Source organism: Salvelinus namaycush, chromosome 23 (genome assembly GCF_016432855.1).
Source record: "Salvelinus namaycush isolate Seneca chromosome 23, SaNama_1.0, whole genome shotgun sequence".
NCBI classification, from domain to species: domain Eukaryota; kingdom Metazoa; phylum Chordata; class Actinopteri; order Salmoniformes; family Salmonidae; genus Salvelinus; species Salvelinus namaycush.
In genome coordinates, this window is record NC_052329.1 from 42,385,017 (window position 1) to 42,457,105 (window position 72,089).

A 72,089-nucleotide genomic window follows, 5' to 3' on the forward strand; every position below is an offset into this window, starting at 1 on the left:
CGTTGCTGTGACATCAAAAGCTAGCTAGCGTCACTCGACTGGCTAGCTCCACGTTTTGTTTGTGTCTTTCTACAGCGGAAAAAACTTACGAATTTAACTCAACTTTCTGTCGAAGATAATGAGCATAAACGTGAGAACGTTTCTTCCTCGTCGCCAGTTTTGTTGTATAGCACACTGTGTTACTTATACAACTAATATAAGGACAGGACATGAGGACATGTTTTAATGCGTTTCACAGGAAGAACATTCCAAGCCTTTCAACATAGGTAAGGGGGGGGTTACAGGTGCCCTAAAAGGACAAAACTAGAATATCAATACACAACAGCACTGTTAAGCAAAGTGTAGCTACAACTGTGTAAACCTCCAATTGTCCTAATATTCCACCCACTAAAACCTCCCCCCATATCTAGGAGGTCTGTTGTCACTAAGACCATCTCCCTGACTAATGACGCACCTGTGCATCCTAACATGCTGACCAGACCGCACGTACGTGTGTGTCTGTGTGCGCCATCGCGCGCACGTTAATTTGTTCACCCACACCAGAAGCGATCAGGACACGCAGGTTGAAATGTCAAAACAAACTCTGAACCAATTACATTCATTTGGGGACAGGTCAAAAAGCATTAAACATTTTTGGCAATTTAGCTAGCTAGCTTGCTGTTGCTAGCTAATTTGTCTTGGTATATAATTTATTTTTTATTTAATTAACCTTTATTGAACTAGACAAGTCAGTTAAGAACAAATTCTTATTTACAATGACGGCCAACCAAAAGGCAAAAGGCCTCCTGCGGGGACGGGGGCTGGGATAAAAAATGACAAATAAATAAAATATAAATATTGGACAAAACACACATCACGACAAGAGAGACAACACAACACTACATAAAGAGAGACCTAAGACAACAACATAGCAAGGCAGCAACATGTGACAACACAGCATGGTAGCAACACAACATGGTAGCAGCTCAAAGCATGGGCACAGACAACAGCACAAAGGGCAAGAAGGTAGAGACAATAATACATCACACAAAGCAGCCACAACTGTCAGTAAGAGTGTCCATGATTGAGTCTTTGAATTAAGAGATTGAGATAAAACTGTCCAGTTTGACATTTGATTGTTATTTTACTTGAAATGCACTAGGGCCTCTACTCTGACAATTAATCCACAGATAAAACGGTAAACCGAATTTGTTTCTCATCATCTCTCCTCCTTCCTTCAGTCTTCTTGTTCTTATTTGGACTTCATATGGCGGTTGGCAATAAACTTTACAGCATTACTACAACCAACCTGAGTGTGGACCTAAGTTCATCTTTCAATCACCCACGTGCGTATATGCTCCTAAAAACCAATGAGGAGAGGCCGGACTTGCAGCGTGTTGAGTGTCACAAATAGAACCAATTTCTATTTTAGCGCCTGGCTACGCAGACGCGCGCGAGCAGTGTGGGTGCAATGTTTGAATAACATGTATGTGTACATTTATTTTGCAACGCGAGCGGTGTGGTCAGCATGTAAGGCAAACCCTTGGCCGCCAATTGGCATAGGCCAGAGGGAAATATGGGAAGTCCCATGAAAAAATAATTAAATGCTGCCACCCTTCACTCACACATTCAAAGCCCCATGGGTCTATTGCATATCTATGAGAGTGCTTTTAAGAGAACTAACTAAATAACATGGAAAACAGTCAGAAAAAAATTAATAATAATAATATTAGAAATAATAACAGCACAATATTATAGATTCACACTCACATTAAGAAAGCAAAGGCTATAAGCATTTCAGCCCAGCCTGCTCAGTTCATTGGATCCAATTGTTCGAAAAATGTGTCTTCCGCATTTAACCCAACCCCTCTGAATCAGAGAGGTGCGGGTGGCTGATTTAATCGACATCCGCGTCATCGGCGTACAGAGGGCAGTGGGTAAACTGTCTTGGGTAGAACCACTGATTTTTACCTTGTCAGCTCGGGGATTCAATCCAGCAACCTTTCGGTTACTAGCCCAATACTCCTAACCGCCAGGCTACCTGCCGCCATCAAATAAGACATTCAGTGCTGACAATGTAGAGCGAATAAACCAGTAAAACCAACCCTCTCTCCACCAACACACATTTTGTTTTTATTCCAGTGTCATTACCTCGGCGGTTTTTACACAGGCCTATATCATTAGAATCACAAATACAAGGGTAGCGTATGTAGCTCATGTAAAAAATATAATATACTTCTCGCTAAGGGAAGTGCTTCCATAGGCCAGTTATTGTTTTGGCTCTGCTATTAATTTTAATCAGTTTATCCCAGTGTTAACCATCCATCCACACACTACTGGAGACAACAACCCTGTTGACAATACCTAATCCATTTGCCGGTGTGTACCGGAACAATAGTATGTCCTTTACATTTTTAATATTCATATTAAATTCATTTTTTAATGTATAACAATAATGACACCAATTATTGTAGGATCGCATAGGCCTAGAGAACCTGGACAGGTTTTTAATTATGTAATCCTTTTTCCTAACCCTACATTAGATCTAGTCATATTTAATTTGTTTTATTTTAAAAATCTGTTTGTTCGGATTCACATCCGCCAAAAGGTATAAAAAGGTATAAAAGGCACTATATAACAGCTTTTAGGTTGTGTTATAAACTGGGTGGTTCGAGCCCTGAATGCTGATTGGCTGACAGTTGTGGTATATCAGACCATATACCATGGATATGACAAAACGTGTTTTTACTGCTCTAATTATACTGAACAAAAATATAAAGGCTACATGCAACAATTTCAAAGGTTTTACTGAGTCACAGTTCATATAAGGAAATCAGACAATTGAAATAAATAAATTTGGCCCTAATCTATGGATTTCCCATGACTGGGTAGGGGTGCATCCATAGTTGGGCCTGGGAGGGCATATGCCCACCCATTTGGCAGCCAGGCCCACCAACTGGGGAGCCAGGCCAAGCAAATCAGAATTTGTTTTTCCCCACAAAAGGGATTTATTACAGACAGAAATACTCCTCAGCACCAACCCCCCTCAGTCGATCCCACAGGTGAAGAAGCCGGATGTGGAGGTCCTGAGCTGACGTGGTTACACGTGGTTTGCGGTTGTGAAGTACTCTAAAACGACGTTGGAGGCAGCTTACGGTAGAGAAATTAACATTTGTATTGTCCCCAGCACAAGGTGCACCTGTGTAATGGGCATGCTATTTAATCAGCTTCTTGACATGCCACACCTGCAGGTGGATGGTTTATCTTGGCAAAGGAGGGATATATAACAGGGATATAAACACATTTGTGCACACAATTTGAGAGAAAAAAGGTTTTTGTGCTGGGACCAATTTCTGCGACCAACACTTTACATGTAGCGTTTATATTTTTGTTCAGTATTTGCAGGCCTATCCTCAAATGTTTTAGTGGATCAACATTTCAATTAATAGACCTCCATCAGGGTTGTTTCCACAGGACCACCATGTGAGGGCAGCATGTCAACACAATACTACAGAGCATTTGGGGTGGCAGGTAGCCTAGTGGTTAGAGTGTTGGGCCAGTAACTGAAAGATTGCTAGATCAAATCCCCGAGCTGACAAGGTAAAAATCTGACATTTTGCCCCTGAACAAGGCAATTAACCCACTGTTCCAAGGCCGTCATTGTAAATAAGAATTTGTTCTTAACTGACTTGCCTAGTTGAATAAATTGAACTCCACATTCAAATCCTGGGCTTGGATTTAAAGTTGCATTGTTGACAAGAGCTGACGTCTGCAGCGTTTACCGTGTGTGATCTCTGTGGATGTCAGGGAAATTGCCATTAAAAGTCGCACTGTGTGCAGTGCACTTCTCCTTTAATCGAATAAAATAAAATCAAATGTTATTTGTCACATGTGCCAAATACAACAGGTGTAGACCTACAGTGAAATGCACACTTACAAGCACTGCAGTTAAGAAAAGTATGTGTTCAGAAAGTATTTACTAAAATAAACTGAAGTTAAAAAAAGAAGAAGAAAAATAACAAATAATTAAGGAGCAACAATAAAATAACAATAGTGAGGCTATATACAGGGGTTCCGGTACAGAGTCAATGTGTGGGGGCACTGGTTAGTCGAGGTAATTGAGGTAATATGTACATGTAGGTAGAGGTAAAGTGACTATGCATGGATAATAAACAGAGAGCAGCAGCAGCGTAAAAATGGGGGGGGGGGGGGGGGTCAGGAGTCTTATGGCTTGGGGGTAAGAAGCCGTTACAAAGTCGTTTGGACCTATACTTGGCGCTCCGGTACCGTTTGCCGTGCGGTAGCAGAGAGAACAGTCTATGACTAGGGTGGATGGAGTCTTTGGCAATTTTTAGGGCCTTCCTCTGACACCGCCTGGTATAGAGGTCCTGGATGGCTGGAAGCTTGGCCCCAGTGATGTATTGTGCCATACACACTACCCTCTGTAGTGCCAGTTGGAGCAGTTGCCATAGCGGTGGTGATGCAACCAGTCAGGATGCTCTCGATGGTGTAGCTGTAGAACTTTTTGAGGATCTGAGGACCCATGCCAAATATTTTCAGTCTCCTGAGGGGGAAAAGGTGTTGTCATTCCCTATTTACAACTGTCTCGGTGTGTTTGGAGCATGATAGTGTGTTGGTGATGTGGACACCAAGGAACTTGAAGCTCTCAACCTGCTCCACTACAGCCCCGTCGATGAGAATGGGGGTGAACTCGGTCCTCCTTTTCCTGTAGTCCACAATCTTCTCCTTTGTCTTGATCACATTGAGGGAGAGGTTGTTACCCTGGCACCACAATGCCAGGTCTCTGACCTCCTCCCTATAGGCTGTCTCGTCGTTGTCGGTGATCAGGCCTACCACTTTTGTGCCGTCAGCAAACTCAATGATGGTGTTGGAGTCGTGCTTGGCCATGCAGTCATGAGTGAAAAGGGAGTACAGGAGGGGTCTGATCACGTAACCCTGAGGGGCCCCCGTGTTGAGGATCAGCTTGGCAGATGTGTTGTTACCTACCCTTACCACCTGGGAGCGGTCCATCAGGAAGTCCAGGATCCAGTTGCAGAGGGAGGTGTTTAGTCCCAGGGTCCTTAGCTTTGTGATGAGCTTTGAGGGCACTATGGTGTTGAACGCTGAGCTGTAGTTAATGAACAGCATTCTCACATACAATGACAAGAAAAAGTATGTGAACCCTTTGGATTTACCTGGATTTCTGCATAAATTAGTCATCAAATTTGATCTGATCTACATGCAAGTCACAACAATAGAGAAAAAGTGTGTTTAAACTAATAACACACACATTGTATTTTTCTTGTCTATATTGAATACATAATTTAAACATTCAGTGTAGGTTGGAAAAAGTATGTGAACCCCTAGGCTAATGACTTCTCCAAAAGCTAATTGGAGTCAGGAGTTAGCTAACCTGGAGTCCAATCAATGAGACGAGATTGGAGATGCTGGTTAAACCTGCCTTGCTCTATAAAAAACATTCACAAAATTTGAGTTTGCTATTCACAAGAAGCATTGTCTGATGTGAACCATGCCTCGAACAAAAGAGATCTCAGAATACCTAAGATTAAGAATAGTTGACTTGCATAAAGCTGGAAATGGTTACAAAAGTATCTCTAAAAGCCTTGATAATCATAAATCCACGGTAAGGCAAATTGTCTATAAATGGAGAAAGTTCAGCACTGTTGCTACTCTCCCTAGCAGTGGCCGTCCTGCAAAGATGACTGCAAGACCACAGCGCAGAATGCTCAATGAAGTTATGAAGAATCCTAGAATGTCAGCTAAAGACTTGCAGAAATCTCTGGAACATGCTAACATCTCTGTTGACGAGTCTACGATACGTAAAACACTAAACAAGAATGGTGTTCATGGGAGGACACCATGGAAGAAGCCACTGCTGTCCAAAAAAAACATTGCTGCACATCTGACGTTTGCAAAAGTGCACCTGGATATTCGACAGCGCTACTGGCAAAATATTCTGTGGTCAGATAAAACTACAGTTGAGTTGTTTGGAAGCCACCACTATGTGTGGAGAAAAAAAGGCACCTCCCAACATCAAAACCGCAGCCCCATGGTTTGGGGGGCTTGGACAGCTTGCTATTATCAACGGAAAAATGAATTCCCAAGTTTATCAAGACATTTTGCAGGAGAATGTTAGGCTATCTGTCCGCCAACAGAAGTTGGGTGATGCAACAGGACAACGACCCAAAACAAATAAGTAAATCAACAACAGAATGAAAATATGCCTTCTGGATAGGCACAGTCAGTCCTGACCTCAACCTTCTGGAGTGGCCCAGTCAGTCCTGACCTCAACCTTCTGGAGTGGCCCAGTCAGTCCTGACCTCAACCTTCTGGAGTGGCCCAGTCAGTCCTGACCTCAACCCAATTGAGATGCTGGGGCATGACCTCAAGAGAGCAGTTCACACCAGACATCCCAAGAATATTGCTGAACTGAAACAGTTTTGTAAGAGGAATGGTCCAAAATTCCTCCTGACCTTTTGCAGGTCTGATCCGCAACTACAGAAAACGTTTGGTTGAGGTTTTTGCTGCCAAAGTTGGGTCAACCAGTTATTAAATCCAAGGGTTCACGTACTTTTACCACCCCGCACTGTGAATGTTTACACGGTGTTCAATAAAGACATGAAAACGTGTAGTTGTTTGTGTGTTATTAGTTTGTCTAATTGTGTATTATTATGTTTGTCTACTGTTGTGACCTAGATGAAGATCAGATCACATTTTATGACCAATTTATGCAGATATCCAGGTATTTCCAAAGGGTTCACATACCTTTTCTTGCCACTGTAGGTGTTCCTTTTGTCCAAGTGGGAAAGCGCAGTGTGGAGTATAATAGCAATTGCATCATCTGTGGATCTGTTGGGGCGGTATGCAAATTGGAGTGGGTCTAGGGTTTCTGGGATAATGGTGTTGATGTGAGCCATGACCAGCCTTTCAAAGTTCTTCATGGCTACAGACGTGAGTGCTACGGGTCGGTAGTCATTTAGGCAGGTTTCCTTGGTGTTCTTAGGCACAGCCATGGCACTAAAAGTAAATAGACACAAATTGAGAGTTTTTTTAAAATCATCTTTATTTCAAATTTGTTCTCATACAGACCTTAAGGCATCTGTACAAAGCACAGTTCCCATAGGTGTGTAAAAACCTCTTCCCTTAGATGTCAGACAGGTAGGTTGAATTATAAGCAGATATATTTTTGTGCATTTTTTCATCCTTAAACGTATTCTCTTATACAATAATCTTAAATTACAGCTATTCGTTATTTCTTAGTTTGATTTCTTACAGCGTTCAGACACAGTGAGCTAAAGACAGAAACAGTGTTTATAGCCATCAAGTATGTACATACAGAAACAACACGTCACACACAGCAGACTGCACAGCACTACGGGACACCACATCAAATCAATGCTCCAAATACAGCTATATACAGGTCCATACTATGGCACGATGTCGCTACATCACCACTGACTATAATGGAGGTGAGAGGTGTGTGTGTGTTTGTGTGTGTGTGTTTGAGGGGGGGATTCAAATGGTTCGTTTATTGTATTTCCCTTTTCATGGTGTGATGAAGGTCCAAGAGGGGGGCAGGCAGGTGGAGGAGTCAGTGACATATGATAGGGGATGGGGATTTAAAAAGGAATATAAGGAGCACACCACCATGCTACCGTAGCTTCCCCTGATCCACCCCTGCAGTAGCCAAGGGGGCAGGGCCTGGTCCTGGCCGGATGGAGGGGGGAAGTGGATTGAGGAGGACGGTTCAGTGGAGGTGGGTGAGGGCATTGATTACACGCAAAGGCGGCATTGTGCAGCTCTAGTGGTTTTCCTGAACCACTACTCGACCACTTTGACCCTGAATGTGACGCGCCCCAGGAACTTGTCGCGGTCGTCACTATTCCGCAGGTCGGAGCCCTCGATTTTACACTCCATGGTCAGCTCGTTGTTGTAGTCTTCCTTGGTCAGCAGAAGCTTGACCGCGACCAGGGGCTGAACGTAGGTTGACTGGCAAACACACAGGGAGAGATGGAGGGAGACCGCTGTTAATTCATATATGCACAGACGTGCGCACATCCATACACATAACAGTGGTTGTCATGACAATACTCTGACAATCAATTTGCACTCAGTGCCTCAGGTGAATATAGTCCACCCACATACTGTACATTTCCCAGGATTCTCATCTCCCCAGACTGCCTTGACAACAGTAACATTTACTACTTGTAATTACAATTAAATTATTCTGCATTCAATCTCATTAACAGTTTCCTTCACAATATAAATATGTAGCGTCATGTACTTACATGCAAATTCTTCCCGTAATAAGGGAAGTACATCTTATCGAACCGCCCCTCGGATGGGAAGTACTGCATCTGCAGGGGGCTTTCTCTCTGTGGGTGGAAGTGGATAAGGAGGAAGAGGTGGAAGGAGGGGGTGAGGAAGAGGAAGAGGTGTGAGATCACAGAACTACACATATGAATGCACTGGGAACGTACGACGCTGCCTCCACCGACTCTCAGAACAACAATCTGACTAACTCTGTACACAATCACATAAAAACAATCCTGGAGTCTACAAACACACGCATACTGTAGCTTTACACACGACAGGTGTAAACCACCACACTCTCACAGTACACAATGTAGTTACCACGCATGCACACACAATATAGTTACCACCCACTCACACATACCAGTACGCGAACGCGCACACACACACACACAATCTGCCACCAGATGGTTCTCTATGGTTATCAGAATGGTTTACGGTGGAGAGGAGAAATTCAAATGAATTCAGAGAGAAAGAGAGGAGGACAGATGGAGGGGAGTTAAAAGAGCCAGTCTCTATTTTTGCTGAAGGGCAGAATACAGCATCAGTGTTTCTCTGTAGACCTTCAAACATTTGCCATCGGGTCACAAAGGTCAGAGTTCAGAGCCAGAAGAAAACCATGGAAACACCGTTAGTGGGAGCCATGGGCAGCGGAGCAGAGTTCTAAAATCAACGGAAGGAACCTTTTCAGGTTCCAATGCATTACCATACAGATACATACGCCAACTGCAGTTATATACAGTCAGTGACACTGATTACCAAAAAGATCAACACTTTAATATTGACTCTGTCTATATTGTCTTTGGGGTGATTAGTTATAGGGGTTAGATTAGAAAGCCATGAATGCTGTTTAAAGCAGCAGAGGACAAAGCGCCACATCACAGAGGTGGACAGAAGCAGCGCAGAAAGTTAATGGAGAAAGGCTAGGGCTAGGACCATGGGGAAACATAGGGGGGCTAGGACCCGATTTCTTACCCACCAGTGTACTGCTGGCCCTACAGGCAGCGTGGAGAGAAATCAGATATAGACACTTGTGTGAAAACACAGACAGAAACAGACGTGTGCATTCCTACATAAAGCACACACACAAATATAAAACAAAAGACACGTTAGGGAGTACAAAACCTGTCTCAAAGTCCTAGCACACAAAAACACAACCTGGAGCACACACACACACACAATTCATTGTTACACCCAAAATAAAAACTGTTTGTTTGCTTTACCTTAGCTGTGCAGTTAATGTAGGGGTCCCCGCGCGGTTTCAGTCCAATGATCTACAGGAGTGAGAAGAGTATCATAAAGACTATTATAGCAACCTTTAGTGAGTTCAACATTTCGTTCTGGTGTTTCTTACACATTCCTCAAGCTTATTTACATGTAAACATGATCAAGACACACCAGATTTCAGAATGGTCTCAAAAATGGAAGCACTGATTTGAGTTAAAAGATGTTGAGAAGTAGCTCAGTTAGTGACGCAAGGAAATTATTTGGTTTGAGCTGGCCATATAAGGACCAGTCAGTAGATCGGGCACATGTGTGCTGCCTGCTTACTGAAAGGCCAAGGACTTGTACTTTCATAAACATAGCTGCCTCAGAGATGCCTAAGAATCTTCTTAATTGCCCCTGATAGGATTCATTAAGTTAGATTGAATACCAATCAGGCAACACACGCCAATCAATGCACTCTGACCTCTATCCCTGCAAACAGAGGCACAGAGGATATTCCAAATAGTGATTAAGAAACAAGTGCAGTATCAAGGACAGAATAAGCATTTTTCAATATGAATTTGAAGAAACTCTACTTCTGCACGAAGAAAGAGAGAGAGGGAAACACTGAAAAGCTGTAGTTCAAAGGCAATGGATCTAAGATACGGAGGTACTCGTGTAGGGGAGGTAGTTCAGTGAACCACGCTTGTGTGAGGAGTGACCTTGCCTGAGACCTGATGACTTGTGATAGCTCCCAGAGCTAATGGCTTAGGCTTTAAGCTCCAGTCTTTAGGCTTTAGTTCAGTGGGCTAACGCTGTCTATTTCATTTTGAGAAGAGTCCGACCAACGATCCCCAAATCGGGGCACTCACCCTGTTCATCTTGACAAGGACGCAGGGTTTCCCCTCGGCGTAGCCAAAGGTGGTGTCAGACAGGCCGGAGCACTGCCGGAGCAGACTGCGCTTGAACTGGCACACCTTCTTCTCCTCCTGATCATCCTGCTCATAGTACTCTCCCACCATACACAGCTCGTTCTTCTCCTGCACAGTGTCGTTGTATTCTGAGGGGTCCCAACATAGGGCACAGACTCAAGTTCCACTGTATTTGACAGCCTGCTATTTACCTGGTACAGACAGTGTTCACCTAAATATTACATGTCAAAATTATAGCTAATAATTATGTCACAGTAATGTATTCGTTACTTGTTTGTTTCTTTGGGATACATATTACATAATCAGTTAGACAGTTTTGTGTTGCATGTAAAAAGTAGTTAGTATGCTTTCACATATTCCAGTGCCACGGCCAAGGATTACAGTGCCCTATCAAGTCAGGTAGAATACTCTCCTTAGTAATGTACTGTATACAAAAGTGTCATCAACTGCAACTACTGAAACTCATTTCCTTAACCGATAAAACTGTATTTGTGCATAGATGTCAGATGTACACATTCTTCAGAAAACTAAAAATGGGACTGAAAGAGGGGATCTATCACTCACGCTGAAGGAAGTTCTCCAGATGCTGGACATACTGGTCGTACTGCTTAGGGTCGGTGCGGTTGAAGACGATGTCCAAGGACCGGGGCCTGATCACCAAACCTGAGGACAGGTTAGGGGGAAACATGTCACGTCAACTGTCTGCGCCTACTAATGTTATGGAGATGGTCCAGGCAACCTCGCTCACGTGACGGGAATCCTTGCCTGAGACTAGAGCTGTTACAGTGACCGTATTACCGCCACACCGGTGGTCACGAGTCAATGACAGCAGTCAAATTCCACGTGACCGCTTAGTCACGGTAATTAGGCTTCTTCAAGCTCTGATTCTGCTGATGGTCATTAGTTAGCCTACCAAACTTGCTAACTGCCTGATACTCAGCACTCTGACATAAATGCAAATCTAATCAAAAATCTAATCAAATACTTCATGAGAGCTCATGAGCTCATGTCCACAACATTTCTATAGGCTATGCCATTGCGTGAGAAAACAGAGTGATGGCCTCTATTAAAAAGAGGAGGATCCCATCGAATTTCTACTATATTTATTTCTCAACTTTCCTAATATTAAGCACAATGCTTCTCTTTACAACAGGAGTATAGCCTACCTGGCTGGCATGAAAATAAACCACGGGAAAAACATTTAAGTGCATAGATTATTTATTTTCTCCCCTTGCCCCAGTTTTGAGACAGGTGCATGATAATGGTCCTACACCTGCATTGCTTGCTGTTTGGGGTTTTAGGCTGGGTTTCTGTACAGCACTTTGAGATATCAGCTGATGTAAGAAGGGCTATATAAATACATTTGATTTGACTTGATGACTTTCTAAATCAAACCTACTTTAACCCATATATTATTTAGTACATCTAAAGTCAAGATTAAATCAAGAATAGTCTGATGGGTGACAATATTACCCTATCACTTGTGAATGATATATTATCACTTGTGAATGATGCCCAGCTTTTGGCAGTAAGGCAAGAAACAGAGTATGCCTTTTTTTGCAACTTTTTCAAACCTCATTTAGCCTAGCCCATATGTTTTGATAAGGTTTGTATCACAACTAAGTGGCCAAATATCCTCTGAAAATTAAGCACATTATGCCACTTTACAATGGGTGTAAAGCCTAACTGGCATACATTTTATAATAAAACCATTACATGCATAATCGCATTTGCGGTCACTTTTGAGAATGGTGTTTTCACGCTAATTGATTGCATTTTGGAACATTTGCACATATAGCCTACTACCATGTGCACATTGCTGCACTTGTAATGTGAAGAAATAGCCTAATAGTTTATCAACATTATAAGTTAAACGTTCTGATCTGTTGCGTTAGCCTCATTGCTTCAAAACGTTTGTTTGATGCTAGTGGTTGTATTAGATCCCAAATTATCACATCCCACAACTGTCACAGACTATGTTTGGAATATTTATTTCTCGCACAGACTTGAATAGTTCAACTTTTGTACTATGGGGGATAGTACATTGACATAAGCTAGTGTTTTTGGTGTCGTTAGGCCTACTCATCATGTTGGCTGACGAAAAGTATATGTGGACTGTTCTTCCAATATCTTCAATATGCGCCGTGGAATTGGATAAGGACGCGCGCAGTTGCCTCCCCGGTGTCTGTCTTCCCTTGTAGCCTGTGATCACGTGACGGGCATTGGCTAATAAGAATTTAGCTATCTGAGAGAGCCATGTGAGTGAGTGCTTCGGAGCACACAGCTGGGAGAAGGAAATTATAATTATTATATTCAGCTCAAGGGCACAATGGCCACTGGCTGCTAAAGGCATGGACTTTTTAGGGGGCATTAAGGCGACACAAAAGGGATGCTGCCGGGAAATTCAAGGCATTATCAAGTGCTTGCCAAATTGTGAATGAGAGACTGATGAAGTGTGTGGAGCCTGCGCAAAAAAACAAAGCAGAGCTCATGCCTTTCATGCAACTTTTTTCAAATCATCATTAGAGTCACATCATGCAGCCTTAAAATGTCTTCAAAATCTAAACATATAGCCCAACAATTGTATCACAACTAAAGTTACAAAAATAAGGAGGACCTGTTTCTTTGTTAACTGCTCAACACAGAATAGCTGCATGTGCGCACTCCCTCAAATAGTTTGGAGAAAATATCCTTTATATTTTATTCATGTTCAATTCTATTTTTCATACTATAAAATAATGCCACGGAATTCTAAGCAAATCTTGTATGCTAAATGAACTAGTGTAGCCCACAGCCATATTGCATAGCCAGATCAGGGCCTAACATAAGGACAACTCAGAGTATGGTATTCTGTTCTTCTAAATTAGACTACATTTTCTTCATGTCATGTTTCTTTAGACCTGTCTAAAATAAATCATGGATTTATTGTGATGGTGTAGGCTTTATTACATGGATTTATTAGACTTTTTAAAATGTAGATGTTCCAAAAATGTGTGGAAGCTAAATGTGCTAAATGTGTTTATGTTAATTAACGGTCAATTACCGTGAGACTGGCAGTTATTTGCTTGACAATCACCGGCTGACAACATTTAATGAACAGCCACAGCCCTAGCTGTGACCTGAAGATTTGTGTTAGCTCCCTGAGCTAAGGCCTGGGCTTTAGCTCATCAGACTAACTAATTTCTGGTGGCATGCAAATGACCCCAGTTTAAATCCAGGCAGTCACACTAATAATACTAGTATTGTTATCAAAAACTTATACTACAATAAGCCACATGTATTGCTTATGCTGCCTGACAGCCAGATATTGTAATACTGTATCTATTGTTCAAATGGGTTGCGGAGAGAGTTGATAAAAATAAATAAAATACTTTAATAGCTAACACAAGTTTTCACAACAGCCAATGTTATTAACACTCGCCAGATGAAACCCTGCTGGCAAAGAGGGTCGGCTGTGGCCGACCGTTAAAACAGAGGATGCGTCCCAAATGGCACCCTATTCACTATATAGTGCACTGCTTATGACCAGAGCCCTATAAGCCTTCGTCAAAAGTACTGCACTATGTAGGATATAGGGTGCCATTTGGGACTTTGGCAAGCCAACTGCAAACGGCAAGGCTGAGGAAGCCTTATTATCAGGAAGCTATGGTGGAATTTCACTCGTAGCTGATTCAGATGAGTGCGTCTTAGTTGTGACCTCAAGGCGTCAACACCCAGGACCCCATTAGAAAGTGTGTGGTGTGATAGACGACACAATGGAAGGACTCCAAAAGAGGGGACAATGGGAGAGGACACAGAGTGAGAGAAGATGACAGGGGACTGTGGGTGGAATAAATTGTCACGAGAGGAGTGTGTACGTGTGTGTGTGTAAGAGAGAGAGAAGCTTGCTATACTATACCTGCATTCCACACATTTTTTGCCAAACCCCAAAAAGCAGCTAGTCAGAAGGTTTGCATTTTAGCGGCAACTCTACACCGCCTTAGAAACTTGTTACACAGCACATTTTAAAAGAGCAGAAAGAGTCAAAAAGATATTCGAGAAGGCTGACTGTGGATGGCGGAAAGCATAAATGCGCAGTATGGCTCAATTGGTAGAGCATGGTGCTTGCAACGCCAATATCGTGGGTTCGATTCCTGCTGGGGCCACCCTTACAAAAATGCATGACTGTAAGTCTCTTTGGAGGAAGTGTCTGCTAAATGGCATATATTATTATATACAGTATTAGGACATAGGCCTAGAGGAAGGGAGTTAGTTTTTATGATGGCCTCTCTGTCAGGGCGATGGAGATGGAGAGAGGCTGTGGGGACAGAACAGATGGGTGCTGTACTGGTGGACCAGCGGGAGGATGCATGCAGAGCCTGGGAGACAGACTCTCTCACTCCTACAGACACATACACACAGACACACACCTCCGCTCCATAATTCACAGGATTACATTTCTAACTCTTCTATTTTTTTTGTTACACTGACACAGTATTAATTAACGGGTTTTTGAGACTCGGCCGGTGGTTTTTCATGTCTAAAATGACAATATCGGTCAGTCAGTGTTTGACTGATCTGTTTATTCCCTGAGTGCTTGCGTGTTTTGGCAGTGGCAGCCAGCTCCTCTGTCGCGCCAGTAAGGCCTTCAGTGGGACATGGCAGCAGAGTCTGAGACATTGTGCAAGCCAGGCCAGGCGCTAGCAGAGACAGCTCTGACGTTAGTGAGTGAGCTCACCAGCCAACTGGCAGGCTCCCATTCTGCAGGAGCCTCGTCTATGCTTCAACAGCGGTCCAGACGCCGCAAGAAAAGAAACAACGCTGTCCGTGAGAGATAATGACATATTTGAGAGAGAGTGGACATATTTGTATTGTATATATGTGTGTGTGCGTGTGTGTGTGTGTGTGTGTGTGTGTTTGTGAGTTTGTGAGTTTGAGAGGGAGAGAAAGAGAGTGAAAGAGCGAGAAAGAAAGAATAAGTGAATGGGTGAATTTCAATTTGAGCACTGTTCTGTTTAGGTTGAGTGTCTGTTTCGCTGCAGTGTAATAATCACCTGGACTGGCCACTCGGTCGCGGTATGTAGGAATGTTGTCGTCTAGTGTCTGCAGCATGACCCACATGGTGAGCGTGAACATCCCCGCCAGGAAGCCATAGAAGACCAGGTAGAAAAGCAATATCAGGGCTGAGGAGAGAGAGGGAGAGAGTAATTATTCTCTGTTAATCACACAATCTTGGCTCAACAGATCAAAAGCATTCCTCCCATCAGTGTAAGTCACATGACTTGATTCTTTGTCCCCATAATTAGGCATCCACCATACTTCCTGGAGAGTGCTGGAGAGGACAATGTGAAAGAAAATATCAGGGCCAGCACAGGACGGAGAGCGGGCGAGATAGAGAGAGCTTGACAACTGTGACTGACCCCAAATTAAGAAATCCTTGACTATGTACAGTGAGCATAGCCTTGATATTGAGAGAGGCCGCCATAGCCCACTGCCCATAAAATGAGGTGGAAACTGAGCTACACTTCCTAATCTCCTGCCAAATATATGACCACATTACAGACACATATTTCCCACAGATCACACAGACCCACAAATAATTTGAAAACAAATCAAACATTCATAAACTCCCATATCTAATAGGTGAAATGTGTGGCCCATTGCCATGAGAAAGGAGAAACCAGTGGAGCACAAACACCATTGTAAATAAAAACGTATATTTATCTGTTTATGTATTTTCCCTTTCATATTTCAACTATTTGCACATTGTTACAACACTGTACATAGCCAATAATATAACATTTGTAATGTATACATTATTTAAAAACTTAACACAGAGTGTAATGTTTACTGATTTCTTATTTCCCTTGTTATTGTATATTCCATTTGCTTTGGCAATGTAAACAGATGTAAAGCCCTTTGCATTTAATTGAAGAGAGAGAGGGGGAGAGACATCAGCTCAGGACATTTGTGGCGTCGTGACAGTGACAGAAAAGACGGTTGTCTTTAACGAATAAACTCCAGCACACAGGAATGCTCCACAATTCAAACCAGTCAACATAGTTGTTTAAAGATCCATTACATTTATTCTCGAGCAGACATACAAGAACACGTGTCGTTTTTTTCTGATTTTGCCAATGACAGTCAGAGGAGCCCGTGCAGATCTGGGAGCAGATTGGGCTATATTGATATATTGATGACAGGACGATTATATTACATTTTCGTCTGCTCTTATCCAGAGTTAGTGCATTCGTCTTAGGTGGGACAACCACATATCACAGGCATAGTAAGTACACTTTTCCTCAATAAAGTAGCTAAAAAAAACACTAGCCTCAACGTCGACAGTTGAGAGGCGACTCCGGGATGCTGGCCTTCTAGGCAGAGTTGCAAAGAAAAAGCCATATCTCAGACTGGCCAATAAAAATAAAATATTAAAGATGGGCAAAAGAACACAGACACTGGACAGAGGAACTCTGCCTAGAAAGCCAGCATCCCGGACTCGCCTCTTCACTGTTGACGTTGAGATTGGTGTTTTGCGGGTACTATTTAATGAAGCTGCCAGTTGAGGACTTGTGAGGCTTCTGTTTCTCAAACTAGACACTAATGTACTTGTCCTCTTACTCGGTTGTGCACCGGGGCCTCCCACTCCTCTTTCTATTCTGGTTAGAGACCGTTTGCGCTGTTCTGTGAAGGGAGTAGTACACAGCATTGTACCAGATCTTCAGTTTCTTGGCAATTTCTCACATAGAATAGCCTTCATTTCTCAGAACAAGAACAGACTGACGAGTTTTAGAAGAAAGGTCTTTGTTTCTGGCCATTTTGAGCCTGTAATCGAACCCACAAATGTTCATGCTCCAGATACTCAAATACCTAGGTGTCTGGTTAGACTGTAAACTCTCCTTCCAGACTCACATCAAACATCTCCAATCCAAAGTTTAATCTAGAATTGGCTTCCTATTTCGCAACAAAGCATCCTTCTCTCATGCTGCCAAACATACCCTTGTAAAACTGACCATCCTACCGATCCTCGACTTCGGCGATGTCATTTACAAAATAGCCTCCAATACCCTACTCAATAAATTGGATGCAGTCTATCACAGTGGCATCCGTTTTGTCACCAAAGCCCCATATACTACCCACCACTGCGACCTGTACGCTCTCGTTGGCTGGCCCTGGCTTCATACTCGTCGCCAACCCACTGGCTCCAGGTCATCTACAAGACCCTGCTAGGTAAAGTCCCCCCTTATCTCAGCTCGCTGGTCACCATAGCAGCACCCACCTGTAGCACGCGCTCCAGCAGGTATATCTCTCTGGTCACCCCCAAAACCAATTCTTCCTTTGGCCGCCTTTTTTTTTTGCCTTTACCTCCCTTATCTCACCTCATTTGCTCACATTGTATATAGACTTATTTTTCTACTGTATTATTGACTATATGTTTGTTTTACTCCATGTGTAACTCTGTGTTGTTGTATGTGTCGAACTGCTTTGCTTTATCTTGGCCAGGTCGCAATTGTAAATGAGAACTTGTTCTCAACTTGCCTACCTGGTTAAATAAAGGTGGAAAAAAAAAATACTCAACTAGTCTAAAAAAGCCCAGTTGTATTACTTCTTTAATAGGACAACAGTTTTCAGCTGTGCTAACATAATTGCAAAAGGGTTTTCTAATGATCAATTAGCCTTTTCAAATGATAAACTTGGATTAGCTAACACAACGTGTCGTTGGAACTCAGGAGTGATGGTTGCTGATAATGGTCCTCTGTACGTCTATGTAGATATTCCTTTTTTTTTTTTTTTTCTTTTTTCTTAAATCAACCGTTTCCAGCTACAATAGTCGTTCTCAACTAGCCTACCTGGTTAAATAAAGGTGAAATAAAATAAATAAACATTTACAACATTAACAAGGTCTACACTGTATTTCTGATCAATTTGATGTTATTTTAATGGACATTTTTTTAGCTTTTCTTTCAAAAACAAGGACATTTCTAAGTGACCCCAAACTTTTGAACGGTAGTGTATGTTTCAGGTGCTTTCAGAAGATGGGCAGGGACTCTGCTGGCCTAGCTTCAGGGGGATATCCCTGGTGTCTAATGGACGAAGAATAGAGAGCTTAGAGATACAGTAGTATATATAAACACTGCAATCGGAAAGTATTCAGACCCCTTGACTTTTTCCACATTGTGTTATTATTCTAAAATGGATTAAAGAAAATGTTTTCCTCATCAATCTACACAATACCCCATAATGACAAAGCGAAAACAGTTTTTTGTGTGCAAATGTATTAAAAATAAAAAATAAAAATACCTTATTTGCATAAGTATTCACACCCTTTGCTATGAGACTCGAAATTGAGCTCAGGTGCATCCTGTTTCCATTGATCAGTCCACCTGTGGTAAATTCAATTGATTGGACATGATTTGAAAAGGTACACACTTGTCTACACGTGAACGACCGGCTCGATTCGGTCTGATGTAGCAAAATTTGAAATTGTGTTTTTTACATTGGATAAAAGTAGAGACTCAGAGGTAGAAAATTGTATATCATACACTACACTTTAGGAACAATGGAAAAGGTAAATCTGCTTTGAAAGTTAATAAACTTCACTTTTGAGAAAATTTGCTAAAATATAGTTTTTGCTTTATCATTATGGGGTATTGTGTGTAGATTGATGAGGGGGGGAAACTATTTAATCCATTTTAGAATAAGGCTGTAACATAAAAAAAAGTGGAAAAAGTCAAGGGGTCTGAATATTTTCCAAATGCACGGTATACCATATATCTATGGTAGAGTCACTATTACACCACCATGCATGGTATCTCTACAGAAACACTGAAGCTCAGGGAAGAGCCCATTGTCAGCTATTACACAACAATAGTTACAAACAGAGAAAGAGAGGGGAATACAAAGAAAAAGGATATACAAAATGAAAGAGAAACAGGTGAAAATAGGGGGGGGTGGGAAAGGCACAAAATGGTCGAATGAGCTACAGAGAGATCTTCATACGGATGTGAGGATACAGTTCTACACAGGACAGAGAGAGACGTAGCCCAGATAGACTACAAACAAATGTAAATACATACAAAGAGATATCGTATTAAGAGAAGACAGGATGATGATGGGAAAACAAGATATGGATGGATCGAGATGGTGTGCGAGAGAAAAAGCTAGAGATAGAGAGAGCTTCAGCTTAATTATAGATGCATTGCTTCTTTCCTGAAGTCTCTGAGGTAAGCTGTGCGTTTATAAATAGGATGTGGGGGAGGACAGATAAGTGACGGCACAGCACTGGCCTGAGGAAGAGAGGAGCTGGGTAGGAGCGTCAGATGGATCAGAGCCACACACACACACACACACACACACACACACACACACACACACACACACACACACACACACACACACACACACACACACACACACACACACACACACACACACACACACACACACACACACACACACACACACACACACGAATATGGAGATACTCACACACATATGGATACACTCATGCATACACACACACATATGGATATGTACAGACACACACACACACACACAAATTTGGACGCACACACACATGCATGCATTATCACATCCATCATATACCACAGCGTTAGTGCAAGACTGACAAATACATGCATGCATGAACGCACGCACGCACGCACACACACACACACACACAGCTTTAGATGGCTGGGTCATGTAAAATTAATGTAGAATCCAATCAGATAGAACTCTCTTTTTTTAATGTCTTAACAAAATGCCAGAAATCCATTGGACCACTTTTGATGCTTAAACTGGAATTGGGATTGACAATCCAACACATCCTCATGGAGCACTGTCGTTATGTAGCCAGTGCACTACATACAGTTGAAGTCGGAAGTTTACATACACCTTAGCCAAATACATTTAAACTCAGTTTCTCAATTCCTGACATTTAATCCTAGTAACAATTCCCTGTCTTAGGTCAGTTAGGATCACCACTTTATTTTAAGAATGTGAAATGTCAGAATAATAGTTGAGAGAATTATTTATTTCAGCTTTTATTTCATTCATCACATTCCCAGTGGGTCAGAAGTTTACATACACTAAATTAGTATTTGTTAGCATTGCCTTTAAATTGTTTAACTTGGGTCAAATCTTGTTTCTGGTAGCCTTCCACAAGCTACCAGAAACAAAAAAGAAAAAAAATAAGTTCGGTGAATTTTGGCCCATTCCTCCTGACAGAGCTGGTGTAACTGAGTCAGGTTTGTAGGCATCCTTGCTCGCACACGCTTTTTCAGTTCTGCCCACAAATTTTATATAGGATTGAGGTCAGGGCTTTGTGATGGCCACTCCAATACCTTGACTTCTTGTTCTTATGCCATTTTGCCACAACTTTGGAAGTATGCTTGGGGCCATTGTCCATTTGGAAGACCCATTTGCGACCAAGCTTTAACTTCCTGACTGATGTCTTGAGATGTTGCTTCAATATATCCACATAATTTCCCTACCTCATTATGCCATCTATTTTGTGAAGTGCACAAGTCCCTCCTGCAGTAAAGCACCCCCACAACATGATGCTGCCACCACCGTGCTTCACGGTTGGGGTGGTGTTCTTTGGCTTGCAAGCCTCCTCCTTTTTCCTCCAAACATAACGATGGTCATTATGGCCAAACAGTTCAGACCAGAGGACATTTCTCCACATTTTGTTACGGTACAGCCTTATTCTAAAATTGATTAAATTGTTTTCCCCTTCATCAATCTACACACAATACCCCACAATGACCAAGCAAAACTTTTTTTTTTGCAAAGGTATAAAAAAATAAAAAAGGAAATGCTACATTTACATAAGTATTCAGACCCTTTACTCAGTACTTTGTTGAAGCACGTTTGGCAGCGATTACAGCCTCGAGTCTTCTTGGATATGACGCTACAAGCTTGGCACACCTGTATTTGGGGAGTTTCTCCTATTCTTCTCTGCAGATCCTCTCAAGCTCTGTCAGGTTGGATGGGAAGTGTTGCTGCACAGCTATTTTCAGGTCTCTCTAGAGATGCTTGATCGTTCAGGGGTTCTGGCTATGCCACTCAAGGACATTCAGAGAGTTGTCTCCCGAAGCCACTCCTGCGTTGTCTTGGCTGCGTCCTTAGGGTCATTGTCCTGTTGGAAGGTGAACTTTGGCCCAGTCTGATGTCCTGAGCACTCTGAAGCAGGTTTTCACCAAGGATCTCTGTGTACTTTGCTCTGTTAATCTTTCCCTCGATCCTGACTAGTCTCTCAGTCCCTGCTGCTGAAAAACATCCCCACAGCATGATGCAGCCACCACCATGCTTCACCGTAGGAATGGTGCCAGGTTTCCTCCAAACGTGAAGCTTGGCATTCAGGCCAACGAGTTCAATCTTGGTTTCATCAGATCAGAAAATCTTGTTTCTCATGGTTTGAGAGTCTTTTGGTGCCTTTTGGCAAACTCCAAGCAGGCTGTCATGTGCCTTTTACTGAGGAGTGGCTTCCTTCTGGCCACTCTACCATGGTTCAATGATGTAGAGATGGTTGTCCTTCTGGAAGGTTTTCCCATCTCCACAGATGAACTCTGGAGCTGCCAGAATGACCATTGAGTTCTTGGTCACCTCCCCTACCAAGGCCCTTCTCTCCTGATTGCTCAGTTTGGCCGGGCGGCCAGCTCTAGGAAGAGTCTTGGTGGTTCCAAACATCTTCCATTTAAGAATGATGGCGGCTACTGTGTTCTTGGGGACCTTCACTGCTGCAAACATTTTTTGGTACCCTTCCCGAGATCTGTGCCTCGACACAATCCTGTCTTGGAGCTCTATGGACAATTCCTTCGACCTCATGCCTTGGTTTTTGCTCTGACATGCACTGTCAACCTTATATAGAGAGGTGTGTGCCTTTCTAAATCATGTCCAATCAATTGAATTTACCACAGGTGTACTCCAATCGAGTTGTAGAAACATCTCTTCGAGTCTCATAGCAAAGAGTCTGAATACTTATGTAAATAAGGTATTTCCGTCATTTTTTTGCTAACATTTCTAAAAACCTGTTTTCGCTTTGTCATTATGGGGTATTGTGTGTAGATTGATGAGGATTTTATTTTATTTGATCCAGTTTAGAATAAGGCTGTGACTTAACAAAATGTGGAAAATGTCAAGGGGTCTGTATACTTTACGAATGCACTGTATATATATATACACTGCTCAAAAAAATAAAGGGAACACTTAAACAACACAATGTAACTCCAAGTCAATCACACTTCTGTGAAATCAAACTGTCCACTTAGGAAGCAACACTGATTGACAATAAATTTCACATGCTGTTGTGCAAATGGAATAGACAACAGGTGGAAATTATAGGCAATTAGCAAGACACCCCCAATAAAGGAGTGGTTCTGCAGGTGGTGACCACAGACCACTTCTCAGTTCCTATGCTTCCTGGGTGATGTTTTGGTCACTTTTGAATGCTGGCGGTGCTTTCACTCTAGTGGTAGCATGAGACGGAGTCTACAACCCACACAAGTGGGTCAGGTAGTGCAGCTCATCCAGGATGGCACATCAATGCGAGCTGTGGCAAGAAGGTTTGCTGTGTCTGTCAGCGTAGTGTCCAGAGCATGGAGGCGCTACCAGGAGACAGGCCAGTACATCAGGAGACGTGGAGGAGGCCGTAGGAGGGCAACAACCCAGCAGCAGGACCGCTACCTCCGCCTTTGTGCAAGGAGGAGCAGGAGGAGCAATGCCAGAGCCCTGCAAAATGACCTCCAGCAGGCCACAAATGTGCATGTGTCTGCTCAAACGGTCAGAAACAGACTCCATGAGGGTGGTATGAGGGCCCGACGTCCACAGGTGGGGGTTGTGCTTACAGCCCAACACCGTGCAGGACGTTTGGCATTTGCCAGAGAACACCAATTGGCAAATTCGCCACTGGCGCCCTGTGCTCTTCACAGATGAAAGCAGGTTCACACTGAGCACATGTGACAGACGTGACAGAGTCTGGAGACGCCGTGGAGAACGTTCTGCTGCCTGCAACATCCTCCAGCATGACCGGTTTGGCGGTGGGTCAGTCATGGTGTGGGGTGGCATTTCTTTGGGGGGCCGCACAGCCCTCCATGTGCTCGCCAGAGGTAGCCTGACTGCCATTAGGTACCGAGATGAGATCCTCAGACCCCTTGTGAGACATATGCTGGTGCGGTTGGCCCTGGGTTCCTCCTAATGCAAGACAATGCTAGACCTAATGTGGCTGGAGTGTGTCAGCAGTTCCTGCAAGAGGAAGGCATTGATGCTATGGACTGGCCCGCCCGTTCCCCAGACCTGAATCCAATTGAGCACATCTGGGACATCATGTCTCGCTCCATCCACCAACGCCACGTTGCACCACAGACTGTCCAGGAGTTGGCGGATGCTTTAGTCCAGGTCTGGGAGGAGATCCCTCAGGAGACCATCCGCCACCTCATCAGGAGCATGCCCAGGCGTTGTAGGGAGGTCATACAGGCACGTGGAGGCCACACACACTACTGAACCTCATTTTGACTTGTTTTAAGGACATTACATCAAAGTTGGATCAGCCTGTAGTGTGGTTTTCCACTTTAATTTTGAGTGTGACTCCAAATCCAGACCTCCATGGGTTGATAAATTTGATTTCCATTGATAATTTTTGTGTGATTTTGTTGTCAGCACATTCAACTATGTAAAGAAAAAAGTATTTAATAAGAATATTTCATTCAGATCTAGGATGTGTTATTTAGTGTTCCCTTTATTTTTTTGAGCAGTGTATATAAGGAATAGGGTCCCTTTTCGGACGCAGCTCTGCTCTCTGGGCTGCTGTTGACTAGCGTCGGCTCTGCAGTTGTTCAAGCATCGATCGTGGGCTCGGATCAATCAACCATCAGTCTGCAGTGGAATGGATGGAGGAGGCAAGGATCAGAGGGCGAAGGGAGGTTCATATTCATTAGGGGTTCTGATGGCGGTGCCTCCATTCTCTTCTTACCTGAACCGTTATCTAACCAAATCACTAGTATGCCTAAACCTAACCGTACCCACTTTCTAGCTTTCCTCATGGGAGTATGTTGCTCTCATGGTTAGGGCCAGGATTGTTTTGTTACCAGCTGTGTTTGCAATTGCCTCATTTTGTAAAGTGTTGAGACTACACTTAAAATCAACTTGATTCGATTTTTTCCCAGTCAGGCCATGCGATCGGGAAAAACACCCATGCCCTACTCACGGTCCTTTAAAGACAAGAAGCTCCTGCGCACTGCGATTGCAAGGTATCCCTTTTAGCTACTCGAATTCCAACAGTTCTGTCCACAACTCTGACCCGCACACTCACTGCCATCCACATTAATTGACCACTGCAATGGCAGCACTTCTGTCTCCTCCACTCCTTCTGGTCAGTACTCCCACTAGCCTTATCGAATCCTACCCGCATACTGCACAGTTCATTCCCTGTGTCTGAATAATGTGTCCTTTCGCCCTAAGACTGTATTGTGCACACATTGGATTGGTGTAATCATAGGATAGACAGAGTTTCCAACACATTTCTTATACCAGATCCGTTATTTTTAAGGGAAGTGAACAAGTGCACACTTTGGGAGAAAGGACTCCCTGGATTAAACAAAGGTAAAACAAAACCTCCCTTCATCTAATACCATGACCTCAAAGTATGCTCTCCACCTATTCCCTCGGTCCCTGTCTCAAAGTTTTCCCACTCCTCTCCACTACACTCACACTTATTCACCTTGCAGCAAACTGCACCACTCTCAATCAACTTCATCCGCTCTCAGTCTCTCCTCCTCACCCCCATACTCTCTCACACATAATCCTGCTCCCCTCACCCTGACAGCCTCTCCTCACCTCCCAACTCTCTTACACAGTCTCCTTTGTCCCGACTCCCCATTAACACCATATGACTTTGGGAGCACTACTGCACTCATTCATTAATCACTGCCTTCTACGGTTGAATGGCGGGAACCCGATTACTGAGATTTACCGCCCAAAACCACACCCTTTTCCCGGGATAAATAAGTGCGAGAAACGAAAAATTATATTTAGGAACAGCACTGCGTGAAATCCAAATGTTAAATGAAATGTTATGTCTAAATCAGGCTTTTCTACGGCCTCTGCATGCTGAATCATCGCTCACGGTAGAGACAGACAGCCCATCTGTCAGACAGCCCACCTATTGCATGTATCAGAGATACTAGGCTAAAAAACCCTGACCCCCGTATAATTCTGAAGAGAAACTATAAACACTTCTCAGAGCAAGCCTTTATCCATGACCTTTATTATTCAGAGCTTTTATCCGTAAACTGCATCGTGGACCCAGTTTTAGAGTTCTCTTTCTTTTCGTCAATTTTTACCTTCATGGCTGATAAACACGCCCCCGTTAAAGCGACTTAGGGTAAAAAATCTCCTGTGATTTGAAAATCCTTTTTCTGCAAAAGAATCAAGCATGGGCCTTGGTGAGGAAAACTGGTGAAACAGCTGATTGTCTGCTTTTTAGGCAATTGAGAAATAAATGGACCGGAGGAATAAAAAAGGCAAAATCTAGGTATTTTCTTGATGCTATGACAGGTGATCCCGTTAAATTCTGGAAAACTGTCAACTCACTTAATTAAACGAGGAAACTCCTTGACTTCCCTGCCGAAGCAAATTACATCGGAATCTGGGATCATCAGTGACCGAACTGAAATTTGTGATGTTTTTAATAAGCATTTTATTTCTGCTGGTTTTCTTTTTGAAAGAAAAAATGGCCAACATGATCCTGACCGGTCTATTGTTTCAGTCCCTCGGCCTTCAGCTGATGTGGAAAACAGTAAGCCGGTTTTTAATTTTCAAAAAGTCACAGAAGATGAGGTCTTATCTGCACTATCTGCTATAGATTCTAAGAAATCATTAGGTGCTGACAATCTGGATCCATATTTACTCAAGTGTAAATTGCTGGTGCAACTTTTTATTGCTGGTGTAGTGACGCATATTTTTAATCAAACATTTGTTGTAGGAAAGATTCCTACATCTTGGAAAACAGCTTTTTGTTTTACCACTCCTCAAGGGAGGTGATGGTTTGGAATTGGATAATTATCCATAGCCTATGCTACAGTAATATAAAGACAGAACGCGCGTTTAATTTACCCACTACATCTGGCTTTTTCGTTGCTTTAAATCAGTGCACGTGCGGAGCACTCTCTCACAGTGTTTTCTCTCTCTCCATCAACTCCATTAATATTGCATCCAAAATAGATAATCCTGTTCTAGATTGATAAATAGCCCAATATCTAGATGTCCTAGCCTACTTCTTTCAGGTAATTAATTCAATATTAGGCTTATATTTAGCTAATTAATATGGGTTATGCATAATAAGCTTCTAACTTATAGCCTCTGTCTCTTGTGCAATACGCAAGCACCTGTGCTCCGCTGGCCTCTCCTTAAAAAACGCTCCTTAGCTCTTGGAGTCCCATGCAGAAAAACTAGACTAGAATAGCTTGACGGACATCTTTTTTTATTTTTTTATTTTTTTTACATTTCTTATACCAATAGACTATTTGAAGAGGGTTGCAAGCTATTTTCCGCTGAATGTTGAATACAGCAGCCAATAGAACTCACAGCTAGATTAAAACGAAAGCAAACGTGCGACGGAGGAAGGCTATAGCAGTTCTTTATTCAGGCCCATAACCATTCAATCTTTATGAAGAGAAGTGAAAGCCTTCTGTATCTAATTCTAGTCCTACATTATTCAAGGATGTCATTAGGATGAAGATAGGGACAATGGAACTTATTTCATTTACCTGTTGAAAGCAAGAAAGTAATAAAACAACAATAGAGAGAGAAAGAGGAGCTAGGTTAATAACATTAGGGGAAATATTATTAAAGGTACTGTATATACAGTATGCATCAGCCTACTAATTATACCAATAGGCCTTATTATACTTTCAAATTAAAATTGCTAGCCTATACTTGTAGGCCGCATGTGCTGCACCAGAATCACATGTTCTCTTCTGGTTTATAATGGTTTGATAGATGTGCCTAATTCCAGTCCATATAATACAATACACTAATACAGTTCACACTCAATACGATTAACCTACTGGAGCTAGTTCCATTTATTTACCCAAGAGAGCATATAGCTAGATACCTCTATGGGCTTTTATGTTTTTCTGTTGTGCGGAATGTGCAGTTGCCTATATCATATATATTGGATAATGGCACAATCATTTGGGCTTTTTGGGGCTTGGACTCATTAAATGTCATTAATGTAGGGCTCATAAAATGCATTTAATACATGGCTCATCAGGCTCAGGTAGCATCATGTTTGAATATTCATGCTGTTCAAAGCTCTAATCAAATCTAGACATATTTCTATGCTTTATAATGCTTTTGAATGACACCGGTTTTGGCAGGAAATAACGGGTTACCTGGGAGAAAAGTGATTTATTCTCGGGATAGAACAATTGTAAAATACAGGGAAAATATTCAATTCTACTGCCATCCTTAGGCCACATTACTTCTGTCACGTTCCTGACCGGTTTTCTGTTATTTTGTATGTGTTAGTCGGTCAGGGCGTGAGTTTGGGTGGGCAGTCTATGTTATGTGTTTCTATGTTGGTAAAGGGTGACCTGATATGGTTCTCAATTAGAGGCAGGTGGTTTTCATTTCCTCTGATTGAGAGCCATATTAAGGTAGGTGTTTTCACATTGATTGTGGTGGGTGGTTGTCTCCTGTGTCTGTGTTTGTCGCGCCACACGGGACTGTCTCGGTTTGTTTGTACGTTCGTTCTTTTGTGTAGTCTGTTTTTCCTGTTCGTGCGTTCTTCGTTACATGTAAGTTCTTACGTTCAGGTCAGTCTACATTCGTTTTGTTATTTTGTTTAGTATCAAGTATAGTTCGTTTTTTGTCTTGTTTAATAAATATAATGTCAAACTACCACGCTGCATATTGGTCATCTGATCCGTCTCGCCTCTCCTTGTCCGAGGAGGAGGAAGAGCTAGAGAACCATTACAACTTCAGACAGCCTTTTTGTATTTTTTGTCAAAAACAGAGCCTTTTACATTGATGGACCACAGAGATATCAGATGGGCTATCTGTAATTTGTCTGACATTTCATACATGTCAAAAGTTTAAATGAGTGCATTTTTGATGTCTTTAATGAATCTTTGTCCAGGCCGTGAGCTTTAGAAAAGATGAGTGGAAGGGTCTGGACCCAATGGGTCATGTTTTTTACTTGGTCGCATGTAACTGAACCATGGCAACCAAATCAAATCAAATCAAGTTTATTTTATATAGCCCTTCGTACATCAGCTAATATCTCGAAGTGCTGTACAGAAACCCAGCCTAAAACCCCAAACAGCAAGCAATGCAGGTGTAGAAGCACGGTGGCTAGGAAAAACTACCTAGAAAGGCCAAAACCTAGGAAGAAACCTAGAGAGGAACCAGGCTATGAGGGGTGGCCAGTCCTCTTCTGGCTGTGCCGGGTGGAGATTATAACAGAACATGGCCAAGATATTCAAAATGTTCATAAGTGACAAGCATGGTCAAATAGTAATCAGGAATAAATGTCAGTTGGCTTTTCATAGCCGATCATTAAGAGAACCACATACCTTTGTGTGGCTGCGACCCTCTTCAGTGGTGGGTCATGGGGGTTATTAATACCCAAAGGAGAGGGTCAGAGGGGCTGGGGACTAGGGGTATGGTGGGTGTCCCAGGGAAAGTGAAGACTAGGGTTGGGGTGTGTGTGTGTGTCAGGAGGAGTGAGGATCAGGTGTGTGTGTGGACTAGGAGTAAGTTGTGTGAATGTGTCCCAGAGGAGGTGGGGACCAGGGGTGTGGAGGTGTACATTACAGAGCCCAAGGAATGCCAAGAACACGTGGTGGGCAAATCAGACAGCTCTTTGGGAAAGTGTTTTAACTTCTGTAAAGTGACACGCATGAGTGAATGGTCTCACCACAGGCCTTGGTGCTGTCCTTACTTTTTCCATGCATCCATGTCAACATACACACGCACATAGAGGAACACAAATATGCAATTACTCACACACCAAGTCTCTCACACACCAGCCCGGTTCATGCATCATAGGTCATTTATTTCCATGTTCATACCAGGCCCGTGACTCAAACCAGCCCTTCCCCTTTAACCTTAAAACCTAATCCAGTCCAAGACAGAGTCACAAACTCAATCTCCCCCGCCTGTCCCAATACACTGCGATCAGAGCCGGCTGCAGACAATCAGCTAGGGGGAAATCAGATTTTCAGATTTTTATTCTATATTTATAATTCAATTAAATATATGCAACGAATTTCCAAGAACAGGTTCCTGTGCCAATGCACAACACTCAACCAATAAGCAACGCATACCGGTTGCCGATTTGAGCGTTTATCATCACGGTTTGCGTTTTCATCACAACAATCAAGTATGTAAATCTCGACAAAGAGAAAATACATCCCTCCATACTTATCATCGAAGGCTTGGTTTGACAATCTCCGAATGTCATGAAACTTTTTTGCTGTTTTGTAACAGACGTCTATTTCCATTAATCGAACGGCCGTTGCGCAGTTTGGATGCTGGAATTATATCGGAGTGGATGAACGTGCACAGGTAGCCTACAGGAGACGTTTGAAGTAGCCCAATCAGATTAAAACATTGTGACTAGTTGTGTTTATGCCACACAATAAATACATTTAAAAAAAAGTTAAATGACAAATATTTAGGAGCACAGGATGACCTCGGAGAATGATGATGGGCAACAGACAGTGCCATCAGCATCAGAAGTAAAAATACAGCCAGACTCTCATGCTACTGTGCCTTTCTTTAATATTTTGAGAGTAGACCCACAACTGATCCAAATGGAATTAAAACGTTCAAATAACAGGGTTTTTGCCCCATTATTCAAATATACGTTTTCACTGCAGTTTACAGCCTAGAGTAGAACTGTACTGAACTGAAAACAATAATACAATTACTCATTGGATCGTGGTGTTTAAGGCTAGTCTACGTAGAATAATTGTATTGTCCCTAAACAAGATCAATAGGGTAGCTTTTTGAGCTGTGTGTCTTCACTGTTCTTTCGTGAGCAATGATGCACTTGGCCTCTCCACTGCCTATCAGCTATTCCTCTATATTGTGGATTATTTTTGAAAATTGGCGCATTTGAATAACTGTCCACGTGTAGTTTCTCAGCCAACAAGCAATTGATATCAAAAATGTCTATATCACGTGTCAAACTGATTCCACGGAGGGCCGAATGTCTGTGGGTGTTCGCTCCACCCTTGTACTTGATTAATGAATTAAGGTCACCAATTAGTAAGGAACTCCCCTCACCTGGTTGTCTAGGTCTTAATTGAAAGTAAAAACCATAAACCCATACACACTCGGCCCTCCGTGGAATGAGTTTGACACCCCTGGTCTATATCAATATACTTTTCCCCATGGTAGAAACATGGTCCTATTCTATTCTATTGCCATTAGGTGCAAGAAAGATAGTCTATTCCAAACAGACTCTGGGACAGTTGTGACACGATAGATCCCAAATTCATACTGTAACGACCCTTGGTTTATAGGCGCGGAAATCAACTCTGCCGCTGGCGATAGGGCGCCGGACCTCGGGCTAGAAGGTCGAGGGTTCGAGACCTGCTCCCTGCTGTTTCATTACAATACATTCAGTAGCCATAAACTACGTACAAAAAAGTGATGTGCTCAAGTCTGCCCACCGTTATATGCACTTTAAATGGTAAATGGGAAGTGCACTTCAATTACCAGTTGAGAAATAAAAATAGCTATTTTTAATTGAGGATATCAAAAAAGTTAACACGTGATTTAATTTAGATTTGTTGCGAAATGGTTAGGTTTATAAAATCACGTTTCACGCCAACGGCAAGGTATAGCAGCAGCTCTTGCTCTGTCTGACAGATTTTCTGGTTAAACTAGGCTCATATCTGTATGCTGTGCATGTGTGATAAAATAAGAATCATAACGACTAACGAAAATACTAGGAGTGTGCCGACATGGCCATACTCGTATATGTACATTGACAGTTGATAGTCGGATCGGATGATACTCGTGATCTAAGAAAACGGAAGTGTTTTAATATGCTTAAATAGGTGTGTGCAAAATACTTCCCTGCACCTTCTCACTGCAAAAAAAGCTGCAGATTAGGAGCAACGTGCAGAGGGGTGTGTGAGTGTCTCTGTGTGTCCTCAATTTGCAGCAGGCAGTCACGTTTGCTGTCACTCAGTCAGAATGCGCATCAGCGTTTCATCTTTTTCCATACCCTTGCTCCGCTTGTTAGATATGATCCACATTGACAGCTTGATAGCAAACGCCCTTGCCATGTGATTTATCATAGTAGCAGGCAGCAGCAATCTAAATGATCATTCCGAAAACATGCAAGGAAATGATGAAGCAAGTGGATGGAGAAATACAGCTTCACTCTATCCAATCAGAGCAGCAGGATCAATGTGCCGCCCGCCCTTCTCTTTAAAGACAGGCAGTTGAGTTTTTTTAGACCGCGTCGAACCTCTCACATGACTAACTGACATGAGAAAGATGCGTGCTGGCATATATAATGGTACTCAGCGATGTGTTTGCTCCAAAAATAACGCTTTGTATTCAGGACATTTAGTTCTTTGCCACGTTTTTTTTTGCAGGGTTTTTTGTGCCTTATTGCAAACAGGATACATGTTTTGGAATATTTGTATTCTGTGCAGGTTTCCTTCTTTTCACTCTTTCATTTAGGTTAGTATTCTGGAGTAACTACAATGTTGTTGAGCCATCCTCAGTTCTCTTCTATCACAGCCATTAAACTCTAATTGTTTTAAAGTCACCATTGGCCTCATGGTGAAATCCCTGAGCGGTTTCCTTCAAATCCGGCAACTGAGTTAGGAAGGATGCCTGTATCTTTGTTGTGACTGGGTGTATTGATACACCACCCAAAGTGTAATTAATAACTTCACCATGCTCAAAGGGATATTCAATGTATGCTTCATTTTTGTTTTACCCATCTAGGCATCTACCAATAGGTGCCCTTGTTAGTGAGGCATTGGAAAACCTCCCTGGTCTAAGTGGTTGAATCTGTGTTTGAAATTCACTGCTTGACTGAGGGACCTTACAGATAAGATTCTGCATGGGGTGCAAAAATCACGTTAAACACTATTATTGCAGACAGAGTGAGTCCATGCAACTTATTAAGCAAATGTTTACTCCTGGACTTATTTAGGCTTGCAAATAGCAAAAGGTTTGAATACTTATTGACTCAAGACATTTCATTTTTTCCATTTTTTATCAATCTGTAAACATTTCTAAAAACATAATTCCACTTTGACATGATCTGTATGGTGTGTAAACCAGTACTATGACACATCTCAATGTAATCCATTTTTAAATTCAAGCTGTAACACAAGATGTCGAAAAGGTCAAGAGGTATGAATACTTTCTGAAGGCACTGTGTGTGATGGTGCGTTACCAACCGCAGCACCGCTTTATCAAATGTTCATATTGATCATTTAGGCTACGCCGTGAAAAACTGTTTTCATGGGACACAAATCCAAAATGTATGCAAGTGCAGAATTGAATGGTTCTAGCCGAAAGAGTCCCCAAACATGCATGGTTCTGCAATGGGATACGCGTAGGCTAATAGACCTACTTCTTCCGTGCGCATTGGTATCCAGCAGTGTAGTTAGGCCTAGTGATGTTGTCAACCATCATCAGCTGACCCAGGAAATATTTTTCTGACAAACAGCTGTTGTGATAGGCCTATAGCACACCTTGCAAAAACAGCCAGTGCGGGAAAACGATGTTCGGAAGAATGTCCAGAATATTTGGATTTCTCATTCGTTGCACCAGTGAAGACAGTTGTGATCAACGTTAGATCCAATACAATACCCCTACATTTAAATTGATTATCTGCCATTGTCTGCTTGATTTACAGCAGGGTCTAATAGATTTAACAGAGGAAGCATCAAGGTAATCAGTAATGTTTTCATGTTTCTGTGCGTCGGATTGGAAACTGTGTCGAAGCTACTGTGCGCAATTGTGTAGGATAGCCTACACTATTGTGCGAACACCCAAAGTATTTTCCTTTTATTATTAAGGACATTTAATGACAACAAATGAGTAGCCTAATGGGCTTAAACAAAATGTACGCAGCGTAGTACCTTCGACAAAACGGCACGTAAGCGATGATCAGGGTGTTTCTTGGGCTACTTTGATATGTAAAGTGGACGAGATGCGCAGTCTGTGTTCGACTTGGTTAAGTCGGAGAGGTCGGAGTCTAACTTCATGGAGAAACTTGTTGCTCAAACCTATGATGGCGTTGCCGTAATGGAATGTATCTGCGATTTGTATTTACAGTTAAGTACCCCCCTGATCCCTGATTAAGAGGGACTCCACCACTCCACTACCAGTGTCAACTCTTCTGTCATGAACTGAAACCATGTCTCATGTGCCCTCGTCCACTGGTACATTGAATGTTTCCTCTCCAAGCACGGTGACTAGCCCCGTCAATGTTCTCTCATTACTGTATGCAGAGTCAATCACATACACAATCATTTGTTTATTTAAACAATACAAAACATACAAACAACATCACACAAACATCAACTACATCACACCTGCCCAGACCTACAGTACCAGTCAAAAGTTTCTACATTGTAGAATAATAGTGAAGACATCAAAACTATGAAATAACACCTATGGAATCATGTAGTAACCAAAAAAGTGTTAAACAAATTATGTTTTATATTCTTCAAAGTAGCCACCCTTTGCCTTGATGACAGCTTTGCACACTCTTGGCATTCCCTCAACCAGCTTCATGAGGTAGTCACCTGGAATGTATTTCAATCAAGTTTGTGGAATTTCTTTCCTTCTTAATGCGTTTGAGCCAATTAGTTGTGTTGTGACAAGGTAGGGGTGGTATACAGAAGATAGACATATTTGGTAACAGACCAAGTCCATATTATGGTAAGAACAGCTCAAATAAGCAAAGAGAAATGACAGTCCATCATTACTTTAAGGCACGAAGGTCAGTCAACACGGAACCTTAAGAACTTTGAAAGTTTATTAAAATGCAGTCGCAAAAATCATGAAGCACTATGATGAAACTGGCTCTCATGCAGACCTCCACAGGAAAGGAAGAACCAGATTTACACCTGCTGTAGAGGATACATTTCATTAGAGTTACCAGCCTCAGAAATTGCAGCCCAAACAAATGCTTCACAGAGTTCAAGTAACAGACACATCTCAACATCAACTGTTCAGAGGAGATTGCGTGAATCAGGCCTTCATGGTTGAATTGCAGAAAATAAACCACTACTAAAGGACACCAATAAGAAGAAGAGACTTGCTTGGGCCAAAAAACACGAGCAATGGACATTAGACCGGTGGAAACCTGTCCTTTGGTATGATGAGTCCAAATTTGATATTTTAGGTTCCAACTGCCGTGTTTTTGTTTTGTGAGACGCAGTAGGTGAATGGATGAGCTCCGCATGTGTTATTCCCAACAAGTGCTCAGCATATGTGGGAACTCGTTCAAGACTGTTGGAAAAGCATTCCAGGTGAAGCTGGTTGAGAGAATGCCAAGAGTGTGCAAAGCTGTCAAGGCAAAGGGTGGCTATTTTGAAGAATCTCAAATATAATTTGATTAACCATAACTTTTGGACTTTATAACATTTCCAGAAGGCATGGATTATTGAGTCATCATTGTTTTACACTTAAGACATGACTCTGCTGCTGTGCTGTAGAATTTGGGAATTTTGTCTCTTGTATAATACATTCTATTCATTAGTTTATAAGGGATTAAGCGTACATGTAAATTCCGTTAACTGTAATTTTGTTAGTTATAATCCAATATTTCCTCCATCTTATGCCAATATCAGTTCTTTTTAAGTATTGGTTCCAATAGTTTCTATTTTTTTCTAAGGAATTGTCAGTTGGATAGGCTCTCTGCAATGTTTTGTATAGCTAACCTTTCATATGAATATCCTTTTCTGACTCAAATAGAATTCCCTCAAGATTGCTCTGATGTCCAAAAGATGTACACATCTAAAATGTGTGATATAAAACTGAACACCTCAACACTTGTCCTGCAATGAAGTCAAGCCTCTGAATACCTCAAGTCATACCTCATACCCTAATTCAAATCACTGCTGTGATCCCTTCCCAACACTGTAAGTAGCCCTCTCATTCCCAATCCCCATAATATTTTTACTAAATGTTTTTGGTTAAAATAATTTGTTTGACGATTTTTTTAAAGCACTTTGTCGTCTTTATGTGGTTTGCGCCTATACCGTGGGTCTCCCATCCTCCAAAAATGTTAAAGTCACCAGCCTCCACGGGCGTAGATATAGGAGAGGAGACAAGGCAAGAAAGTAACTTTAGACTATTGAGATGTCCCCATGTCTCCTCTAGCTCCCTTGCAAAACCTTAAAATAGACATGGAAAGCGCATCTCCCTCTAAGACTCCAATGATCACTGGGACAGAAGATATGGTTGTTTTTTTAAATCAGGGGTGTCAAACTCATAGTTTTGATGCCTGGTACCGACGATCATATCACGCTCAAAATCGCTTAAGTCACTCATTTTCTAAAGTTCAATCGAACAGTAGCTGAATGCCTCGATGCCCGTCTGCTTGCTTTACATAGCAAGCCACGGCCACGTGACTCACTGTCGGTAGGAGCTAACCATTCTCATGAAAGTGGTGGTGTACCTAATAAACTGTATAGGGAATAGGGTGTCATTTGAGGCGCAACCTATCGATCTTCCTCCAAGTGAGCACCTAAACCTGACCAATCTACCACCTGGAAACAACCTGGTCTCTAAAGGCATGCTAAGACAATGCCGTCATATTTGTTTATAGGGACGCACGAGGCGAAGACCTACAAGGGGCATTTTACGCCTTTCTTAACTCACCAACGCGTAAAAGGAACAGCGTGTTTCATTGATAAAGCCCCAGAACTTATTCATTGTTGGCTACGTGTAAGAGCGGCATCACTGCCACATGGCTGCTCCTATTGAGAGGAAAAACATCATTTTTATTCCCACTAACCTCTGTTCCAAATGGCACCCTATTCCCTATGTAGTGCACTACTTTTGATCATGGCCTATATATAGTGAAAAGGGTGCCGTTTGGGTGACAGTCACACAACAACCCGATCTGTTTGCTGCGTCAACTCTTCATCTACCATTGCCTCTGTCCCCTCCCCTCTAGCACTGCCACGAGATTATTATATACTGTATATATTTTTTACTTTGAGACATACTCAGTTCGTACTGAAATCTCTCAATTATTATTTTCTGAGGTACCCCTTTGCCGGTGCACTCATTTATGCACATGGCATTTGTCGATGTCACAGTATGGCCCTTTGAGGTATCCAGACATATGTTTGTGTTGACCAATTGTGTGTGTTTAAGGTGTGTGTCTCAGACCTGTGTTCAAATACGATTTAGGGTATTTAAATTACTTTCAAGACATTTTGAAGTAACTATTTGGATATTTTGTCTTTGAAATTACAAGTAGTAGAATATTTGAATGCACTTGGAAATACACTTGAAAAGTATTGGCATGTATTTGAATGTATTTTTCAAGAACAAATATTGACTCAATGCATTGAACGCATGTCTGTCTGGTCCTATTATTTGAAATAATACATTTGGAAATAAGTATTTTGAAAATAGTTTCAAATATTTGGCCAAATACTGAAATACACAGAAAACAAGAATTTAAATAAATACTTTTGTTGTGTAGTGTGTGCATGCGTGTGTGTGTTTGTCAGTGATAAACATGATGGATAGCTGGAGAAAATAAGCTACAATAGCAGCCAATTTACCTACCCAAGGCTGGCCTATAGGGCTAGATTTAATCCCATTGCGTGTTGTCCGCTATGCACGTTTTAAACGCAATGTTCCCATGTTCGCAGAGACAACATTCATGGTAAAGGCTGTCAGAGAGGAAGAGGGCTGACTCCGCCCCAAAATCGTGTCCCCGCAAAAATAAAGCGAGGTTTGTTGTATGGATATGTTGTATGGCGGTCAACATAAAATTCAATGGCTAATTTGCTACGTAAAACCTATTTGGGCGAATAGAAGTTTCGTAATGCTTAGATTGTTGCGCATGTTGTTGCGCACTGATATTAAGTGGACACACTTTGAGCCAAATTATTTTATATTAGACTTGTGCCTGTTAACATGCATATCTGCAATCTCATTGGCTGAAATGTTTCCGCCTGCTCCAGGCTCCTCCCACCTGCCTTCCACCTTTTCTGACATTTCTTTCAGAGGGGTTGGTTTAAAGCAGAAGTCAAAATTTGGTTGGACCTTGTGTACAATTGACAAAGTGATCTTAATCTTAATTTATTCCCATTGTTAGAATGGAGAGTCCTGTATCTTCTCAGTGCATAGACAATCTTTGACGCTGCATATGTCGGCTCAATCGGAAATTACCTTTACATTTCAATCGCACTATAACGTGGATCTTCCGAGGTCTGGATTGAGTGTAGGCCCTAATCCACAGGGACATAAACCAGAGAGTTGTGCAGATTGAGAGGAATGAGAGAGAGCAAGACGGCCAAAACCTGGATATTAAAGGGATACTTTGGGATTTTGGCAATGATCCCAAAATAACTAGCATTAGCGCAATGACTGGAAGTCTATGGGTATCTGCTAGCATTAGCTCGTAAAATTACCTCTAACTTCCTTCATGGCTATCTACTTCCATGCTAGCAGATACCCATACACTTCCAGTCACTGCGCTAATGCTAGTTAGCGTTGGCTCGCAAAACTACCTCTAACTTACTTAAAACTGGACACAAATACATACAAATGGTATCCACAAGTTTATCTGACTCTGGGGAAGTAGATAAAAAGGCAATGACAAAATACCAAAGTATTCCTTTAACTCGAGTCCAATCCTTTTCTCTCTTCAATAACAATCCCTCTCCCCATCAGTGGTGTAAAGTACTTCAGTAAAAATAAAAAAGTACTACTTATGTAGTTTTTTTGGGTATCTGTACTTTACAATTTATTTTTGACAACATTTACTTCACTACATTTCTAAAGAAAATAATGTACTTTTTTACCCCATACATTTTCCCTGACACCCAAAAGTACTCATTACATTTCAAATGCTTGTCAGTGATAGGACAGGAAAATGGTCCAATTCACACACATCAAGATCTCTGGTCATTTCTACTGCCTCTTATATGGCAAACTCACTAAACACAAATGCTTTGTTTGTAAATTATATCTGAGTGTTGGAGTGTGCCCCTGGCTATCAGTAAATGTAAAAAAAGAAATGGTGCCGTCTGGTTTGCTTAGTATAATGAATGTGAAATTATTTATACTTGTACTTAGTATATTTTAGCAATTACATTTACTTTTGATACTTACAGTTGAAGTCAGAAGTTTACATACACTTAGGTTGGAGTCATTAAAACTCATTTTTCAACCACTCCACAAATTTGTTGTTCACAAACTATAGTACAAATTTGTTGTTCACAAACTATAGTTCTGGCAAGTCAGTTAAGACATCTACTTTGTGCATGACACAAGTAATTTTTCCAACAATTGTTTACAGGCAGAGTATTTCACTTATAATTCACTGTATCACAATTTCAGTGGGTCAGACGTTTACATACACTAAATTGACTGTGCCTTTAAACAGCTTGGAAAATTCCAGAAAATGATGTCATGGCTTTAGAAGCTTCTGATAGGCTAATTGGCATCATTTGAGTCAATTGGAGGTGTACCTGCAGATTTCAAGGCCTACCTTCAAACTTAGTGCCTCTTTGCTTGACATCATGGGAAGATCAAAAGAAATCAGCCAAAAAAATGTGTTTACCTCCTTGGGAGCAGTTTCAAAATGCCTAAAGGTACCACATTTCTCTGTACAAACAATAATATGCAAGTATAAACACCATGGGACCACACAGCCATCATACCGCTCAGGAAGGAGATGCGTTCTGTCTCCTACAGATGAATGTACTTGTGTGAAAAGTGCAAATCAATCCCAGAACAACAGCAAAGGACATTGTGAAGATGCTGAAGTATCTATATCCACAGTAAAACGAGTCCTATATCGACATAACCTGAAAGGCCGCTCAGCAAGGAAGAAGATACTGCTCCAAAACTGCCATACTACGGTTTGCAACTGCACATGGGGACAAAGATTGTACTTTTTGGAGAAATGTCCTCTGGTCTGATGAAACAAAAATAGAACTGTTTGGCCATAATGACCATCGTTATGCTTGGAGGAAAAACATGGAGGCTTGCAAGCCGAAGAACACCATCCCAACCGTGAAGCACGGCGGTGGCAGCATCATGTTGTGGGGGTGCTTTGCTGCAGGAGTTGCCTAGCTCTACCTTCCCCACAGCATCAGTAAGCCTACCATTTTCCCATGTTTGTAGCCTACTTGAGTATAAACCATATTCAAGGGCATGTGTTGAGAAGGAATCAACGGAGCACAATTATGCCACAGTTAACTTGCACAATTACAATCACACACAGATGCCCACCAACACATGCAAACACAATCTTCTGCTTTAAAACTGAGCTACGGCATGTCTGCATTTATGTGCTCAGTATTTCTCTCAAATCTAAAATGGATTTATGCTCCCTGCAACTCAAGACCAGCGTAGAGAGAAAACCCCCACTAATTATCATTGACAGTAGGCTACAAATTGTGTGCCTGCTGTGGCCAATGAGAGAATTGATTTGACCTTGAGAATTTTAGGAGGATAGTTTAATGGGGAACGTATGAACGATAAATAAATTATAGCATGACTGACTGCACGCGAGTAGTGGCCGAGAAATAGCTTCGCTCTATTACTGTGTTGCAGAAACAAAGTGTCACTAACCATAACCTGTCGACATTTTTGGAAACATAGTTTCAAATGAACCTGGATGAGATCAGTGCCTTGAACAATTATATTATTTAATGCCTTCAGAAACTCAACGAAGCGTCCAGATTCCGGAGACCCACTACATTTCACAGTTCTGTGTGTCACAATACTTTCCAATAGTTTATTGTAGAATTTAGCCACACAATATCTGCCTATACCTACTATGAATGAAATAAGAAGGGTGATATGACAGGATGAAACAGTGTATGCATGCCCCATATCCCTTGCCAGCCTCGTGCAAGACTGCTTCTCAAGAGGATACAAGGTGCGTTATAGGTTATTCTAAGAACAGTTTAATGGGGGACGAAAGTGTTGGTAAGGCTACAGGCCGATTATTATTTGGATATATCTAGTATGCTGTAATCCCAGTTTGTTAATTCCATTGCAATTTATTCCGATACATATTAGCCTACTGACCTGGTTAAAGCAGCCTAGATTCGGCCTTTTAGGCTCCGTCATTTTTGAAAATGACAAATCGTTTTAAAATTGTAATCCTCCCTACACTAGTGACCTAATAGTTAATAACTCGCAAATAACTGGGCAAAAAAGCCTATTTCGAGCCATGTGTGGAAACATTGAGAGAAAAAAAAAATGAATGGACACAGTTTAACATTTTTATTCCAATATTTTAAGTCCGGGGACATAAGGAAACCATGTATTCGAGGCTATAGCCATTGCAGTTGATATGTAAAATAAATTCAGTAGATCAGTGACCGTAAGGAATATTTGGTTATAACGGGGAAGGTGCCTACAGAAGGGAAAAAAAACATTCCGATCCCATTAGATCAACTTTGATTGGCTGTTGCCATTATTGCGGCGAAAATCACGACGAACAAACGTCTCCGTTATGTAGGTCTACTTTAAAAAAAACATAGGCTATTTATTGAATGATCAAAATTAATAAACACATTTGCATCCAAGGCTGCATTCACATTGATCAACGATTAAAGCCGGTCAATGAGACTTTGTATGGCTATGAATTGTCACATCAATGGGAAATATAATTGTTTTAATATGCAAACCCGATCAGATCTCGTCACAAACCTGTTTCTTACCCCAGCTTTTAGCGGTTCGGCCAATAAACTCTCCTGTTCGTGGGTTGTAGATAGAATCTTTCCAGGAGGACGTCTGCGGCTTGTCTCCGTCAGCGGCGGGTGTCTCCTCCTTGGTCGACATGGTTGGCTTTGGGTTGTTCAAAATGATGACCGTAGATGGTTAAGAATGTTATAATGCCCAAACGGTCAATTAACGATGGATTGCCTGTTTTATATTAAAAAAATTATCGAGTGTTATTTCCGACCCAATATAGCCTAGTCCCTTCCGGCTACCCTCTCCACACTGCTACAGTACTGCAGCAACTGAGTTGGAGAACTCGCGTTAGAAGCATCTCAGCGCATGCGCACTTTCGGCATTCAAAACTCAGAGGACTGGTTCATTCGATTGGTTATTTATAATCTTAAAAGGTTCTATTGTTTTTAAGTAGGCTAGATTGATTTAGATCAGGGATGGGCAACTTTGATGGGGTGGGGGACACAAAAAAAACTGAACTCGTCATGAGGGGCCACAGTGGCTGTGTGTCTGCCTACCCACATCCATACACCTCCAACCTTGACAGCAAAACATTTTAGCAGCCCCCCTCATGACAGCTAAGAGAAACAATTTATGTTTTAAAGTTAATTTCCTACAATTCTGCACATTTTCCCATGGGGCATAGAGAACATTTTGCAGTTTTAAAGCAAGTTTGCTGCAATTCAATACATTTTGCCATGGGGCGGAGAGAAGATTTAACCATTTCTAATATAACTGATTGTTAATGGGCCCCACCCAGTCGGTAATTCAATCATGCTAACAAGTTTAGATAGCTGGCCACTAGACTAATTTTCCAATCGTAATAATTTTTTGCTGAAATGGGCTAATTGAGTGATTGCAATGCACAACCACATTTAGAAATTGCACCTTGTATTCTATTATTCTAACTCTCAACAGTAAGTTGAGACCCTGACTGTTATTTTGTGAAAATGGCCCCGGCCTATCCCTGGTCTGAGTTGCCCATCCCTGATTTCGATATAGTTCTGGTGAGGATCGAGAAGGCTGTAGGCATATGGCCAATGACTAACCTACTATTTGCAACTGGAGGGTTGCTGTCATCAGGGGTGTATACATTACGCCAATTCTGTAAAACGTTTCTTAAACAGAACGAAACAGGCAGGGGCCTACCTGAACTTGTCTAATAGAAATACATTTTAGTGGCAAAATTGAACAATTTTGCAACTGTTTGGACTAATGATTACACCCCAGTATCCTAGATTACCTCGATTAACTTGTACCCCCCCACACATTGACTCGGTGCCAGTACCCCCTGTATATAGCCTTATGTAATTTCCATGTGTTACTGTTTAAAAAATAAATAAAATCACTTCAATGAATTTAGTAAATAGTTTCATAACTCTATTTCTTGAACTGCAGTGTTGGTTAAGGGCTTGTAAGTAAGCATTTCACTGTAAGTTCTACACCAGTTGTATTCGGCGCATGTGACAAATACAATTTGATGCCACTGCCATCTCCTGATGTTTTGCCCTTGAGCAAGGCACTTAACCCATACACTGCTCCAGGGACGCTGCACTGTGGCTGATCCTGTACTTCCAACCTCTCAGTGTGCATGTGTGTTACCTGGGTGGGTCTCTCCAAGAAAATGGATAATTAGGTTCCTCTTTAGCCAGAGGAAATATTTAGTGGGAGTGAGCTTGCAACTGGAGGGATGCTGGTATCAGAATCTCAGGTGCCTAGTACCATTTGTGACCTTGAAAAAGCCACATCACCACTAACCTGCTCCGGGGCACTGCTCTGGGCTGACCCGAGGGGCTTCCAGCCTCTTATGAAATAACTGGGGTGGCAGGTAGCCTACTGGTTAGAGTGTTGGGCCAGTAACCTGAAAGGTTGCTGGATCGACTCCCCGAGCTGACAAAGTAAAAATCTGTCGTTCTGCCCCTTAACAAGGCACTGTTCCCTGGTAGGCTGTCATTGTAAATAATAATTTGTTCTTAACTGGTCAAATGAAAAAACTATGTATGAATTTATGGATGGATCAGATGCCGAGCCCCAGATGTAAGTGTGAAGTTTTTCAAAGGGTACATTCAAGTAGTCTAAAGTGGTTTCCTCTCCAGTCTCAATGCCTACTCAATTAATCTGTACTAATGTTTTCACCTATCCCATGATTTCAGATCAGTGCAGAGGAAGAGGAAGCTCCTTGAGACTATTGAGGTGCACCCATCTCTAAAACAGAAGGCCTTGGCAAGGCTGAGAGAGGATTTCACTCTGGGGATTTCTACTCTCAAAGGATTACGCTCAAGGATTAAAGAACGGGTCATAACATTTTACCTACCCACACACTTAATAATTTAGTCACCAATCGAACCAACATCTTACCCATTAAACCAAGAGGACATTTTCTAAATCAGTGTTTCTCAATCTTGGTCCTGCGGACCCAAAGGCTGCAGAAAATGTTAAGGCAGTAGCACTAATCAACTCAACATCAAATCAATGATTAGTGGAATCAGGTGTGTAAAACAAAAATGTGCACCCCTTTGTGTCCCCAGGACCAGGACTAAGAAACACAGTCCTAAATAGAAGGCTAACTGACACAAGGAAATGTAGTGTCCAAGAGATAAATACCTAAACTTGGAGAAAAGTCTTCTTGAAAATACTAATTTAGCCCAAATTATGTATATTTACAGACCCAGTCATATCTGCAACCACAAAGCAGAACATTCTAAAAGAGAGTACACACATTTCCCCAAGTGCAATGTCCACTGAGTGGAGGGCCTAACGTGCTCAAGGGTCCAAAGGTCACGATGACACAGAGGTTGTGTTCAGGAGGGTGCAATTGAATGGAATAGGCCATTACATATCGGCACAATGATTATATTAAAAAAGGCATTGATGATAGGCAGAATGGTTCACACTTAAAATAAAACAAAATTTACTCAATGTACCCTTGTTTCTAGACAAGGTAGGGCTAATACCTGGGTTAAAGGTTACTGCTGGCTTCTTTCCACACAGTTGCATCTAATGGCTGACATTAAACTGCAAAAAATAGTAAAGGAGTATCATAAGTAGCGTAAAAAATATATATATTTTACAGAATGTTTTGGGGTGGTTCAAAGAAGCCTAGAAATCCCCTTCTATTAACCTAAACAGACCTTAAATTAAAATGCAAGCTTAGAATAGGATCGGACGGGATCCCATTGATTAGACAAACGTTGTGTTAAAGGAGGAACAGACAGTCAAACCACTAGCATACATCAACACACATACATGTACGTTTGACATGTTTCGTTGGAACAGGGAAATAAATGAGAAGAAATGTTCAATAATTGTGAAAAATATTCCATCACGAGTCTGTGGTGTGTCGCGGCAGTGTGAGTGTTTTTATGCATAGCCACATCCTCTAGAAAATGACTACAAAACATTGCACTCCATCTAAAAAACAACAAACCTTTTCTCCGGGAGATTACGCAGATATCGCCTCTTGGCAGAAGAATTTGGAACCTTTTCGCCGCTGCAGGAAATACAGGGGCAGCAGCCAGGAAGACATTTACAAAAATAACTACAAGGGAGAATTTAAGACAGAAACAGATATTTAAATGCGTCTAAAATATCATATCATCGACCTGAATGACTGGCAACCTATTTCCTGTATATCTGGCCACATCCCCAGAGAACTTCCACTCCCCATGTGAACAGAGTAGGAGATGAGAGACCAGTCTCAGAGAGAGAGGTATGGTGCATCACTGATGCCTGGCTAGCTGTCTGTCCGTCAGTCACTCTGTGAAGAGGGTTCGTTGTCATCATCGTCCTCCTCTTCCTCGTTGAAGGAGCTGGGCGCCTGGCCTCGAGACTCGGAGAGGGCGGTGCTACTGTGGCTGTAGCTCCTCCTTCCATCCAAAGAGGCAGAGTCCAGGTCATCAGGGAAAGAGCTGAAACACGACAACCCACACCACGGGTCAGTCACTTCAGTTCTCAAATTAAAATCAATCATGCCACCCTTAAGTCATTTATATGGCTTGAGCTTTTCTGTTATCAATAAGGTATGCAACAAAACATTTTGCCACACAAAAACAGAATCATTTCCTGGCTACATCCCAAATGGCACCCTATTCCCTATATAGTGCACTACTTTTGAACAGAGCCACACAGGGATCATAGAAATATCACTCTTCATGTGTAGTGTTCCTATTTGGAAGTGGATTGTGTTCAAATCACAATTTTGATTGAAAAGTTATGAGAGGTAATCTACCTTGTTTGACTGGTGCCTCTGGCCATGCCTGTGGGAGGAGAGACGAGGACAGATTGAAATAACAGAAATGGCCTGTTTCCACACGTATGCACACACACACGTCAAAAACGCCATTTTCCAACTCTCACCTATGATGTAGATCTCTAGAGACCTGGGAATGAGGGACTTGGCCAGGATGAGATTGGGAAGTGCACCGCAGACAATCTCCAGGCCCAGGGACAACCCCATGCGCTTCTATGTCGTCGTGGATCTCAAAGGTGTTGTTGAAGTTGAAAAGGTATTCGCATCGACAGTCAAACGTTCAGCCTGCTTCACAGACCATATGGAAGCTCCAGTCTAGAGTGACTGGTTAAATTGTGTTTTTAAATTGGTTAAAGTAGGACGAAATAGATGTCATTGTAATAATGGGTGAGTGTGCTACATTTACTGTCATCATATATTAAAATATTGAATTACTTTGACATATTTCGTTATGTTATATAACCCTAATTTGTCTATGGTGGACAGAACGTGTTACTACACAGACTAAAGTTTTCCCCACACAATATTACAGGAAATGCACATACTTTTTTTGTTAGAATGGTTAATTGTTAGTATTAAAGTTTATAGTCATCACGATCTCACAAAATTGATTGCTTAAAACAGATTAATATCAGTGTTTGTCATACATGTCAGTCCGTAGAGGGACGCAACAGTCATTTTCAGACCACGGTGGCAAAAAAAAAGGCCATTCCTCCCATAAATGTCTCTGACCTGACATGAATTCATGGATTTGAGGGTTACGCTATCATTAAAATGAAAGCCAAACCCTGTCGCTATTTGGAAACCGATGTGAGGTGGTGTTTCCTTCAAAAGATCCTGTAAAAAAAAGTGTTGTTTCCTTTCCGTCTTGGCTATCTACCAAAATAATTTTCTCAGAGATACAGTGCATTCGGAAAGTATTCAGACCCCTTCCTTGACTTTTTCCACATTTTGTTACATTACAGCCTTATTCTAAAATGTAAAAATGACAAGGCGAAAAACAAGTTTTTGGAAATTTGAGCAAAACCCCCCCAAAAAACAAACAAATATACCTTATTTACATAAGTATTCAGACCCTTTGCTATGAGACTTGACATTTTGCTCAGGTGCATCCTGTTTCCATTGATCATCCTTGAGATTTTTCCACCTGTAGTAAATTCAATTGATTTGGAAAGGCACACACCTGTCCAATTAAGGTCCCACAGTTGACAGTGCATGTCAGAGCAAAAACCAAGCACTGAGGTCGAAAGACTTATCCCCAGAGCTCCGAGACAGGATTGTGTCGAAGCACAGATCTAAGGATGGGTACCAAAAAATGTATGTAGCATTGAAGGTCACCAAGAACACAGTGGCCTCCATCATTCTTAAATGGAAGAAGTTTGGAACCACCAAGACTCTTCCTTAGAGCTGGTCATCCGACCAAACTGAGCAATCGGGGGAGAAGGGCCTTGGTCAGGGAGGGGACCCCTGGTCTCTCTGACAGAGCTACAGAGTACCTTTGTGGAGATGAGAGACCTTCCAGAAGGACAACCATCTCTGCAGCACTCCACCAATCAGGCCTTTATGGTAGAGTGGCCAGACGGAAGCCACTCCTCGGTAAAAGGCACATGACAACAAGATGCTTTGGTCTGATGAAACCAAGATTGAAAGCTTTGGCCTGAATGCCAAGCCACACGTCTGGAGGAAACCTTGCACTATCCCTACGGTGAAGCATGGTGGTGGCAGCATCATGCTGTGGGAATGGTTTTCAGTGGTAGAGACTGGGAGACTAGTCAGGATCGAGGGAAAGATGAACGGAGCAAAGTACAGAGAGATACTGGATGAAAACCTGCTCCAGAGCGCTCAGGACCTCAGACTGGGGCGAAGGTTCACCTTCCAACAGAACAACGACCCTAAGCCAAGACAACGCAGGAGCGGCTTTGGGAAAAGTCGCTCCCTATCCAATCTGACAGAGCTTGAGAGGATCTGCTGAGAACAATGGGAGAAACTCCCCAAATACAGGTGTGCCAAGCTTGTAGCGTCATACCCAAGACTCAAGGCTGTAATCGCTGCCAAAGTACTGAGTAAATGGTCTGAATACTTATGTAAATGTGATATTTCCATTTTTTATTTTTAATACAAAAGTTTTTGCTTTGTCACTATGGCGTATTGTGTGTAGATTGATGAAGGGAAAAAACGATTTAATCAATTTCAGAATAAGGCTGTTACGTAACAAAATGTGGAAAAAAGTCAAGGGGTCTGAATACTTTCCGAATGCACTGTATACACAGTGTACAAAACGTGAACATCTGCTTTTTCCATGACATAGATTGACTAGGTAAGAGCTATGATCCCTTATTGATGCTACTTGTTAAATCCACTTCAATCAGTGTAGATGAAGGAGAGGAAACAATTGAGACATGGATTGTGTATGCGTGCCATTCAGAGGGTGAATGGGCAAGACAAAATAATAACCGCTTGGTAAATATTGATGCGTGTGCAGTTTATAAGTTACTAATTTAGTAAAATACAAGTAGTGTGAACACAAGTGTGACACGTGTGTGTAGGGAGTAACTTTTATGTATTGGTCTTCAAAATATAACGACTTATTTCAGCATGTTGATGATTTATTTGGACATCTAAAACCAGTGTTTTGACACTTGGCCGTGAATCAAAAGCCATTACAACAGGAAGCAGCCATTTTCAATCTATGTTTTAGGAATATAAATGGTACTTTTAATATTATTTTTCAACCGGATTCTACTTTATCAGGTAAAAACTACTGAACGAGAACAAAAACGTGCTATGACTTATTGATTTTGATGATATTAGTGAAATCGTGAAAATATATGTTTGTCCTGGCTACCTACAGAGAGTCGGGGGATTACTGTGGTAGCCATCCGTATAAATCGCATACATTTTAATCACGGTAAAACCTTGTGATCCTAACTGAATTTACTCTTAGCACCGTAGGACAAGTGTTGGCATTTTAATGATAAAGGCGCAATAAGCATGTGTGTTATACTACAGTGGCATTTGGATAAGCGAGTCAGTAATACGTGACCTGGAGTTGTCTTCGCAATAGGCATTTAGGGTGAAGACGTTGCGGTGACACGTACTTGTCGCTGGAGAAGGAGCAGTCGATGACGGTGCGTACGTCTGTGTTCAGGATGATGAAGGGGAGCTGGATGACAGAGCTGGAAGGGGGAGGGGCCAGGGAGGAAGCCTCGCTGGCTTTGTTTCTCTGCACTAGGTTTTTGAAAGAGATTTTCTGTTTGAGGAGAGACGAGCAAGGTTCAGAAACATTTTAGGTGCATTTGATGTAGTTCGCCTGGCTACGGTGTTCCATCAATCTTCCATTGGTCCTAAAGTGCAAACTTTCGAACACACCTATCCACACAGACAGTTTTAAATACATTGTGACGACAACTACAGCTAATCTTATCAATACATACTTCAAAAACATTTATCCCCACATACACATTTTCAATCTCTGAAGGTTGAGCGTGTATGGTTCACGAGTGGAACTACATCATACATGGGCATGGGGCCACGAGTCTTTCCTGGCCAGGTTATGTGGTCAGGAAAAACACCAAGCCCTAGTATGTCGTGGCTAAATCGATTCTGAGGGAAAACCTCAGAGGAATAGGAGCTTGGACTGAAGCTTAAATCTAGCTTTAGAGCGAGTAACCTTCATTAGGGCAGAGCAAAATGTAGCCACAACACACCATCAATCGGAGATGCAGTGAATGACAACTATCCGTGGTGCGGTACATTCCAAGAAACAGACTGCGAATACATTTCGGTGATCGCCAAGTCTTTCTCACAGGGAGAAGTAATCAATAAAGAGAACTCCCCGACCACGCCCACATCCACACCCTTTGGGCCCCTGGGAACTCCAAGGGGTCATACAAAAGTTCCCTTTCATATGCTATTGAGATGCTAACGATAAGCTGTTTTTATGGATTTATAGATGGACAGCTTCCTAGCTCATCACTCACGACCAAGGCATCTGACTTTCGCCCTCTCTCCATCGCACACACACAAAGAGATAAGCGTGTACACACCACACACACACACACACACACACACACACGGGACTGCCCCATTCCTGCAGTATGAGTTCATCCAGTTCAGTTCTCTTCAGCCTGATCCACTTCAGGCGTTTCTGATTCTCCACCTGATTAGAGAAACAGTTTATTAAGCATTTTAGAAAGGACTGGTATAACAACTGTCTAATAGTAATACATCACATAAATAATCTCAAAGTGCTGGTAAAGCAAAAACAAACAAGCAATTTCAAAAGAAACATACAAAAAGTAGCTAGATCAGCATATGGAGCTATTTTGGAGTGCTTATTGTTATTGACTAGATGTAGATGGTCAGCGGTGGTGCTGGTCAGTGTACTGTCTGTGCCCCTCTATCCAACCTCCACTCCACCTTAATGCTGTGCGCCAACAGAACCCTACCCATATCCCACCACTCAGACAGCTAGTGTTGTTCTTTAAGTAACTGACCAGACAGTAGTGATGGATTGCGAAAGTCCTCTGCTGTCAAAAAAGGCCAGCTGTAGGAGTACTTTCCATCTCCTCACTCCCTTATGCCTAGTCCTCCACCAGAATGGGTCACTGTGTGTGTTCGTGTGTTTATCGTGTCCGATCTGTATTCTGCAGGAAGTTGACACACGATACAGATGAGAACTGAAAGAGGTCTTTCGTTTTTCTTCCCATTTCCTTTGTCTGTGCTCCCCTCACCCCTTTCTCTCCATCCACCTGTCCCTCTTTTCCTGAGGTGACAGTGACAGATGTCATGGAGTGGCTGTCAAGGCTCACTTTCAGCTCCCAGAGAGAACTCTGCTGGTTTAAAATGTGTGTGTATGTGTGTAAGATCACCTCCAGGTTTTGACACTCCTGGGCTGAGTTGGTGGGCAGGCCAATCCAGCGTATCTCCTTCTTCTCCTTGGAGATGATGTTCATGGCCATCAGCACGTTGAGGTCATACACGCGCCTGCGGATGTTCTTCTGGTCATACACCTGCTAGGGAGGGAGGGGGAGAGAGAGAGAAGAGTGAGGAAAGATCAAATAAAAGAGAAGTGAGTAAAGAAAAGAGACAAAAAAATACGAGAGAGCAAGGAAACAGAGAATAGCAGAGAAGAGGTTATGATTCTAGGCTTGTCTTGAGGGGGGGTCAAGGGTCATCTCATTAGTAACTGCTCCATGGTGTGTGTCCCTGGCCAGGACTACCCTCTACCCCTCCAGAGGCGCACTGACTGCTAGCCTAGCCCTCATGGTTAATCTGTTTTTAATTAATGATACTTTTTGACATTCCACAGGAAGTAAGCAGATTAGGGCTGGGGCCAAGCTATTTTATGGGGCCATGTCAGTATTAATACCGGAAAGTATTCAGAGGTTGGCTCCCTCCCCACAATTAAAACAGCCAAACTTTCAGTCGGATTCCTCCAACACAATGCTTTGGGATGCAAGGGAACCGTTTGCAACATAATCAACATTCCAAATTCTCTATGACCTCAAATCTGTCATTCGTTAATTGCTTATTTTGAACAGCTTATGAATGGAAAAACAAACGTATCTAACATTTAGCTGCAGAAAAAATGCATCGCTGTTTTGCTCTAATGTCAAATTGGACATATTTGATTTTGTATTCACTTTTATTTATTCAGGGTAGCCCAATGAGACCAGGGTCTCATTCCCAATGGTGTCCTGAGTACAACAATTTTCTCACAAACAAGAAGAAAAATGTACATTGCAAATAAACAAGGAGAATTAAAAGAACCACATGTTGAGTGTTATCCACTACCCTGTTGGCCAGATCGGTTTGTTCTTTATTTATTCATGAAAGGGGACGTTAGAGGCATTGGCTAAAGTATAGTCAGAAATCTGGCCACCTGGCTAGATCCCCTACAATACTTTATCATTCTACTGGCACAATGGGTTAGAGGACCACGGTGCTGGCAACACCAGGGTTGTGTTCATTAGGGCATGCAATGGAAAATATAACCGAAAGACACGCACCGTTTTCTCCAGGTAGTCCCTCCCCGTTTCATTCCGTTTTCTTCCGTTTGGTGCCTAATGAACACGACCCAGGGTTGTTGGTTTGATTCCTGCATTGGCCACATATACAGACTGTGTCACTGTCAACCGTACGTGGTTATGGATGAAAGCGTCTACTCAACAATCATAGTATTTACGGACTCACCGAGTCTGTGGCCATGACGGTGGTGGAGTGGGTGAACTCAGCCACCAGATCGTCGGCCACCTCGTTGTAGGACGCGTTGCCTTTCTTCTGCACCGTCGCACACGCCTTCACGGAGAAATGACTCAGGCCCTTCCCGTTCTTATCGCCCTTCGTCAGCTGATTGCTGTGGTGGAGAGATCACAAAGAAGCAACCGACGCATTAATGGTTAGACGTCTAGGGCTAGCTGTTACACAGATCAAATAATAGTGTATTTGTCACGTGCACAGGATATAGTAGGTGCAAACAGTACAGTGAAGTGCTACTACACCTCCAACTCTACACTTATTTGTCAAACATCCCCTCACACAACGATGAGTTTCTCTCCAACAATGGCGCAAGCAAAAGCGCACTTGTGAAAACCATGACGCATTAACATAAGCATGATGGAGCTCGGCATGAATGTGAAGACCATAGATAGTGCACCCGCTAACGCTTTGACACTCGCCTTCAATGTGCGGTCACAGGATCATGTGACGTGCGCTCATTTAGACGCACCACTCATTGATGCTTCAAAATAGTGTATGGCTTTATACTCAGTACATATGCAGAGCAAATGTGTTGATGCCTACTCATAATATTTAAACTCACCAATATCAGTGTATTTGAAACTGTCCTAAAGGCTAAAGGGTAATAGCACTATTGGGTATAGACTATAGTAATGGGGATGATTCCCAAATGGCACCCTATTCCCTATATAGTGCACTATCCCACAAGGTTCTGGTCAAAAGTAGTGCACAATGTAGGGAATAGGGTGCCATTTGAGATGCACATGTGTAACGGATGTGAAATGGTTAGCTAGTTAGCGGGTACGCGCTAATAGCGTTTCAATCAGTTACGTCACTTGCTCTGAAACCTAGAAGTAGTGTTTCCCCTTGCTCTGCAAGGGCCGCGGCTTTTGTGGAGCGATGGGTAACGATGCTTCGTGGGCGTCAGTTGGTGATGTGTGCAGAAGGTCCCTGGTTCGCGCCCGGGTCGGGGCGAGGGGACGTACTAAAGTTATACTGTTACATTGATGCTGTTGACCCGGATCACTGGTTGCTGCGGAAAAAGGAGGAGGTTGAAAGGGGGGGTGAGTGTAACGGATGTGAAATGGCTAGCTAGTTAGCGGGTACGCGCTAATAGTGTTTCAATCAGTTACGTCACTTGCTCTGAAACCTAGAAGTAGTGTTTCCCCTTGCTCTGCAAGGGCCGCGGCTTTTGTGGAGCGATGGGTAACGATGCTTCGTGGGTGTCAGTTGTTGATGTGTGCAGAAGGTCCCTGCTTCGCGCCTGAGGTCGGGGCGAGGGGACGGTCTAAAGTTATACTGTCACACATGGTTGTGGTTGGAGCAGCGTTTTCTACCCCTCTACTCTCCTAGAGAATTTATCAGATGAGTGCAGTTTTGAAGGCTGAATCTAATTATTGGGAATGTGTGTGTGTGTGTGTGTGTGTCTCTGGGAATCACATATCAATCAGACTCCCTGCATTAACACACACACGCACCTTGCTGCTAGCTAGTTCTTTCCATTGAGGTAATGCAGTGTGTATTTGTGATCATATCACCGGCCATTCAGAACGGTACAAAAATCAAAGCATGTCGAATGCTGGAGTCACGGCACGCTGCCACACAAGTCCTCTTCCATTTGCTGTGTTGCAGGCACACATGTCCTCCTTCTCACAATGGCTCCAGTGTAACACGGTTCCTCTAGCTCCCTGTAGGGCTACCCCCAGGGAGAGGGGAATGGAGGAGAGGGATTCTCGATTTTCATTAGGAGTCACCGCCGAAACATGTAGCTGAAGCACTGTTCATCATTTCACGAGGATCTCACACACACACAGACACACACACACACACACACACACACACACACACACACACACACACACACACACACACACACACACACACACACACACACACACACACAAACAGTACAAAAATCTCTCTCAAATCAGCAGAAACAAGGGAACTTTGGAGGAACGTGAATAAAAACAAGAGAAAACGATCCGTTATGAACCGCACACACAGTGATGCGCCGCACACACAGCAGTGATACAATCACTTGCTCATTCAGGGGCTCATTCTCTGTGATTTACGCACCAAGAGAAACCGAGAGGGGGGGGGGGGGGGGGGGGGGGGGGGGGTAGTGGGGCACGGAGAGGGGGGGGGGAAATAATGTGAATATGCACGAGTGCATTTGTGAGTGAGAGAAAGAGAACAGTGAAAGACAGGAACAAAGAGAAGGAGAGAGCGAGAGAACAGAGAGAGAGAGTGGACAGGGAGAAAACGAGGGAGAATGTACAAGTAGACACGTGAAGACAGGCGCACACACGCAGCCAAACGAGTGAGCAGTCAAGTGTCCACTGACAAACATTCCTCATCCTTGCACAACACAAACATATGCACCCTCTCCCACACAGCGCAGTTCACTCTGACACCTAGTACAGTAGAGAGTAGGAGACAACTTCAGAGCCGCTCGTTACATAACTGGCTCTCTGTGGAGCACACACACATGCAGAGGGGACGACTGTGTGTGTGTGTGTGTAGTGTATGAGGCAGGAAGTGGAGATGGGTAAGGCGCAGCGTGGTGGAAGCTTAGGGTCCCAGTTGTCAGGACAAATTAGTTCCAGAACCCCAGCTAGGGGAGAGAGAGAGAGAGAGAGAGAAGACGAGAAACAGGCTGGTGGTGAATGTGCCATAACAGATAGAGGGATTGTAATCAGTCGGTGTGAGGAAGAAACAGCACACTCAGTTACGCAGAAACAACAGAGGCACTTTTTCTCCTTAGCAACAGAGCTGCCGCTCTGCACCACAGCCGGTGCTGTAGTGGGAGTCTGAGGAGTGTTTCTTGGCAGTGTGTCTGCAGAGTGGCTCAGTGGGGGAGGAGGGGAGAGGGATGACCTTTCACTGAACAGCACAGCTCAGAGCCAACACATCCGCCACAGAGTGTGCAGGGGGGGGGGGGGGGGGGGGGGCTTGGCCCCGAGAAGAGCTCCTCTCACCTGGTGCTTGTGAGTGGGGAGAGGGAAGAATAAAGCATAGATATCAGAAGAGATGGACAGAACAGAGAGAGGAAAAGAGACCAGAGATCTGAGCTTACGAGGACCAAACACGGAGAGAAATCTCAGTCTTGCACAGTGTTAGTGAGAAAGAGCAAGTACCAGAGGGGGTGAGTTGTGAGTTTGAAAACGATAGAAGTAAAAGGAGTGAGGTAGAAATGGAGGGAGGGAGAGAGAGGGTTTGGCAATAGGTCTTACTATGTGTTGAATTAATTATTCACTGCTGAGAACGTGGCATGCAGAACGCACAGACTCTCACATGCCTTTAAAATTTGAGTGCATCTTGCTCAAGGAACCATTTCCACACACACTCTAGGGCTGCACGATTTGGACAAAATATCTCATAGCATTTTTTGGCCAGATATTGAAATTTCGATTATGAATTTTTGAACACTAGGGTAAAAAATATGGTAATTCCATCAGACATGGTTAAAACAACTGTCAGGGTAGAGATCATATGAATGAACACATACTGTAGCTAGCTAACTGAATACAAAATCAAAATAAACAAATATTTTCCAATAATGTTACAGGCTACATATGATAATAGATAGGATTATTACACCTTCATATTAACAAACATACATTTTGAACATGATCATCAAAATATAGTGTCCTATAAGCGCAGCGCTTATTAATTAATGAATAACATGAGTTCCTATTTCACAATTATGAGTTCTTAAATAACCTAGGTTAATTATTTATTCAGGCAGGCATAGGATGCAGATGGAATAGGAAGCTTATGATTGTGTAATTATGTAGAAGTTGGCCCAATCAGGCCTTAAAAACATGTAACACGTAGCCTGACAATTGCAAGGTGCAGCCTGTGTCCAAAACATTGTCTGGTCCAGTCATTCAACACACGTTTCAACTTCTCCCTTAATTTCGTTATCAAATCAAATTTTATTAGACTATATACAGGGGGGTACCGGTACAGAGTCAATGCGCGGGGGCACCGACCTGTCGAGGCAATATGTACCTGTAGTTAGAGTTATTAAAGTGGCTATGCATAGATGATAACAACAGAGTCGCAGCGGTGCAAAAGGGTGGGGGGAGGGCAATGCAAATAGTCTGGGTGGCCATTTGATTAGATGAGTCTTAAGGCTTGGGGGTAAAAGCTGTTTAGAAGCCTCTTGGACCTAGAGTTGGCAGTCCGGTACCGCTTGCCGTGTGGTAGCAGAGAGAACAGTCTATGACTAGGGGGGCTGGAGTCTGAACATTTTTAGGGCCTTCCTCTGACACCGCCTGGTATAGAGGTCCTGGATGGCAGGAAGCTTGGCCCCAGTGATGTACTGGGCTATACGCACTACCCTCTGTAGTTCCTTGCGGTCGGAGGCTGAGCAGTTGCCATACCAGGCAGTGATGCAACCAGTCAGGATGCTCTCGACGGTGCAGCTGTAGAACCTTTTGAGGATCTGAGGACCCATGCCAAATCTTTTCAGTTTCCTGAAAAGGTTTTGTCGTGCCCTATTCACGACTGTCTTGGTGTGCTTGGATCATGTTAGTTTGTTGATGATGTGAACACCAAGGAACTTGAAGCTCTCAACCTGCTCCACTACAGCCCTGTCGATGAGAATGGCGATGTGCTCAGTCCTCTTTTTCCTGTAGTCCACAATCATCTCCTTTGTCTTGATCACGTTGAGGGAGAGGTTGTTATCCTGGCACCACCCGGCCAGGTCTCTGACCTCCTCCCTATAGGCTGTCTCATTGTTGTCGGTGATCAGGCCATAGTGGTTTTGATACCATTATTCTGTCCTTTGTTCTACCACTGTTGTGTCATCGGCAAACTTAATGATGGTGTTGGAGTCGTGTCTGGCCGTGCAGTCATGAGTGAACAGGGAGTACAGGAGGGGACTGAGCACGCACCCTGAGGGGCCCCTGTGTTGAGTATCAGCGTGGCAGATGTGTTGTTACCTACCCTTACCACCTGGGGGCGGCCCGTCAGGAAGTCCAGGATCCAGTTGCAGAGGGAGGTGTTTAGTCCCAGGGTTCTTAGCTTATTGATGAGCTTTGAGGGCACTATGGTGTTGAACGCTGAGCTGGAGTCAATGAATAGCATTCTCACATAGGTGTTCCTTTTGTCCAGGTGGGAAAGGGCAGTGTGGAGTGCAATAGAGATTGCATCATCTGTGGATCTGTTAGGTCAGTATGCAAATTGGAGTGGGTCTAGGGTTTCTGGGATAATGGTGTTGATGTGAGCCATGTCCAGCCTTTCAAAGCACTTCATGGCTACAGACGTGAGTGCTACGTGTCTGCAGTCATTTAGGCCGGTTATTTTAGTGTTCTTTGGCACAGGGACTATGGTGGTCTGCTAAAAAAAATTAGGTCTTGCAGACTTGGACAAGAAGAGTCAGTGAAGACACTTGCCAGTTGGTCAGCGCGTGCTCGCAGTACACGTCCTGGTAATCCGTCTGGCCCTGCGGCCTTGTGAATGTTGTGATCACACAGTCTTCCGAAACAGCTGGTGTTCTCATGCATGTTTCAGTGTTATTTTCCTCAAAGCGAGCATAGAAGTAGTTTAGCTCATCTGGTAGGCTCGTGTCACTGGAAAGCTCTCGGCTGTGCTTCCCCTTGTAGTCTGTAACGGTTTGCAAGCCCTGCCACATCTGACGAGCGTCAGAGCCAGTGTAGTATGATTCGATCTTAGTCCTGTATTGATGCTTTGTCTGTTTGATGGTTTGTCGGAGGGCATGGCGGAATTTCTTATAAGCTTCCGTGTTAGAGTCCCGCTCCTTGAAAGCGCAGCTCTAGCCTTCAGCTCAGTGCGGATGTTGCCTGTAATCCATGGCTTCTGGTTGGGGTATGTACGTACGGTCACTGTGGGGACAATGTCATCGATGCACTCATTGATGAAGCCAATGACTGATGTGGTGTACTCCTCAATGCCATCAGAGGAATCCCGAAACACATTCCAGTCTGTGCAAGCAAAAAAGTCCTTTAGCTTAGCATCTGCTTCATCTGACCACTTTTTTATTGATCGAGTCACTGGTGCTTCAATTTTTGTTTGTAAGTAGGAATCAGGAGGATAGAATTATGGTCAGATTTGCCAAATGGAGGGTGAGTGAGAGCTTTGTATTGGTCTCTGTGTGTGGAGTAAAGGTGGTCCAGAGTTTTTTTTCCTCTGGTTGCACATTTAACATGCTGACAGAAATTTGGTTAGACGGATTTAAGTTTCCCTGCATTAAAGTCCCCGGCTACTAGGAGTGCCGCCTCTGGGTAAGCATTTTCCTGTTTGCTTATTGCGGAATACAGCTCATTGAGTGCGGTCTTAGTGCCAGCATCAGTTTATGGTGGTATGTAGACAGCTACGATAAATACAGATGAAAACTCTCTCAGTAGATAATGTAGTCTACAGCTTATCATGAGATACTCTACCTCAGGCGAGCAAAACCTTGAGACTTCCTTAGATATCGTGCAACAGCTGTTATTTACAAAATACATAGTCCGCCGCCCCTTGTCTTACCAGACGCCGCTGTTCTATCCTGCCGATACAGCGTTTTGTTGATAATGTCGTCGTTCAGCCACGACTCTGTGAAGCCTATGATATTACAGTTTTGAATGTCTCGGTGGTAGTTTAATCTTCCGCATAGGTCATCAAATTTATTTTCCAAATATTGCACATTTGCTAGCAGAATGGAAGGAAGTGGGGATTTATTCGATCGCCTACGAATTCTCAGAAGGCAGCCCGCCCGCTGGTCCCTTTTTCTCCGCCTTCACGCAAATGTCAGGGATCTGGGCCTGTTCCCGGGAAAGAAGTATATCATTCACGTCGGACTCATTAAAGGAAAAAAAAGGATAAAGGATTCTGCCAGTCCGTGGTGAGTAATCGCAGTTCTGATGTCTAGAAGTTATTTTCGGGTCATAAGAGACGGTAGCAGCAATATTATGTACAAAATAAGTAGAAAAATAAGTTACAAACAACGCAAAGGGGGAAAAAACACAATTGGTTAGGAATACGTAAAACGTCAGCCTTGTTCTCCGGTGCCGTCTTGTCGACCCAGTGTTGGGGTGGCGACTTGGGAGAAATATGTGCAAGATGGAATTTGTATCTCCTGTCCAGTTGGCTTATCCTCTTCTTGAAGCCGTCTTTGCCGACTGTAAATAGGAACCATGTGTTTGGCTATGTGAAAGGTGATAGCCTCTGTGATTTCTGTGTCTGCGGCACAGGAGGTTGGTGGCACCTGAATTGGGGAGGACGGGCTCTTGGTAATGGCTGAAGTGGAATAAGTGGAATGGTATCAAATACATCAAACACATGGTTTCCATGTGTTTAATGCCATTCCATTCGCACCGTTCCAGCCATTATTACGAGCCGTCCTCCCTTCGGCAGCCTCCACTGGTCTGCGGGATGTTTTTTCGTAGGGCGTTACACTTGATGGCTGGTTGTGGCTGAGGGGCTTTGCTGCTGTCGGGTGCTTTTGTTTTACCATGCAATCGTCATAAAGTAGAGGATGGTTATTCTTCAAAGGATTGAATACATTTGTGGTGTTGCCTGTTTTTGTAGCCACAACTCTGAAGCATTCTTTGCACAACAGTTGCATTTGGTTGACATTGGTTTTCCTGTAGCTGAAATACTGCCATACCACTGAAGACGTGCCCCTCTTTGGCACCAAATCCAAGTTCTCGTTAGCACTAATGTTTCAAACTCTGAGTTAAAGCCACAGAGTTTATAAACCTCATACTAAACCTCTAAACCTAAACCGCCCTTTCTCTCCTCACCAGCATCTTCTAACTGCACGCTCAACGCAAGGATGCTTGTTATTGACCAGCATGTGCATGTCATGCAGAGTGAGAGAGCCTGCTTGTGGTTGTTCAGCATCCTCTGTGCATGTAGAGTGAATGAACAAAGTCTAGCACATCTCATTGGAGGAGGTACCGTACTCTAGTTTTTGATGTATTAACGGAGTGTCAAAGAAAGGAGAACATTGCAGCCTCTTGGGAAATGGATATTGCACATGTCAATATCGCAATTTCGATCTGAATTTGATTACTCATGCAGCCCTAACACATTCTCCCCCTGACACACACGTACATACTACACATGTGCACACACGCGCACACATACATGTACACATACGTACAGTACATGTACACACACACCTTCTGATGGTTACATAATCCACTAGTGAAAAGGCAGTCATGGCCACTCCTACAAATCCACTGCAGTTCTTACTAACCAGTACTGTCATTCACTGTGCCCTCTAAGAAACACAAAAAGAGAGAGAGGATGGGAGAGAGATAGGGGGAGACAGGGGGAGAGAGGGATAGAGAGAGAGGGGGGGGAATATTTTTTTTTTAAAGTTCTGGGCGGGCATGTTACGAGAGAAAGAGACCGCACCTGAGAAGCGGTGGGAACACATAAGAAACAAGATGGTATACATAGGAGATGGCAGAGAGGCAGGAGAGAGGGGGAGGCATGGTGAGAGAGAGAGACAGTGTTCTGCTGTAGTGAGTCAGCAGTGACCTGATCTCTCAGGGGAATGTGCCTGTGTGTGTGTGTGTGTGTGTGTGTGTGTGTGTGTGTGTGTGTGTGTGTGTGTGTGTGTGTGTGTGTGTGTGTGTGTGTGTGTGTGTGTGTGTGTGTGTGTGTGTGTGTGTGTGTGTCAGACTGAGATGCACATTGGACTAACACAAAAGAAAATGCCACAGACTGCAGCTGAGCTCTTAAGGAGCCCCCGCCCTTCCTACACATGCTCCGCAGGCATGCACATCACCTCCATCTACATTTTGCTGAGCCTTGTAGTTACCTGGCTGAAGAGTCTCCTGAGCACAGCCCATCCCTGCAACACAGACACAGAGAAATGGTTAGTTTGAAGCAGTGTGTGTACTGTTTAACATGAATTCAATATTCAAAAACTCTGTTAACTACTAAATACTATGTTAAGTGTGTGTCAGTCAGTAGTCAGTTCTCCTAGATTACAACCCATTCCATTGCCTAATGAACTGGTTTGCTTAGGAAATAATGAGACGCTTCAGCTTAGTGAGATGCTGTGAGAGACTCAGTCTCCATCTGCGACTTGTTTGACTGGATAATCCTCCTGCACTGTTCCTTTCATTTATTTTTTTATATTTAAGCAATAAATCCAGTGGAGGTGTGGCATATGGCCACTATATCACAGCTAAGGGCTATTCTTAGGCGCAATGCGTCGTGCCTAAGACCAGCCCTTAGCCGTGGTGTATTAGCCATATACCACAAACCCCCAAGGTGCTTTATTGCTATTATAAACTGGTTACCAACGTAATTATTATTAGCAATAAGAATAAATGTTTTGTCATGTCTGTGGTATACGGTCTGATATACCATGGCTGTCAGCCAGTCAGCATTCAGGGTTCAAACCACCCAGTTTATAATCTTCTATATACAGTATTGGATGCAAGGATGTCAGGTGATACAAATAATATTGGTAGCAAGGGTCCTGTTCATTAGGCACCAAAATGAAGGAGAAAAAAAGGGAAGGGCAACCTGAACTCATCCAACATGAAGCGCTCATTTTTGTTTTTCAATTTCAAAACGTCTTCCAATTGACGCTCTAATGAACACCGCCCAGGTGAGTCATTGAGAACAGATTCTGTGCCAAGTTGTGGGTGACTCTCTGTGTGTGGTGACTGAGCCGGATCAGGTTGGGTGTAATATTTGAGAGGCCTACTATGCAGAAGTGTCTCGAAGCTGGAGCCCAACAAAAGAGACAAGATCAGCAGGATGCAGCAGAATGCTAATAATACCCCCAGCTAATTATAACACGCTACAGTCAGTCTGCAGTCTGCCACACGCTATTCCTTCTCCTCCCAGCCAGGCCTTCCTTTTACACTTCACCATACACTGGCTTTCACAGATGGAAGAGGATGGGAGATCTGGGGTGTATTCATTAGCACACACCGTAGCGAAACACTTTGCATCAGAAAACGTGTTGTAACAAAAACGAGAACTTGTTATTGAACAAATTCAGACATTCTGAATTATACTAGTATACTTCGTTTGGTACCTGGGGAATACACCTTTGATCATCGACCTGACTCTTAACCACCGAGAAAATATTGACAGAATCCCCCAAAAAACCTGCAGCAGTGGCTGTATTTCTGTGAACATAACATTAAAGCCGATCGATTAGAAAAAAGCCTATTTACTAGCCTAATCGCTGGACTCCATCACACACTTGTATGCTAATTGCACACATTGAAATTGTCACACTGTAGTGTTGCCATGCCTCTGCTATCAGCCCATCACAGTCCAGGGGACTCCTTGTTTCCTCCAATCAAATCAAATGTTATTTGTCACATGCTTCGTAAACAACAGGCGTAGACTAACAGTGAAATGCTTACTTATGGGCCCTTCCCAACAATGCAGAGAGAAATAACAGAAAATGAATACCACGTAATAATAAAAGTAATACTAAATATATAATGAGTAACGATAACAGGATAGATCATTAACAGTAGCAGAAGCATAAGTGATGAGTAAAAAAAGTTAGTGCAGAAAGGGTCAATACAGATAGTTAAACTATTTAGCAGTCTTATGGCTTGGTGGTAGAAGCTGTTCAAGTCTTGCCATGTGGTAGCAGATAAAACAGTCTAGATTGGAGTTTTATTTAGTCACATGCACAGGGTCACAGATGTAATTGCAGTGTACAGTGAAATAGTTACATTCTAACAGTGTAGGTGTGAATGAAATTATATGAATAATAATAATAATAATACAAATGATAATATATGCAGTGTCTTCAGAATGTATTCACACCCCTAGACTTTTTCCACATTTTGTGGTGTTACAACTGGAATTTAAAAAGGATTACATTGAGATTTTGTGTCACTGGCCAACACACAATACAAAGTGTCAATGTGGAATCATTTTTTTTTATTATACATTTAGTTTAAATTTTATTTTATTTTTTACAAATGAATTAAAAATGAAAAGCTTAAATGTCTTGAGTCAATAAGTATTCAACCCCTTTGTTATGGCTAGTCTAAATAAGTTCAGGAGTAAAAATGTGCTCAGCGATCGGTGTCCCGTCAACGGGACAGTTGTAAATCATGCAGCGCCTTGTGTCACGATTGCAGGTTTTAGAGAAACAACAAATGTCGGTACATATAAGTGTCTTATATCGGCTGAAAGCTTAAATTCTTGTTAATATAACTGCACTGTCCAGTTTACAGTAGTTATTACTGAGAAAAAATGCCATGCTATTGTTTGAGGAGAGCTCCTAACAAGAACCAGACTTCACTATATCATTAAGGGTGTAGTATATCCTATAGGACACCAAATTTGGTCAGAGAGCGACGCCTTCATGGCACGCCGATGACGCGGGCAGTCTTCACTTGATCGACTCTAACTTAGTCAAATAAGCACCAATCAGGATCAAACAAAGCTAGCTAGATAGCCAATGAGCTGGGCTTTACGGAAACACTGTATATGTCGCAAAATGTAGCTGCTAACCTTTTTTTCGACAGCATGCCTTTTCCTTTTGGACAAACATTTTACGAATTTCAGTTATGAAAACTGGTTGTTTTGCAAATGTTGAACTTATAATATGGCTACTAATACTATTATTGCACACAGTGAGTCCATGCAACTTATTATGTGACCCGTTAATAAATCTTCTTAGGGATAGCCCCCTTTTTAAAATCTTTGCCTAAAATGACATACCCAAATCTAACTGCCTGTAGCTCAGGCCTTGAAGCAAGGATATGCATATTCTTAGTACCATTTGAAAGGAAACACTTTGAAGTTTGTGGAAATGTGAATTGAATGTAGGAGAATATAACACAATAGATCTGGTAGAAGAAAATACAAAGAAAAAAACTACAGTTTTTTCTCTTTTTTTCGACCACCATCTTTGAAATGCAACAGAAAGGTCCCACTTACAGCCATCACTCTGGTTCTAATTCCGAGGGTGATCAAGTGAAGACCGCCCGCGTCATCGGCGTGCCATGAAGGCGTCGCTCACTGTCCCATTGACGTGCCGATCCCTAAGCACTTTAAAATGATATTTAATGACTACCTAATCTCTGTACCCCACACATACAATTATTTGTAAGCTCCCTCAGTCGAGCAGCAAATTTCAAACACAGATTCAACCACAAAGACCTAGGAGGTTTTCCAATGCCTCAAAAGACACATATTGGTAGAGGGGTAAAAGAAAAAGAAAAAAGACATTGATATTGAATATCCGTTTGAGCATGGTGAAGTTATTAATTACACTTTGGATGGTGTATCACTAAAAAAGATTGTAACGGTCGTCCTCCTACTCTTCAGACGAAGAGGAGGAGTAGGGATTGGACCAAAGTGCAGCGTGATACTTTGACATAACAAAGTTTATTAAAGTACAGACGAAAACCGAAAACACTTCAACAAACTACAAAATAACAAAACGACGTAGACAGACCTGAACATGGAACTTACATAAATACACGAAGAACTCACGAACAGGAACAGACTACATCAAACGAACGAACAAACCGAAACAGTCCCGTGTGGTGCAACATACACAGACACAGAAGACAATCACCCACAAACAAACAGTGTGAACAGCCTACCTTTATATGGTTCTCAATCAGAGGAAACGTCAAACACCTGTCCCTGATTGAGAACCATATAAGGCTAATTACCACTAACCTAAACATAGAAACACAAAACATAGAATGCCCACCCAAACTCACGCCCTGACCAACTAAACACATACAAAAATAACAGAAAACAGGTCAGGAACGTGACAGAACCCCCCCCTCAAGGTGCGAACTCCGGACGCACCACCAAAAGTCTAGGGGAGGGTCTGGGTGGGCATCTGTCCACGGTGGCGGCTCAGGCTCTGGGCGTGGTCCCCATCCCACCATAATCAATCCCCGCTTTCGTATCCCCCTCTCAATGACCACCCTCCAAATAAACCCACCTAAATTTAGGGGCATCACCGGGATAAGGGGCAGCACCGGGATAAGGGGCAGCTCCGGACTGAGGGACGGCAGCTCCGGACTGAGGGACGGCAGCTCCGGACTGAGGGACGGCAGCTCCGGACTGAGGGACGGCAGCTCCGGACTGAGGGACGGCAGCTCCGGACTGAGGGACGACAGCACCGGACTGAGGGACGACAGCACCGGACTGAGGGACGGCAGCACCGGACTGAGGGACGGCAGCACCGGACTGGATGGCGGATCCTGGCTGGCTGGCTCTGGCGGATCCTGGCTGGCTGGCTCTGGCGGATCCTGGCTGGCTGGCTCTGGCGGATCCTGGCTGGATGACGGCTCTGGCGGATCCTGGCTGGATGACGGCTCTGGCGGATCCTGGCTGGATGACGGCTCTGGCTGGTCATGGCTGGATGACGGCTCTGGCTGGTCATGGCTGGATGACGGCTCTGGCTGGTCATGGCTGGATGACGGCTCTGGCTGGTCATGGCTGGATGACGGCTCTGGCTGGTCATGGCTGGATGACGGCTCTGGCTGGTCATGGCTGGATGACGGCTCTGGCTGGTCATGGCTCGCTGACGGCTCTGGCTGGTCCTGTCTGGCGGAAGGCTCTGGCTGATCCTGTCTGACGGAAGGCTCTGGCTGATCCTGTCTGGCGGAAGGCTCTGGCTGATCCTGTCTGGCGGAAGGCTCTGGCTGATCCTGTCTGGCGGAAGGCTCTGGCTGATCCTGTCTGGCGGAAGGCTTTGGCGGCTCCTGTCTGGCGGAAGGCTCTAGCGGCTCCTGTCTGGCGGAAGGCTCTAGCGGCTCCTGTCTGGCGGACGGCTCTGTAGGCTCATGGCAGACGGGCGGCTTTGCAGGCTCATGGCAGACGGGCGGCTTTGAAGGCTCAGTACCGATGGGCAGTTCATGCGACGCTTGGCAGACGGACAGTTCAGACGGCGTTGGGCAGACGGGCAGTTCAGGCGCCGCTGGGCAGACGGGCAGTTCAGGCGCCGCTGGGCAGACGGCAGACTCTGGCCGGCTGAGACGCACTGTAGGCCTGGTGCGTGGTACCGGAACTGGAGGTACCGGGCTAAGGACACGCACCATCAGGCTAGTGCGGGGAACAACAACAGGGCACACTGGACTCTCAAGGCGTACTATAGGCCTGGTGCGTGGTACCGGCACTGGTGTTACCGGGCTGAGGGCACGCACATCAGGGCGAGTACGGGGAGAAGGAACAGTGCATACAGGGCTCTGGAGACGCACAGGAGGCTTGATGCGTGGTGCCGGAACTGGAGGCACTGGGCTGGAGACACGCACCACAGGGAGAGTGCGTGGAGGAGGAACAGGGCTCTGGAGACGCACTGGAAACCTGGTGCGTGGTGTAGGCACTGGTGGTACTGGCCTGGAGCGGGGAGGTGGCGCCTGAAATACCGGACCGTGCAGGCGTACTGGCTCCCTTGAGCACTGAGCCTGCCCAACCTTACCTGGTTGTATGCTCCCCGTCGCCCGACCAGTGCGGGGAGGTGGAATAACCCGCACCGGGCTATGTAGGCGAACCGGGGACACCATGCGTAAGGCTGGTGCCATGTAAGCCGGCCCGAGGAGACGCACTGGTGGCCAGATATGTAGAGCCGGCTTCATGGCACTTGGCTCAATGCTCATTCTAGCCCTGCCAGTGCGGGGAGGTGGAATAACCCGCACCGGGCTATGCACACGTACAGGAGACACCATGCGCTCTACTGCGTAACACGGTGTCTGCCCGTACTCTCGCTCTCCACGGTAAGTACAGGGAGTGGGCGCAGGTCTCCTACCTGACTTCGCCACTCTCCCTCTTAGCCCCCCCCCAAGAAATTTTTGGGGTTTACTCACAGGCTTCCTTGCTAGTCGCGTACCCTCATAACTCCGGTTTCTCTCTCCGGTTGCCTCTGCTCTCCTAATCGCCTCCAGCTGTTCCCATGGGAGGCGATCTCTTCCAGCCAGGATCTCCTCCCATGTGTAGCAACCCTTGCCGTCCAAAACATCCTTCCATGTCCACGAGTCCTGGTTTCTTTGCCGCTGTTGCTGGTTCCTCTCACGCTGCTTGCTCCATGGTTGGTGGGTGATTCTGTAACGGTCGTCCTCCTCCTCTTCAGACGAAGAGGAGGAGTAGGGATTGGACCAAAGTGCAGCGTGATACTTTGACATAACAAAGTTTATTAAAGTACAGACGAAAACCGAAAACACTTCAACAAACTACAAAATAACAAAACGACGTAGACAGACCTGAACATGGAACTTACATAAATACACGAAGAACTCACGAACAGGAACAGACTACATCAAACGAACGAACAAACCGAAACAGTCCCGTGTGGTGCAACATACACAGACACAGAAGACAATCACCCACAAACAAACAGTGTGAACAGCCTACCTTTATATGGTTCTCAATCAGAGGAAACGTCAAACACCTGTCCCTGATTGAGAACCATATAAGGCTAATTACCACTAACCTAAACATAGAAACACAAAACATAGAATGCCCACCCAAACTCACGCCCTGACCAACTAAACACATACAAAAATAACAGAAAACAGGTCAGGAACGTGACAAAGATACAGGCATCCTTCTTAACTCAGTTGCCAGAGAGGAAGGAAACCGCTCAGGGATTTCACCATGAGGCCAATGGTGACTTTAAAATAGATAGAGTATATTGGCTGTGATAGAAGAAAACTGAGGATGGAACAACAACATTGTAGTTACTCCACAATACTAAGCTTATTGACAGAGTGAAAAGAAGGAAGCCTGTACAGAATACAAATATTCCAAAATATGCATCCTGTTTGCAACAAGGCACTAAAGTAATACTGCAAAAAATGTGGCAAAGCAATACATTTTTTGTCCTGAATACAAAGTGTTATGTTTGGAGCAAATCCAATACAACACATTACTGAGTACCACTCTTCATATTTTCAAGCATAGTAGTGACTGCATCATGTCATGAGTATGCTTGTAATTGTTAATGACTAGGGAGTTTTTCAGGATACAAAAATGTATGGGAATGGAGCTAAGCACAGGCAAAATCCTATAGGAAAACCTGGTTAAGTCTGCTTTCCACCAGACCCTGGGAGATTAAGTCACCTTTCAGCAGGACAATAACCTAAAACACAAGGCCAAATCTACACTGGAGTTGCTTACCAAGAAAACAGTGAATGTGGCCGAGTTAGTTTTGACTTAAATCTATGGCAAGATCAGAAAATGGTTGTCTAGCCATGATCAACAACCAATTTGACAGAGCTTGAAGATTTTTTGAATGAATAATGGACAAATGTTGCACCATCCAAGTGTGGAAAGCTCTTAGAGCAGTGGTCAAGATCACTTTCACAGTCAAAAAGCAAGCAGAGATCAACCACTCGGATATATTATATATATATATATATATATATATATATATATATATATATATATATATATATATATATATATATATATATATACACTTATTTATTTTTTATGACTTAAAAAGACAATTATTTCAATTTAGGCTCAGCGGTGCCTGATCTATTTTATCAAAGCTTAAGTTTAAATATAATATGATCTGAGAAGAACAATATTGGAAGGCCAAGCATATAGCCAATATGCTGTGATAAACGTATTAGTTGTACTGCGCAAATGTCATTCCTACAGAACTGTTTTTAGTAATGTTGCATAGGCTTACATTTTTTATTTTACTGGACTGATGGTACCTGCATCTGATGGTTAGTCTCAGCGGAGGGAGGGAGAGAGAAGCATAGGGCCCATCCCTGCTCTCTCCTTTCCTCCGGCGAGATTGACCAGAGAGAGGGGACACCGTCCTCCCACTGATGGCAAAACTCAAGTCGCACCGCATAATTTTTGCCTCATGCACAAATTCATGTTGTTCCTATGACCAGAGAATGTGAAGTATTCCTCGACATTAAAATAGACATGACGAGCTGCTAATAATAAAAACTCAGGCCTATCAATACACTACTAATTCATTGAAGCTGCAGCACGAGAGGAAGTAGGGAGAAGCACGTTTTAGGTTTTGTAAAAGTGTTTGAATAAAAACAGTGTTGACAGTGCTGAATAAAACTTAATCATAAAAACAGCAGCTCTTTGTGGTATTCTTTGACAGTTTCTCTCTGGTCATGCTATGAAATCTCATGTCGGCTAGTGTCAAACTTTTCTGTGGGGTCATGAAAGCTGTACTAGGCACAGGGATTTGAGCTATCCGATTGGCCAGCGCAGGAGGTGCACTTGATTTTGTCCCTTCAGACAAATAAAATGGTTCAAAATGGGAACACATTGCATACCCGGCGCGCAGGGCTATTGAATCAAGTGCGCCTTCTGCCAAAAGCACAGAGTCGAAAAAAGAAAGTAGCGCAAGCCTTTATCGTTGTCTTTTCTATAGAAATGTTTGCTGATCAACTAGGAACGCCTAGAAAAATCGACGACCAGTTGGTGACCACTATCTTAGAGGCTTACCCAGAAAGACTCACAGCTGTAATCGTTCCCAAAGGTGCTTCTAAAAGTATTGACTGAGGGGTTTGAATACTTAAGTAAATTAGATATCTGTAATGAATTTTCAGTAAATTTGCAAAAAACGTCTAAAAACACGTTTTTATTTTGTCATTATGGGGTATTGTGTGCAGACGGGTGAGAAACATTTTTATTCAATTTTTTATTCAGGCTGTAACAACAAAATGTGGAACAAGTCAAGGGGCATGAATACTTTCTGAAGGCACTGTACATATTTACAACTGTGATGATATATATACAGTAAATGTCCATTGGGTTTTGTGTGTGTGGGGGGTAGAAGCTAATGACCAGTCTGTTAATTTTAGCCTTGATACTCCAGTACTGCCCGCATCGGAGTGATGGAAGAGCGAAGAGGCGTTGTCATGCCATCTTCACAGCCATGTTGGTGTGTGTAGACCTAATCAAATGTATTTATAAAGCCCTTCTTACATCAGCTGATATCTTAAAGTGCTGTACAGAAACACAACCCCAAACAGCAAGCAATGCTGGTGTAGAAGCACGGTGGGTAGGAAAAACTCCCTAGAAAGGACAGAACCTAGGAAGAAACCTAGAGAGGAACCAGGCTATGAGGGGTGGCCAGTCCTCTTCTGGCTGTGCCGGGTGGAGATTATAACAGAACATGGCCAAGATGTTCAAATGTTCATAGATGACCAGCAGGGTCAAATAATAATAATCACAGTCGATGTCCAGGGTGCAACAGGTCAACACCTCAGGAGTAAATGTCAGTTGGCTTTTCATAGCCGATCATTGAGAGTATCTCTACCGCTCCTGCTGTCTCTAGAGAGTTGAAAACAGCAGGTCTGGGACAGGTAGCACGTCCGGTGAACATGTCAGGGTTCCATAGCCGCAGGCAGAACAGTTGACAGTTTCAGTTGAAACTGGTGCAGCAGCACGGCCAGGTGGACTGGGGACAGGCGGGCGAGGACTTTGTATGCATCGTGGAAGTTCGAGTAGCAGTGGTCGAGAGTATTAGCTCTACGTGTTGTCCAATCAATATGCTGATAGAATTTAGGTAGCATTGTTCTCAAATTTGCTTTGTTAAAATCCCCAGCTACAATAAATGCAGCCTCCGGATATCTAGTTTCCAGTTTAAACAGAGTCCAGTGAAGTTCCTTGAAGGGCCGTCTTGGTGTTCGCTTGAAGGGGCGGGGATGTACACAACTGTGACAATAACTGACAAGAATTCTCTTAGTAAGTAGAATGGCCGGCATTTGATTGTAAGGAATTCTAGGTCGGGTGAGCAGAAGGACTTGAGTTCCTGTATGTTGTTATGATTACACCATGAGTCGTTAATCATGAAGCGCCCTTCCTCTTCCCAGAGAGGTGTTTATCTCTGTCGGTGCAATGCATGGAGAAGCCCGGTGGCTTAACCGATTCCGACAACATATCCCAATACATATCTTATGTTGCCTTGTGGATTTATTTTAGAAAGTCATTTAGATTGAAACCAGGCAAACACCCCACATATTCATCTTTGTGGATGAGGCTGGTTTCAACTTGGCCAAAACACGGTGGTGAGGAAGGAATGTGATTGGGAAAAGTGCCACAGTGGATGTCCCGGGCCAGAGGGGTGCCAACATCACAATGTGTGCAGCAATATCCTCTGATGGATTGCTGTTACACAAACTGCTAATTGGGCCATTCAACACCGAGCGTCTCATTTCATTCCTGGATGACCTCTATGGAAGGGTTGTGCCAGGTGAGGAAAGGGTTGCAGCGAGGCGAAATCAGCCAACGTTTGTAATTGTATGGGACAATGTGACATTTCACCACTCCCGTGCAGTGTCACATTTTCTCCCACCTTACTCTCCATTCCTCAACCCCATAGAGGAATTATGGTCCTCATGGAGGTGGAAGGTTTATGACCACCATCCACATGATTAAATGTCCCTCCTGGACGCAATGAATGCTGAATTCCTGGACATATCTGCAGAAGATTGCCAGGGATGGACCAGGCATGCCAAAAGATTATTTCCTAGATGTATTGCCCAAGATGACATAAGATGTGATGTGGATGAGAACCTGTGGCCAAATGCAGAAGACAGGGTTGACTAGCATTGCTACTGTATCTGTATCGGTTGTGGCGTACAGCAGGTCAGCCACCAGGGGGAGACTCGTCGAGGCCTGGTGACAGACGGAGTATACATCACGAGGTGATGGCTCCATCTGCTGGACGTGCCAGGTCTCGACGGGCTCTCCGGCCAGGACTAATTGGGGATTGGTGAGTAATCAAGGGCTGATTGCTCACCAGCTGTACAACTCCCATAAAGCTGCTAGAAGGGCAGCACACAGGGGAGAGACTGGGGGAGGAAAGGTCTCCCGTATAGTTGGGGACGGTACCAGAGGGAGTTCAGTTTTTAATCCCCACAGGATACAGCAAGACCCAGAGCCCAGAAGACGGTATCCCGGAGAGGGTCTCTTGGACTATTATTTTAATAAACACCTTTGAAACTGAGCTAATCCTACTTGGTCCGTGTCTGATCTGTGTAAACGTTTTGACCCAACCCCCTGGTCTGCCACACAGTAGATGGTGTATATACAAATTATTGTATTTTGGAATCACTCAATGACAAAAAATGACATAAAACATACTGAAGCATATTGCATCATGTCTGATTCATTCCTGTTACATATACTGCATTGAATTCTAAACAGTTGAGAGGTGTCATTCTTGTTTTGTAAAGAAATGTTACAAAAGAAAACATTGTGTAATGCTACCTGTTCGTGTTTTTTAGGTCGTTGTTTTATGAGTTTAATTTTTTATTTCACCTTTATTTAACCAG

At 43.2% G+C, this 72,089-nt stretch overlaps 2 protein-coding genes across 2 annotated transcripts; both read right to left on the reverse strand.

Moving 5' to 3' along the window:
* Window positions 1-7,056: 7,056 nt before the first annotated feature.
* Window positions 7,057-41,649, reverse strand: atp1b3b (ATPase Na+/K+ transporting subunit beta 3b). Its single transcript, XM_038962060.1, has 7 exons — window positions 41,348-41,649; window positions 15,485-15,613; window positions 11,016-11,114; window positions 10,392-10,579; window positions 9,537-9,587; window positions 8,289-8,375; window positions 7,057-7,989 (listed from the first exon to the last, which is right to left on the reverse strand). The coding sequence occupies exons 1-7, from the start codon at window positions 41,466-41,468 to the stop codon at window positions 7,822-7,824; spliced, it is 843 nt and encodes a 280-aa protein (XP_038817988.1). The 5' UTR covers window positions 41,469-41,649; the 3' UTR covers window positions 7,057-7,821.
* A 2,511-nt stretch (window positions 41,650-44,160) lies between these two features.
* tfdp2 (transcription factor Dp-2) lies at window positions 44,161-46,677 on the reverse strand. Its single transcript, XM_038961654.1, has 3 exons — window positions 45,717-46,677; window positions 45,589-45,616; window positions 44,161-45,268 (listed from the first exon to the last, which is right to left on the reverse strand). The coding sequence occupies exons 1-3, from the start codon at window positions 45,814-45,816 to the stop codon at window positions 45,109-45,111; spliced, it is 288 nt and encodes a 95-aa protein (XP_038817582.1). The 5' UTR covers window positions 45,817-46,677; the 3' UTR covers window positions 44,161-45,108.
* Between the last annotated feature and the right edge of the window lie 25,412 nt (window positions 46,678-72,089).

What these genes read in the sequence shown, in the direction of transcription:
- tfdp2 (XM_038961654.1), bottom strand. Translation starts at nt 45,816, where the DNA reads ATGGGGTTGTCCCTGGGCCTGGAGATTGTCTGCGGTGCACTTCCCAAT. An exon ending in TCTAGAGATCTACATCATAG is followed by an intron (nt 45,617 to 45,716) that starts GTGAGAGTTGGA and finishes CTCCTCCCACAG; the next exon opens with GCATGGCCAGAGGCACCAGT. An exon ending in AGAGGCACCAGTCAAACAAG is followed by an intron (nt 45,269 to 45,588) that starts GTAGATTACCTC and finishes GTCGTGTTTCAG; the next exon opens with CTCTTTCCCTGATGACCTGG.
- atp1b3b (XM_038962060.1), bottom strand. Translation starts at nt 41,468, where the DNA reads ATGTCGACCAAGGAGGAGACACCCGCCGCTGACGGAGACAAGCCGCAG. An exon ending in CCGAACCGCTAAAAGCTGGG is followed by an intron (nt 15,614 to 41,347) that starts GTAAGAAACAGG and finishes CTCTCTCCTCAG; the next exon opens with CCCTGATATTGCTTTTCTAC. An exon ending in ATTACGGGAAGAATTTGCAT is followed by an intron (nt 7,990 to 8,288) that starts GTAAGTACATGA and finishes TGTGTTTGCCAG; the next exon opens with TCAACCTACGTTCAGCCCCT.